Consider the following 72,089-nt stretch of genomic DNA (forward strand, 5'->3'; position numbering starts at 1 on the left):
TTTAAGCCATAAGTGTCCCTTAAGAGGGTTGTTGACCCACTATTGATCATGTGCCTCATTACAGGTGCCAAGGTGTGTAAAAGGTTGTGTGTCTGAAGAAGAAGCTTCTCGGATGACAGGTGAAAAATCTTCAAGAAACTTAAAGAAGTCCAGTTGCTTTTCTTTCCAAGCTCCCATCTACGTCATCTACCATGACCTGGATGACTGAGAACCTACACAGACACACAAAGACAAGGCAAGTCTAGTTTACTTTACTTTACTGGGGGAAAAAAATCATATTTTCTTGCTTTTGTTGACAGTCATCTTTTAAAATGGCCACCGATTTTAGTTTTCAAATTGATAATAAGCTTAATCAAAAAATATCAAAAACTGTATGCACCACTCATCGCACTTGTATCCACCCATGAATGATGTCTCTGCAATGTTAAGTTATCTGCTGCACTACAGATCATATTGATGTTGAGTCATATTGATGTTGTATTTGCCAATACAAAAACCATGATCCTCATTACTCACTAACCTGGAATAGTTAAAAGCAGTTGATGAGAGCAGACTACCCGTGTAATGCTTTTTTCTTTTTCTGGTACTAGTTAGAAGACTTGCAACTGCATTGTGCACCAGCTGCAGATGAGACAGTGCAATATCCAGGCATAGTGAAATGCAGTAATCCAGTTATGAGGAGATTAGCATGGTGGTGTTCATGACATTGAAAGAGGGAGAGAATGGATTTTACTTTGGTGTAGTTCCTCAGCTTAAAAAAAAGCAATTCAAGCATCCTGTTGATATAGTTGCCAAATTTTAACATGAAATAACCCTAATCTCCAGTCTGCATTAAAGAGAGAAAACGTTTCTTAATTGTCCTTAAGATTAGAGTAATAGAAGTGGAGTCATGCAGATTAAATGGCATTATTCGTGTGTCATCAGCATACAAATAATAAATACAAATAAGCTGATATTATCTTTGTGGAAAATCGATCCAAAGGGAGTGCAATATTGAAATTTAAAGGAAACCTTTAGGTACACTACAATTGCATGAAGAAAAATCCCTGATCTTTCCAGAACAGACTCTGGCTGTTAACTATGAGGAAAACTGCCCAAGGACATTACCTCAAATGGCAACCAGCCACACACTCTCATATACACACATCTAAACTGGCTTGTGTGTCTTTCGACTGTGGGAGGAAACCAGAGTACATGGACAGAAGCTGGAGCATGAATATGGAGAACATGAAAACTCCACACAGAAAGACACTGGCTGACTAGGAGGTCTGTTTCCAAAACAGAAAATATAGAAAAACAACAAATAGGGGTTGCATACAGTTACACAGTTACATACATATTACATGATCACCAGGTCAATGAAAAGTTAAATTTTCCATCTCATGAGTTCGTTCATACTGCTTCTTATTCATCTTGAGCCAAAAAGTAATAAAGTTTGCTTTCATCGATGTATAAAGCAGGGCTCAAATCAACTCAACTCATTTTTAACCTGTTGGGGATTCACCCATATGGCAGGGATCACATGAACAAAACGAATGAATGGAAAAAGCGGCCCAAAAACAACCAAGTCAATTGCAGCCATATGCAATCCCTCTGAGTGGAAATCATTGCAAACTGCTTCTGTATTATCTGCTAAAATCTCTGGGGAGTACTCAAGTGTAGTCTGCGAACATAAAGCTGTCGTCACACCTGCGTAATGACACTTACAGTAGTCCTATAGCTGGCTAAAGAAAAGCCAGGTTCTTCAACAGTCATTGCACTGGAGCTCCCAGAGCTCTTCAGCCTAGTCATGCACTGTGGATGTCTCCCATTTCAAGCAGTCTTAGCCAAAGATAAATCACCAGGGCAAGGCCTGTATCCTGGCCTCTTCCCTTCACTGACGTCAGCCAACAGCCATCCTCTTATGACAAATGAATGCTCTTTTTGGAGTGTGGCTGCCATGAACATCAGTTTTCAGCCCCTGTGGGATGCCTCCATTGAGTTACTGGCCAGGTGATATATCCTCCAACCAGCAACCTTCCCACAGAGTGCTGTGTCGGACAGGTTAGAAGCTTACCTCCAACCACCTGCTGGGAACCCCATTAATGTTGGAGGGGATGGATGGGTGCACAGTTGAACTATTTGTTCAGTGTGATCAAGCTTTTTTGTTGAAAGTTTCTCACCTAAGGTGAAAAGAGACTACATGCAGCTCCAAAAGATAACATACCATCCGGCTATATTTTGCATTTTCTGGCGCATAAATTCCATTAATACTTGTGCGGGTAGTGTACGTCTGTGGCATTTTAAGCCAGACAAGAAATTATTCCTTTTTTTTTTTCTTTTTTTTTTTTCTCTTGCAAGGCTGGGTTACTGCAGGCAAATTAAGCAGGCGCCTCTAGGGACTAAGAGCTGCAGGTTTACAGTGTAGCAATTAGTTTCTGATCATTTGATTAATGTGAATTTGTTTGGTAATTACTTATGCTTCATTAATGGGGCCTTGAGGCAGTTTAAACATTTGTACCTAAACTTGAATTATTCTGTTCTTTAGATGGTCAAAAACAAAAAGAAAAACTGCTGTGAAAAAGTCTACTTGCACAAGAAATGGGAGAGGAGAGCAGTACATACCTTATTGCTCTTGTGTTGTTGGGCAGTTTTGTTTTATTGTCTTCTGGGCTCTCTAAGTTGGTAAATCATCAAATACATGTGACATATGTAATAAAACGTTCTTTTTACAGCACATCTTTAAATATATTCAAGCCAAGAGACTTCAAAAGAAATCCCTGACTCTTTGCATGACAAAAGTTCTGTCAGTACATCAAAGTCACATTAAAATATTTCACCTGGAAGATCCGTGCTGTGATTTGGGGGCAGGAGGGTCAAATGGACGTGGAGTGTTTAACTGGCAGTCAGAGGTTTTGTAAAATATTCAGAAAGGCCAGCAGAAGATGAATGTCTCCTTATGCCCCCCTGTGGTGGGGAGCCAGGCAGGACGAAAGCGAGTGATAGAGAGGTTACAACTGGCAAGAATTTTAAACATCCATTGGCCCAGGGGACTCCGGAGACATACAGCTCAATATAGATCAGTTGGATAGCGAGGAAAAAATAAGAGCAAGAGCAAGCTGAGGAGAAAGAGAAGAGGTGGATGGAGGGTTGGGGAAGTAAAGGAAGGGGGCCGTGTGAGAGAGGTAGGCAAGGGGAAGAACAGGAAAAGGCAAATATATTAGAAGCAAGAAAACATGGATTCATTGATATACAAATTCAATCTCCTCTCTTTCTTGCCTCCCTGAGAACAGAATGAGCATTTCAGAAAAACTCTTGTGAAAGACTGCAGTATTTTCCAACCGTGCTGCTCAGTCTTCAAAGTTGTTGTTTTTTTTTTTTGGGGGGGGGGGGGGGGGGGGATTTTCTCTTGTTTAAGTCAATATTCAGTTTAAGCGAATGATGAAATATCTATGCATGTGTAAGACGTTGCTAGAGGCAGGGAGGAAAAGGGCTGAAGAACTTTTCCTCAAGTTCAGCCATTTGCGATTTTTGTGGTATAAAGCTTCTCTGTGACACCCAATTAAAAGCATTCCTGAGATCCACTGGTTTGTTAGTGCATGTATGATATAACTCATTACTTAACTACACTCTACATGTACTATCAGCATCCAACTAAAAATCACTGCTGCCCCCCTGAGGATTGTTGTGTAACAGCACGACAGCAGCTGTACAAACCCCTAATAAGAGCAGAATGGAGGAAATAAAAGGTAAATATTAGTCTGTTGTTTATGCATTTTCGATTTAAAATGTACCTAAGACAATATTCTTGTATATTCTTTCCCCTCCTGACTCCTATATTTTTGGGGAGCACGGTGATATTGATACATTTGCATGTGTTTCTGAGAAAGGGGAGAGCAGGGGTGTCGCTTTGTAACTGGGATGAGACAAAAGCACGTGGTCATGTTTGAGCAAACAATTTCTCGGTAGCTATAAATAATAATACAGGCATAATAATTCGTTTCCATTCCCTAAATGTTAACTTTAGTTAGCCATTTCTCTAAAGTATTGTTCCTTGTTGAAGACTTTCCTCACTTATCTTTACTGAATCAGAAACTTTGACAACACTGCAATTCAAATTCAAAGACTTTGACTCAATTGCCGAAGCTCACAGAGATTAACCTTTTTCACTTCCATTCCATTAAAGTGAAAATTAATGCAGAGTCAGTAATAACCCAGGCCAGCTGTTGCAGCCACTTCACTTCTGAATAGTACTTAATAGTACTTCAGTTATTTCCTGCAGACTCTATATTGCAGTTAATGTCTGCATTAGTGTTTTTTAAGCAAAGCGTTTAATGTTAACAGTCAGTTCTACAATTATAAGTGATCCACTGTGACTGTCCTTCATAAAAGATTTTTTAAAAAAATCATTGTTACCTTCTCTTGTGATTTATTGCACCATCTAGTGGCAAATGGTAATTCTGACCGTCTATTTATAATTGGAAATGTGGCAACAAAGATCCTCTATTTCAACCAAAAACCCTGATCTTTCCCTGTATGTGTGAGACTCAAATGAATGACCATAATTTGTATGGTATTTGTATTACTATAGAGTCGCCTAAGAATTATTATTGTTTGCTATATTAACAAGGAACTACTGCAAATCTAACCTGCCATGTAAAGAAAAACACATGACACGAGTTTTTAAAAAATATCAAATTTAATTTGGTTATAAAAGTTGTATTTTTCACATGCACACCCACACATAGTTAATCACCATAAATACTGTCCAGTGATTTCTTTTTCTTCTTTTTCGTTGATTTTTTGTTTTTGTTTTATCTTGATTCACAAAGCAAGCACATACGGTGGGCTTATACATGTGATTTCAAAGGACACTATGGAGAATGCTTGCAGTTTTGTTTTTTTTTTGTTTTTTTACAATGAGAGGAAATCTCAGTGCACTGAAAAAAAAGGCTGTCGTAAAATCAAGTAGAAACATTTACAAATTATCTACAAATGAATCGAAGTACAAAAGAGCTACAGCGTTTCGAAACACTACGCCCATTCACAAGTGAATGATTTGGTATTGGAACACCATATAATTTCAACATTGTGAAAGACTGAAAGTGAAACTATACATAAACAGCTTTGGAAAATAATGAAATGTAAACTGATTGCCAGCCTAAATTCCCCTTTGGCTAACCTCTCATGTCTTTGCATGCCCTCAGCAATATTCACGAATGAAGGAACCCTGTGCCACAAAACAAACCCACATCCGGCTCATCTGTTAAATGCAACTTCACATAAGAAACACAGAAGATGATTGGGACATAATAAATGTTTATAACTAAATATAATAATAGAAACTTAGTCTTTTTTTTAAAGCTATGCCAGGTAGTAATTATGTTTGTGAGCTCCAGTAATCCTCTCCAAAGCACACAGAATGCTTATAGATGAAGCGGGGTCTTTCTTTCAATAATTCAAGTTCATTTTTAAGACTTTATTTCAATAATGTTGTCAAATTAACACACGCCTGTCACCTTGAAAAGTAAAGCAGTGGGTTGCCATTTAAAGCTAGTCCATTTCTGGGGGCTGGATCTCATTACACCATCCAGTTTGAGCATAAGAAATATATGGAAACGCTTAAATGTTTAAAAGTCAAAACCCAGAAAAAATGGTCTCGCCCATAAAAAGTCAAATAAATTTGTGTTTGCAAGCACAGAGAAAAAATAAGATGTGTTTTCTTCCTTTTTTTTGCTTCATTGCAACAGTTTCATTTTGAATTTGTTCAGCTTGCTAAGCTACATTTTCCCCATCAAAGAGGATATCCACACCACCAAAGGATATAATTTAAACCCAGGAAGCCACTTTCAAACTACTAAAAAGAGAAGAGAAAGAAAATGAACTGTCTGGCATTCATTTTCACCAATTACACACAAAAACTCAGCTTCTGATTCTTTTATATTTTTCTCCCTCTGTGAAGCCTGGTCTGTTGTTTGTGCAGCATTAACACTAAGAATTCATTGAATAAGAAACTGACTAATTAGACAGTCGGCTCAACAATCTGCAGGATATTAAGCTTCTGCTGATCTGATCATACTTTAATGGTGGCAATCTTTCAGTGGCATTGTGCAACTAAATTTGCTTTTGAGGACTTGATTAAACATATTAAACATTCAGAGAGTCAACAAACAAACAGAAAAGCAATAAAATATTGACTGTATTAAGTGGAATCACTTCATACTTGTTTTTTATATAATTCAATATCATGGGAATAAAGTAAAAATCTATTATGTACCATATCTTCTTATATAATAGCTGCATATTAGCTAACATGTTGATTCAGCACAGTATAGTTCTTTATATAATGAAAGTACAGGTCATGATACAAAAATTCATATTTCTCTCCACAGACAGCAGGTAGATGTAACAAAACCAGAGAACAATGCACATCTTAACATTTTGATTTCCAGTTTTTATGAGGCTTTAAGAGGCTTTATGAGCATGTCCCTCACTGGTTTCAAAAGAAAGTGCATCACCCAAACCTTAATAAGAAATGTTGGCATTTTGTGGCGTCTACAGTTGCCTGAAAAACAAAAATCTGTAAACTTGAGTCATAATTTGTGTTTGAACACAAGTTAATCATCTACAGAGATGGGCTGCTACAGATGAGGGCAAAACTATTGCCTCAAAATGTTCCCAAGTTGTTTTTTAACAGATCAAGAGATTTTCAACATACTGTTTCTAAACATACTAGTTTTCTTAAGAAAGCATGCATTATTTCTATTTGCCCACAATAACAGAATTATTTCAGAAAACAGAAATGACCAGGGTCGATATTATTTGCAAGCTTAAAATAATGTGTCTTCTTCTTATCGACTTATTGGAAGGGTTGTCTTCCAATTTACTCATTGTATAAAAACTTCAGCAAAAGTTTGAGCTGTCACTTGAAAAAGCATCACACTAAAACCAAAAAATCAGTTTAGACTCAAGAAAAAGAATCGTTGATGCTCACGAAGCAGGAGATGGATATACGAAGTTATCACAGCGTTTCCAAGTGTCAAGAATTGGACCGAGAAATTCAAAGACCGACAAAACAAAGAAACACGGCAAAGATACTGAAGGAAGTGAAAGATTTCCAAAACCCTGGAAAGAAAAACAGTGAGAGGTGCATCTAAAGACCAGTGAATGACTTAGCCAAGTCAAAGAAGCCAGTTACTAGAACCCTGCACAGGGATGAACTGCAAGGTTGCAAACCAAGAAAAACTCCACTTCATTGCAAAATACATCTTCAAACAACACTGAACTATGCATAGGACAAGGTGAACAACTCAAAGAAGACTGTTCCCATGGTGAAACACAGTGGTGGGAGTACTATGCCGTGGGGATGCTTCAATGTGTCTGGAGATGGGAATCTCATCATCGAGACAGGTTTTGTTAAGATTTTGAACAAAGCCTCAAGCATTCAACAGCAACACTGGGTCTGAGTCGTTCCTTGGTCTTCCAACGGGACAATAACCCAAAACATATATCACTCCTGGTGAAGAACCCCCTCCTGAAGACCAAAGTGAAAGTTATTGACTGGCCTGTCAAAGCCTTGACTTGAACCCCCCTGAAAATCTATCGTGAGATCTGGAGGAACTGGAGAGATTTGCCAAAGAAAAAAAGGCTCGTGTTGCACAGGAGACATTTGCGAGACTTGTTGAAAACTACAACTAAAACTGCAAAAAAGAAATACACCTGACTATTAGCATCAGAGGGGCTAATAATTTTGACCCTGTTAGTTTTTGTGACATAATTTTGTTTCTGTGTGCAAAGTAAAATAATGTAAGCATACAAAATAAAACCTGGATGTTTGGAAAAGATGTGTTAAAAATTTCTTGCCATGTTTAACAGCATGTTTTTTGTTTTTTGTTTTTTGTTTTATTTTTTTAAAGTGGCATCTTTCATGGGAGACTAATAGTTTTGTCCTCACCCGTCTATAAGGTTGCAAATGTACATTTTGAAAAGTTTAACTGCACTCGTCTAATAATAACTAGCTTTGCTTTTACTATCAACGATTGTGTTAGCAAGTTAATAATAACATCATTCACATCTGGGTTACAAATGTGACATTTTGTGGCGATCCACTGTCTTTGAACACCAGTGAACATCACATAAGCTAAACAATGCACAGCCAATGGAGGTAGCAGCACACCACGAGATCACAGGACCAACAATTACATGGCCTCTCCTTCAGAAAAAAAAAAGATAAAGCAAGTGAACAGCAAACATGAAAGGTGCAAAATATGAATGCATCGCATACATACATGTAGTATACACGCGCACACACACACACACAGGCACACAAAATATATCATTTACCAGTCGTCCGACAAAACACCCACCTTTGTGCAATAGGAAGATAAACACAAAATTTCGTCTTGAACTAGGCGTTTCATGACAGTTTGACAGCGATGACAACAAACATTACCGCTCTTTGTTTAATTCTCAAAAATGACAAAGCACAAGCGGCCCGTCATGAAAAAAAACCCTGGAGTTAAGTCAACCTTGCAATCAAACTAGGAATGTCGTGCTCATATTGTTTCATAAAGGCCACTGAGACAGCTAAACTTGCCTGGTGTTTCTGACGTTAATGCCCTGTTGCCAATCTGTTCTTCTCTTGCAAAGTCCTTTCATCTCAGAAAAAAAAATCCTCTCTGCTGAATCACAGGTACAAGTGGAAATCTTATTCCCACATATGCTACCATCTCTCTATGATATTGCACTGAATAAAGGATTTTGTAATATTTTTTTTAGCAGCCAGCATTACTTCACACAATGCCTCAATAACAGTGTAGTCTTTTTGAGATTTTCTTGGAGGAGCATGGTGTCTGCTCCCTTGTAGTGACATCAATACTCCATTTTTTTTTAACATTTTATTTTATTATTTTTAATTTCTTTTGCTGAGAAAAGTCTTTTGGAAAGTTTTATAACCAGATGCTTTGATACCCTGCTTAAAAAATGTGCGAATTACTTTTGCCTAATGATAACAAAAATAGAAGAAATACATGTCATGAAAATCCTAGTTTGTTTTTGTTTTTTTAATCACCCCCTTGATTTAAAATACATCATAGTTACAAGATTTTGTGTCTGCAAGTGACCTCGCTCTTGATTTTGGCACTGCACTGTACATAATCGATTTGTGGCCACCTTTTTTTTTTTTTTTTTTAATATATATATCACTGCACTGAAATAGGCTCAAGCAGTCAAGGAGACACAGCTCACATCCTCTCTGTCATGTGTTGTTAGATCAGAGTTGATTGTATGAATGCAATACACCGAGCCCAGCATGAGCACTTACTGTACATTAATTTTGTTTCTGTGTTCTTTTATTTCACAGGGGAGAGTTTCTTCAGGAGTTTCTTTCCCTTGGAAAGCAGTCCTTTCTTCTTCTTGTTTGCCAGATCTTGGGAGTCCCGGGGGTCCACTGGGACGTGGGGACCCCTTGTAGGGCTGAGGGGCCTCATGGTTCCAGGGAGGAGGGGGCGAACAATCGGGGACGGCGCCCGGACGGGTGTGGTGTCATTGTTGACGGCTTCGGTAGTTTCTGTGGTAGCCTGCGAAGAGAAGTGGTGGGGAGGTATGGAGGCATGGGGGCAGCATATTACAAATGAACCAACTCTTTCATACTGAAACTCTAAGCCTTTCCCTCTGCGTTTCCTCGGCTAAACGCTGTTTAAAAAAACACTTCATCTGCTTTAAGTTCGATCAGATTCCTTGAGTAACACAAAGAATGAAAATTAGCTCCCTTTCTAGCCTATTTCAGAAAAACAATTTTGTTTTTTAATAGATTTACAATAATGTCCCTCACTGTATTCATAATTTTCAGCTATTTTCCTTTTGACTTTTTTTTAATATGTTCAGAGCCAGATTTTCTTATACATTTTTAAAGTGGTCTCAATTGTTAGTTCTTCAGGCTTTCTAAAGCCCTTTTAAAGTTGTTTAGACATTGGCTGCTTTTTCCACTCATTTACAGTCCAGCCCTTGTACCTGACCATATTAGGTGTTATTTTCTTAAGCCACTTAACACTGACTCGTTAATCTTTCAAGCATAAATAACTCGAGGGATGAACCAGTTGTGAACTTAGCACTTTGACACTTCGAAAAAATACATAATTTGTTATTTCTTTTGTTGAATCCAGGTGAAAAAAAGCAAAAATAATACAGTTGACAGACATAAAACAATCTTTTTTTTTTACGAGAAGATCATTCCCTTTTGCTTTATAACTGCTGAAATAGATTTCCACTCTCCGCAGCCCTGAATTGAGTGACCGGACGAAAAGAGATGGAAGGTGATTGCCAAAGAGCTACTAGCCAAAAAAATGGCATATCTCATGGAGTGTCCTTAAAGAAATCTGAAGTAAGTGGACAACTGGGGGACAAAAGAAGTGTCAGGCATAAAAAAAAAAAACTTTCTACAGCAGAGGAACAGTTTCTTAAATGCGTGTCTTTAAGAAAAAATCCACCAGAGACCTGAGAGATCCATCTACTGTTCACTGAAGCCTCATCAGATATCGCCTCAATGGAAGGGCAGCTGTCAAAAAGCCATTCTTAAGAAAGGGAAACGGGGAGTAAAGACTGAGGTATCCCATATTACACAAAAAGAACTGTACTGGAAATCAGAGGAAAAGGGTGTTGTGGTGCGATCCAAATTTGAAATTTATGTTTTAAGATGTTGTCATCAATGTGTACAGGGGAGACCAGGAAAGAGTCTGTGTCGATGACCATCTGTAAAGCAGAGAGGCTGCAACTCAACATTACTGAAGCTGTGTGGGTTCACATTAACACAGAATGTAACAAAAGGAAGCAAACATCCAAAGAAGAGCTTTAAATGTGCTTCAAGAAGCCTTTGAGAACTATTCCTAAAGATTACTTTGAAAATGACAAGAAAGCTTGGGTAAGAGATTTCAGGCTGTGTTGAAGAATAACGGCAGTCAGACCAAATGTTTAACTTTAAACCTCATTAGAATTATGCAAACTGCTTTCTCCTTTACATAGTTTATTTCCTTTGTTTGCAGATGTTTCAGTAAATCACTTCATATCCCATTTTCCTGGCAAAATATAAAGACTTTTGCACAGTACTGTAGTTTACATTATTGGTGGTTATATCTCAAAACCCCTGAAAACAAATTTATGAGGAATGAAAAAAAAAATCTTAATTTTGGGTGTTTTGGGTTCGATTATGTTTGATTGACAGCATGTAAATAACTCGATGTGGCATGCTTCAGATTCAAGGATTCTTTCACAGATCAAAAGGTAACTAAAAAAATAAAGGTTTCTAGTTCTATATGAAATATTCAGTGTTTATTTTCAGCAATTGATAATATTAACTCTTAATATAAAAGTTTAATATTTTCTATACTATTTTACATTATTATTTCTCTGGAGTAAAAACTGATATTTCAGAGTAAAGCCGTCCAAACCTAGGTACTCTGCCTGTTAATCTGGATAAAACTGATAGTAAAGATGTTTTTACACACGAATACATGACTTCAGATAAAATTCTTCTTTTCCTTCAGAATTATTTTCACCTTAATCCTAACTGCCATTTAACATAGTCCCAACCTAAAAAAAAAAGTAATTTTTTGTGTTATTTAGGCTTGCTCTGTGTCCCTGTACATAATGCATGTCCTCATTAACTGAGTCCACAAACAGTTTAGGGTCTGCAAAACATTGTGTAATGCCTCGTCCACACTCTCTCACACACACAGAAATCAAACTGAGGAAGAAGCCATCAAATGCTGAGCACAACATCAGCACACCACAGAGCTGAAGAAGTCCATCATCAGTAGGCCATGAGGGAGTATACAGTACAGTCAGATACGGTACAACACCCAGGGACACAACTGTAGATACCAGGCTTCCCATCTAATGCAGCAGCTGCTATTTCGGATAAAGCTATCGTCCTATAATGAAATCTGAAATCTATTCCAAATTGTAACTATAACACCTACGGATGACAGAAGGGAAGCTACCCACTAATGTGAGTCAAATATTTTAGTGAGTCACTTAACAGAGAGCTAAAAATCAAACAAAGAGACAAATCTGCCTGATTCGAATCATGAAACAAGTCAATGACTTGAAAAGCGCCTCCGTAATATTGCATGGCATTTAAACAGCTTCTGCTGCAACAAGCTGTGTGCATTAGCACAGCGAGTCTGGTATCTCAAGTTGCCAACTTACTGTACAAGGCAGACAGAGCCATTTATGGTGTGAAATGAACAATCTTCCTCTGCTTGTTTGTTTTGTTTTGCCAAGCGGGTGAGGAAAAACAAAAAAGAAATCAGATGTGGCAGCACTGTCACTGTCGGTAAAACCCACACCACTATGACAACTGAAAACAACACCACCACCAACAACACACATGAACACAGAGCATGAATGTTTTTAATATCCAATTGCTTTCTTTTTATTGTTCCATTGTAACAACAGTACAGTATGGACGTCTCAGTGCTGCGGTTAGTTTTTTTTTGTTTTTTTTGTCTCTCGAGCTCAGAGCAAACATGGCATATCCACTTTCACCAGGGCTGAAAAATAGATCTGATGTGTGTGCAGTATACATAAAGAAACAAAGCCTCTTCAAGGAAATACAGCAGTCGAGCCAAGAAAGTTGCTAGAAAATGTATCAAGTTTGAAAAAGGCATGCTTTTGTCTTTTTGTTCTCAATATAATTTCTTTCAGTGTCATTGGGTAGCAATTGTTATGTGTTAATAAAGCACTTAATATATTTATCTTTAATAATACAATACATAACCACAATTTGATTTTGTGTTTCAGTGCAAAGAGGCCCCAAATTATCTTGTGTAAAGAATGAGCCTTTTTCAAGTCCTCCCTTAACCAGTGTTACATGCATATACCACCTGCAGAGCTCCCACAGTCTATCCTCTCTGTCCATGTCAGGCTTTGCTTCTTCCTTTCTCTGAGACTCAGAAAGGTGTTAACACTGGATTTTGTCCCCTTTCCCCCCTCCAAAGGGTGAAGGGTGGAGAGGGAGTTGTTAGTCTGTATAGAGTCACCACTGTCACCACATGGACAAACACACACAATGAACAGCACACAGACGGCAAGTGGAGGAAGCGAGAGACGAAAATCAAGAGAGGACGTATGGACACAGGGCCTAGCGCTGAGAGCGGCGATGATGATGTACCCGTTTGCTCTCTGAGACGGCGGGGATGGAGTTGGCAGGAGGCCGGTTGGCGGGCTCTTCCTGGGGGTAGTGGGATGGAGTATCAGTCAGATAAACCTCCACGTCATCAGGCACTTCTTCCAGGAAGTTAGAGGGAACCAAACCGCGGTGGCCATTGATCTCACCCTGTGGAAAGAAATGAAGAGAGGTGAGAAGGCATAAACTTCACTGGCAGAATACCAACTCATAAGATTATGCTATGTCTGCACAGCTGCCACAGTTAACTGAACATAATGTAATCCATTCTGTGGACCAAACACATCTAATACATTTACATCACATATGTCAGGCCTCCAATTGATCTGAATCATGTCTCACCGGCCACTTTGTTAGCTACTCATGTTTAACTGCTTGTCAATGCAAATATCTAACTGGCAGCAACTGAGTTCATTTAGGAATGTAGATGTGACCAAGATGATACGCTAAAGTTCAGAGCATCAGAAAGGAGATTTTAGTGACTTTGAATGTGGGATGGTTGCTGAAGCCAGATGGGCTGGTCTGAGTATTTCATAAACTGCTGATTTACGACAACCATCTCTAGAGTTTACAGAGAATGTTCCCACAGAGAGAAAATGTCCAGCGAGAGCCAGTTCTCTGTGAAAAAAAGAAGAAAAAAGCCTTTTTGATGCCAGAGATCAGAGGAAAAATTGCCAGACTGCTTCAAACAGACATACAATAGTAACTCACATAGCCATTGATTAGAACCAAGGTATACAGTACAGTACAACATAAGGTGGTCAGCTTTAAATTTAAATGTATTTTCATGTTTTACAGATTTTCTTACTGCTTCCTCGCTTGATTTTAAACGAGTCTGATGTTCCTGCAGTAGAGCGCAACATGTTAAAATTAGCAGATGGGCTACAGCAGCAGAAGACCACACCAGATGACAGGCCCAGAACCACTAAGCTTCAAGCAGAAGAGGCATCTATTAAGAGTCATCTATTAATCGCAAGGTCATTGGTTCGATCCCTTCTTCTCCAGTTAGCAAGCCAAAATATCCGCGCATACGATGCTGAACCCCAAGTGGCTGCCCGATGTAAATGTTAGATAGAAAGCACTTAGATCTATGACTGTGTGAATGAGACCTGGTGAAGCACTTCGAGTAGTTTAATCAAAAATGGTGCCTAATACAAATTTTGAGGAGTTCTCTCGAGGAGAAACCCCAAAAACATGGACAAGCACTCACATAATAGAAACCATCTTCGTCAATGTCACCAAACACAGCAATGATGTCACCAGCGCAAAATGTGAGTTCAGCCTATTAGAGAGATAGAGAGAAAGGGATACACAAATAATACAAAGTAAAATCCTGTTTTTGTTCCAGTTTATTTAAACAGACTGAATTAAGGAGTACAAAAGTGCTATTTTTGGACAATCTTTGTGGTTTTGTGTAACAATCACATTTCTATGTATTTGTGAACCAAATTATGCACATATAAAAGTGTTTAGGTGTGTTGTAGTAGCTGGTTAGATATTTGTGCGTTACACTATAAACACTTAAGCATTGAGCAGTTTGTCCTTTACAGCAAACAATACCTCAACATCAACATTAGGAGAGCTCTCCCTGGGGTCGTAGTCGTACAGAGCCACCATCCTCCTGGAGGCCTGATCTCGACGCAGGCCTCTTCTGTTTTGCTCTGAAGGTAATTGTAAACGGCATTTTAACAGGAAGCGTCCCGTTACATGCTTTCTCTCACAATATCTAACCATTTTTTTAAAGCTGTACATGGTTGTTATTTGTGAGGGTGTGTATGCTCTTGTGGTACCTATTCTATCCACAGGTGTGCTGAGCGGCAGAAAGCCCTGTTTGATGAGCTGGTCCATGGTGTCCTCATCGTCTGCTCGTATCTCTGACACCATGTTACAGGGGATCAGACCCATCCTGCCCTTCACTTCACCTCTGTAAAACCCATCAGTATCTTTATCCCCATACACCTGGTAGATAAGAAAGAGCAATGTTTAAAGCTCATGCTACTACTACTTTCTTTATCCATTTGACATTTATGCTTGGTTTAATAGTTTACCTAACAGTATGAATTCACCTTAAAAAAAAAAAGAAAAGAAAGAATGCATTACATGAAAGCACTTGAAACTCCCACCCTAATGATCTGCCCCTCTTTGAAGGGCAGCTCTTCATCAGCAGCATCCGGGTTCGGAGACATGGACAGAGGATCGTAGTCAAAGAGAGCCACAAAGATCCTAAAGGGCTCCTCTGGCTCCGACTCATCATAGTACGTGGGAGAGCGGCGATCCCGATCCCTGTAGCCATCTTCAGCACATAAAACAAAAAGTAAAATCCCATTATCCAACCTCACCAACCAATAGACTTACAGAAATGTGGATAAAGTACTGCATTTTTCAGACCATAAGGCGCACTGGATTTTAAGGCGCACTGTCGATGAAGGAGTCTGCTTTCATACATAAGGGGCACCGGATTATAAGGCGCATTAAGCGAAACAAAGCAGTCAGATAAGTCCAGTGTTGTCCAGTGTGCCTATTTCGGGTCACTTTTGCCGGTCCCAAGTCTGTGTAAAGGAGGAGGGTTGGAATTATTGAAAACAATAATAAGAGAGAAATTTAATTTGTAGTTCTAAATATTCTAAATATTTTTAGGGTTCTTTGGGGGGGGGTTACTCACTTTATGTCTCTTCCACGATGTTATTTCTCTCTCCTACAGTGTCTGTTACAATTAAATAGGCAGGATAAATTGTGCAAATTAGGCGATGACGTCATTTAGCGACTTTTAGGATAGCCAATAGCAATTTTCCTTACTGAGGAGTTGGCTACACTGGATAAGTCAAACTCAACTCATTCTTCTTGCTTCCACCACTTCCGTACCAGTGATTGTGATCCTGTTACTCTTTATCCTTTATTATTCTAGTTAATGTTGAATTCTCTCACAGCTGCTCTATTCCCATGTTGTCGCAGTATATTCATGACTAACCTCCTATTGTGGATAGATTTTCTTAGTTGTTCTCCTGACTGAAGTTTGGTCCGTTTCCAGCGTCCTGTCATGTGATTGCATTCGTCCCTAACCATCTGGAATCTTGCCTTAACTTTTATAGAGCCAGTTCACTGTTGTTATGTTATGCTAGCATAGCTGTGTTGCTAGCAATCACGTAGCACATCACTATATACCAGCTAGTCCAACTTCACTGCTGTTTAGTTTCCTGTCTTCATTTATGTTGGAAGTGATAGCAAAGCTGTACATTTTAATTTTTTCAGAAATCTCTCAGTCAGAACATGCTATATCATCTTTAGGTGGAAACTAGCGAGCTAACTTCCTGCTAACGTCCCACTCAGTTAAATTTAATACATTCTGTTTGCATGGATGCCTGGAGTTAAACTTAATTGTTACACCTGGTAAAGCAGCAATGCTGATCATTTTATTAAAGTTTAACTCTCAGTGATGCCGCAGTGTTAGTTTGACTTTGAGACATGAAGAGAACTGAGTTTTGGACCCAGATTACTCTGCGAGGCTCCTGACTATAGTAGCCGTAATGCTCCAACAATCCATCAAGCAGTACGGCTTCATAGCTTACCAAAGTCGTACTAAAACATTTGACAGATTTTTCAGCGCTGTTTACCACATAAAATCGCATCGAGGTCAGTAAGCACAACCAGAATTCATACATAAGTCGCACTGTCGATTTTTGAGAAAATGAAAGAATTTTAAGTGCGCCTTATAGTGCGGAAAATACAGTAGATGACTGTACATTAACTTTACTTTGTGTTATAAAATGTCGTAAAGTGTGGCTTTTCTATTACTGTGAAGTAAACATGTGAAGTAAAGCTTTAACAGCCGGTGATTTTAAATCACTTCCACATTAAAAATTATTCACAAAACTTATTGCTGCATACAGTGAACGCCACTTCTGTGATAAGCAAGTCTGTGATGCCGTGCTTCCGGTCACAAGAAATCAATGAGAGGATCCTGATAAGTCTTATTGATTTGACCATTCAGTATTTGCATGACAGATTTCACTTTCCGTATCAGGCCACGATTGTGCTTCTAACCATGCAGGAAGAAATCTGTGACCCAGTGAACTATTTTCTGCAGCACGCACACATGCATCCACAAATACACACATGCTACGTGTGTTTTAATTACTTTATTTATTTTATAGTATGTTTTTTTTTTTTTATGTTTGAATTTGTACATGGTGTCATGCATGAAAAAAAATAACTTTTTGATGTAAAACCTCATGAACTGTCAGGAAAATGCACAAACTATAAGCACACTGCATTAATAATGCAACAACTCAGTTATTGCAGTCATTATGAATCGTTAATCATGTTCATGTGTACTACAGTTTAGTCCCTTCTATGAGCTGCAGACGTAAGACACTCAGCATAACAGCAGTGAATCTGTCAAAATGTTGTGTTAGTGGTTAATTAAGCAAAACTTCTTCATGACGTTACTGATACGCTGATAGTTCATAATGCTTCACATCAGTCAATTAGTACTTCTTCATACATAAAATCATGTAAGCATTCATAATAATTTGTGTGCCCTTTCCATTAATGGTCATCAAAGACTAACCATGGTGCAATACATAGACAAATCGTGATTTATGTGCATGACAACATCCGCGACAAACAAGACCCTGACATGCATGCTAAAGCCTTAGAGAAGAAAAAAGGAAAAAAAAAACCAAAACACCTGAGAAACAAACAATCTAAAACAACCACACTGTGCCAACCCTCAAGGCAAGAAGAGGTCTCAAGAAGAGGTCTCAAGCTGAGGCGGCAGTGTTGTTGTGAAGACCTGTGTATGTTTTTTGATTCGCTACGATAACACTGGGAAAATGCACCACCTAGCAAACACTATATGGCCAGTGCTTGAAAATACAAGCTTACAATATAAAAGAAAGCTAACATCTCAAACTCAGACATCTAAAGAAACAAGAAGCAATGCCAATGTGGTCATTCTTTAGTGCCTACCACTGTCATATCTTTTGAGTTTCATGCATGACTGGTGTAGTGGGTGTGGTTGTATCACAAAGGGAAGGGTTTTAGCAGGCGTCTGGAGTTCAGTGCAGTGTTGTGAGGCATTCCCTAAACAGTCAGTCAATCATTTATCATCTGCAACTGTGGAAATGTTGATCCTGGACCCAAAGCATGGTTTGCCAATGGGTCCACCATTTCAGTGCATTGCGGTCATGCTGTTCAACTGTAAGCATAATAACAATAACTATTATTTTTGAAGACAAAACATTTGCAAGTGTCCACAGCTATTTATTGCAATTTGCCAGGTGCTGGTGGCACTTTTGTTGCCATGCTGTGGTGGTAAAAACAGGACTGCAGGCACATACCATGGGGAGACCTGGTGCCGCCCATGTGCCTGCGGGATGACCAGGTCCTGTGTCGAGCTACTCTGCCATAGTAAACATCCTCGGTGATGGGAGAGAGGTTTCCCTCACTGTTATTCTCAGAGGTTACCTCTACAGAAAATACCAGTTAGAAGGTGATGAGGTTACAAATCAAAGCTCTACTTTCTCCTCCCAATATGTTAAGTGAAGATTTGCGTTGCCTCCTAAAACAGGTGATAACAAATTTTCAGTTATATATTTCTAGCCGTCGTCACTGTAGATTAACTTATCACTCTGTGCTGCAACAGTGCAAAGCGGTTTAATCATCATCATCATCATCATCATCATCATCTCCATCTCTGGAAGATCAAAGTCAAGGTACTGAAAGGGATGAGCATGGTTCGCAGACACAAAGGTGATCTGGAGACAAAGACTTCATGAGCTTCTTGGTATTTAAAAGAAAAAAGGAGCAAATGCGACTGCACTAAGGGACAGAGAACCTAAAATATAGCCATCTGCCCATACTGACCAATGGAGGGGACCATTAGGGGTCGTCTCTGAGGCTGGGGACCGCCGTGATGCGCTCGTCTCCCACTATCCCGATCATGGCGGCCTCCAACAGGGGTTGTTGTCTGAAATATACACAAACATAGAAAGCATCCGCAGACAAAGCATTCATGTGTCATGTGTTGTCACAGAACCGTGAACATACCCGTAAACAGCGTGTGAAAAAGTGCATGTCGAACATACTTGTACAAACTGTATGTAAACAAAATCATGCAGTACTCACAGGCAAGCACTGAAACATAGACGCACACACGTAGACTCACATTCAGACACACACACACACACACACACAAGCCCATGGGAAATATTTCCATTCCAAAATTAAGAAATAACTAGTATCACTCTACCCATCTACTAAAAAAGAAAGGCAAAGATATTTGTCAGTGCAGCCTAGGCTACACCCCTCAGCTATATGTCTCCCTTTGTCATGATAATCTTTTCAACCCAGTCTCACCCTTTAGCTCTCCAAGTTCTTTCCTCTGTGTTTTAATCAAATCCAGTCTATCCCCGTTTCACTGCAAAGCACCCAAACACAGAAAGAAACTATCCCTTTCTGTGTTTCTGAGAAATTAAAGGAGCTTTTTGGCAGCAGCAAATGGAGTCTTTGGTCCAGACTTTGAAGATTGCATTTTTCTACACTGACATGTTTGTTCACTGAAGTAAAATAAGCTTCTGTAGTTTCTGCGATGACATGCTTTAAAAAAGTGGCAAAAAAAAAGTCACGTGTTTATGAAAGCAGCAACAGCGGTGCCTGAAAGCATCTAAAACCCAGTCTACATCTATCTGTGTCTCTCTTATATATATTCCGCACTATCTTTCTCAATAGTGCGGAAAGATTCAAACCCGACAGCTTTCATCATCTCTGTCTATGGTACTGAAATAGTCAAACCCACTGCATCTGCCCTTCTATCCATGGGCTTTTTCTTTCTGTATAAAATTTGAATTAAACTCAGCACACACACTAATGACACATATCAAAAGCAAGGCAGCAGTCTCAACTGAAGTATCTGTGCCTGTGCAGTTCACTTAATAATAATTTGCTTGGATAAGTGCAAAGAACTGCACCTTGGGTGTGTTGTGCGAGTTGCGTCGACGTCCCTCTTCCAGCTTCATCTCAGAGTACAGTTCCTCCTCATCCTCTTCCATGATGTCAGACAGGTCAGAGCCCCGGCTGCTTTCGCTGTGATAATCTTCATTGTGACTATAGTGAGGCTTTTGGTAGTTACACACACAAACGAACAGACGCGATTAAGTCCGCATACAAACATACATACATGCACACACCAAACACACATGGATAAGGCCAGCACGCCCACGTGAACACACATAAAGACACGGGTTAAGGAGTGTGTACACATGCAACCACCTCAGACGCACATGCACACACACACGTCCAGATGCACACATGTGAGGTTTTTCCACTGAAACACACGTTAGGTGCTTGAGCTCAGAAGTGTGATAAGCAAAGTGTGTCGCTTATCACACGGGTCTTACCGGCCTCCCCAGCTCAGAGCCTCTGAGGAACTCGTCAACCGAGGGTCCTCTCCGTCGACCGCGAGCAAACCCTTCCTCGTCTTCCTCTTCCTCATCAGAGTGATGCTGGTGAAATGAATGACCCTGTTCTCCATATCTGCCCTGCCTTCTGTCACCCTGAAAACATGTGTGTGTAAATAGGAATGGAACAGTGTTAACGGTGTCTTTAGGTTTTATTATAGTAACAATCACAGAAAGCTCAATATTCTTTTATGTTTAGCAACTTGTGACACTTCCCTTCTTCAGCTACTCTAAATTCAAATTAAAGCAACAGTTTAATCTCAGTGACTTGTGCTAAAATATATAACATCATTTTCATTAAGCATCTAGAGTGTTGTGTGAGCCAGCATTTCCATTTTCACCAGACCTTTCCGCTTTCTGCTGCCACCCTCTGAGCTGCTTCTCGAGCAATAGCTTTGGCCACAGTGTCTGGGATAAGCGTGCCTCTGGGCTGAGGAAGAATCCTCTGGGGTGAGGGAGACCGTGGATTGGCAGGTGATGGGGCTTCAAGGGTGTGGCCTTGCATGGGCACTGGAGGCTGGACAGAAGGAGAGCGTGTAGGGTCCCAGCCAGGTTGGCCAGGTAGAATAGCTCCCCCGTGATGGGCCGCATGGTCTTTGGCATCCAGGTCTCTGGCACTTACTGGTCTCAGAGGTATAAGGTGGGGTTGGGGGTGGGGCAGCAGAGGCAGTTGGTGCTGTGGCCTGGGACCTTGGTGGGGTGGACGAGGCTGAAGATGTAAGGGCTGCGGATGGGGATGGGGAAGACGAAGCTGGGGTTGCGGGGGTCCACCTTGATGGGGGAGTCTGGGATGGGGTTGAGCATGGGGAGGACGGGGCGGCAGTTGTTGTCCATGTGGTGGAGCGGGAAGTTGGGGTGTGGGATGAGGAAGGTGAGGGGATTGGAGGAGAGGTTGAGTATGGGGGTGTGGAGGGGGGCCCGTGTGAGGATGCACTGGTGGTGGCAGGGGAAGCGGAGGTAGAGGCACAAGCAGGTTGTTTGGAATGACAGCAACTTGAGAGTCCTGGGATTCTCCCTGGACCGACAGTGTCCTAACGATGACCTCCCTGGCCTCGAGGCATTGAATCCTTGTCAGTTCAACCGTAACATAGTCTGCCATAGGGAACAGCACCTCAGCTATCTAGAGCCAGAAAAAAATAAATAAATGTTAACATAAACAGTGGCTGCAGTTTCATTTGAACAACAACTAAAACATTATCAGTATCAGAGTCAATACATCCAAAACAAAAATGGACAAATCCAGCTGCTGAAATTTGATTAGCCCCCTGCACTTTTTAGTGCCAAATAAGTGATTTCACTGAACTAACAAAAATACCTCTTTAATTTGATTTATTATGGTGGGAAAAAAATGCTCTTAAGATTTCCACCTGCAGGGGCAGCTCAAAAACAGGTTTCTGCCCAGTGTGGCTGAATGTTGATTTTCCCTTTCAGGTTTACTGTGATGATTTACTTTAGCAGTCACCAGAGGGAGCGAGAGACCTTTCCAAGACCCAGACCTGCACCGCACGTTAATTACAAGTAGGTGGCATTGCTGAGTGAACTGATGGTAATGATGACATAATGCCACGCTGAAAGGCAGACGCTGTTAATGTCCCATCTGTGGTGTATATTCTCATGTTTTGACTGGATTACGCATGATTAAACATTTCACAGTGTTGTAAATACTGTACAGCATGTAGACCTTAGGAATATACATCCCATATGCTTAGGATTTAGCCACAAACTACTGTAGTTTCTCATAACAGAACACAATACATCATGAGCAATGCCTTTAAATCAAGATGAGCTCTGTGTGATCACTCATATCCTTTTAAAAAGAATGATATATAAAAAGTAAACTAGTCCAGGCAGGCGAGACCTAGACATGCTAACTCACCCTCTGCCCTTTAGTGCAGACTGCGTAACCAATGACATTTGCCCCATTGGATGTGCCTGTGGGAGAGATGTTGGGGGGCTTCCAGCAGACCTGCAGGACCCCTGGAGCCTGCCCACAGAGCACCTGAACATCCTGGGGTGGCAGCGGAGGCCCTGGGAGGTAACCAATCCAGTGTGTAAGAAAAATAATCTCTTACGGTTTACTGATTTAGTACATGTAGGATACAAACGAGAGGGGGAATGATGTGAAGCATTCATTAGATGCACAAATACGTACACACACACACACACACACACACACACACACACACACACACACACACACACACACACACACACACCCCACCATGCACAGAAATGCCCAGACACAAAGGAGGAAATGAGGACGTGAGGTTGGGGTGGGGGGGGTGGGGTTGTAATTTGACTTGCATATCTAAATTTATGAAATTACATAACAGCTTATTTGTATTTTGCAGAGATACACAGTTCATGCGGGCTACTTGATAGCATGACATTGCTGGTGGGAAACATTCACAAAACACTTCGTGTTGTGTTTAGACAATGTCATTTAAGTGTATGGTGAGTTTTTGCACAACACTAATATTTCCTAACCCAAGATGATTGTCAGATAAATCAAAATGAAATTTTTATTTTTATTTTTATATACAGACCTATATTTTTAGGTCTGTATTCCTTATATATGCTATTCTACTATAACCATTCAGTAATCTTTGGAAGAGATGAAAACTTTAAGGGTTGCCCCGAGATATACACTGCTGTCTCCACATGCAGAGAGCCTGATTAGAGCTCAGCATTTCTTTTTTCTGATCTCTTTGAAACATGCACAACTGCATTCGAGCAGAAGCAAATGCACACTGATAGAAAATGGTCATTTCAGTGAGCAGTGGAGGGGCACCGCTTTATATAGAACTGGCTATGTCAGGCTAGGCTATAGGCTGAGGAAATGACTCATCGTAATTATTGATCATATCTCATGCTGCTCTGGTATTCTCTAATTAGTGAAGTGCACTGTGCAGCAAACTTGGGCAAAATTGCATACAAATTTGGTTTCGAACAACAAATTGTGCATTTTCAAAGGACATGTAATGACAGACTTGTTTTTAAAAGGTTTTCAATCTCAGAACCAGAATAAGATGCCATTTTGCCCACATTTCATAATAAACTGCATATGCTGAACAACATGGCACAGTCATCCTCCCTGCAAAATGTGTCAGAGCACTAATGACATCCCTTAGGTTTAGTGCTTGAATATATGGGAAACCAACCCCTCAAGCTTTGTTCTGACCTGTTCTGCAAAATGGTGTTGGACCTAGACAAAATACAATACACAACAACGACATGGTAAAGAAATGTGACGCTATACTATTCTAGAGCAGAGTACAATAACATTAGAATTCATATTACAGTACATGATCTTGCATATGAGAGTTAAACTAAGATTCTTAGAAGCATGTGAAAGTAATCGCCAGCTATTAAGCTGTGCATTATTGATACAGTATCTCTGTGGATAATAATAAACCTTTCTGACCTGCTGCCTGAGTGCAAAACTCCACGCCGGCTTCCTTCCTCTCTCTCTGCTCCAGCGGCAGTTGCCACGGCACCTGGTGGGGCTGCGCCACCACCGTCACTTTGTAAACTGTCAGGGGCTTCAGGTTGTGGAACCGTAGTCTATACCTTCCCGGTTTTACCGCTGCGTGCTCTACCCCGTCTAAGAACACAGTGTGAGCATAGTTGCTGTTGCTAGGCAACCAAGAGAGCTCGGCAGTGTCACGCTGAATGTCATCGACGCGCAGACCGCACGGCGCCACCACCACATTGGCTCCCACTAGCAAGGTGCAGCGCAGCTCATCTGACAAGCCCCGGTCCATGACACTCTGCACTGACACACGGTGGACGCAGCCGTCCAGGTCCAGCTTCTCCAGCAAACACTTGGTCCGACCACCGTATGGTATATTGGCACGAAGCTCCCCATCTACTAACACATTGTAGCTAGAGATGTTCCCCCAGCCCAAAGGCACTAGTGGAGGCTCCCAGGCCACGATGACACTCCGTGCCAGCTGCTTGATCAAGGTGATCTTTCTGGGGTAAGGCACAACGTCTTCCGCCAGGTCCTCAGGATCCAAGGCCCCACCTGTCCCATTGCTACAGGGAACCAAAGCGTTTGCTGAGCTCAGAAGGCCATCCTGGGAGGCACCTCCATCCACAGCCATCAAGGCTAGGGATGTGTGCTCAAGTGAGCTGAGATCTTCCCCTGCGTCTCCAGCCTGAATGCCTGGTTTTTCCTTGTCCTGGACAAACTCCACAAAGTTGGAAGGAACAAGTCCTCTTTGGCCATCCAGCAGCTCCCCTGTCAAGCATAAACAAGTACAGACACAAAGGTAGAAAATAACAGAAATATGTTATTCATTTTTTAAATTGATATTTCTAGTTAAAAAGAATAAAAGTAGATAACAGAAAATCCTGCTACTATTTAATAAATGTCTCTTTAGGAAAAACTTTCTGTTTTGATGCCACCTGTAAGTGTTAAAATTAGGCTTCTCTCACAACACAAAGACAAAAGCAAAGCAATAACTTAAACACATAAATCGGTGAGAGCTTCTTCTTTTTTTTAACCTGCAAGGTGAGAATGAGTCACTGAGTGAGAGGTGGAAGATATGTAAACATACAGCATGTTCTATTCCCTAAGATGTAAGATTCCCCACGGGTTCTCTGATGCCATCTTTCATACTCCAACACACAACTTAGAAAACACTCCTTTCAACATTTCTAAGGACCTCAGCGTTTGAACATTTCCAGGAGCACCCCAGAGTACGTAGATGCTGCGGTCAATGCAGAAAAAAAAGAAAGAAAAGAAAGTGCTTAGATTTGCAGTGTAGTTTTCCCCCAAGGCAATAAGTTTGTCTTCAACAAAGCTCCCTATCATCTCGTCCTTCAATCCCTTTTTCCACAGAGGCCTGGGGGGCCTTAAGACCATCTTGGTGTGTCTCTACAAGTGTATCTGAGCGAGTGTGTTTGTTGTTTATGTGTGCTGATGATTAAGCTGAGCCCTGCTGGATTAGTCATCAAACTAAGAGACCAAGGTCCCCATCCTGACAACAGCTTGGTATGCAGCCCAAGTCGCCCCTCCTGTGTGGTAAATACAGGGACCGTCTGCAATACCATGCAATCTGACTGCACACAGCTAATGAATCACAGGGCTTTCTATGACGGTCTGTGCTGGCTGCAGGATTGCTAGCAAGGGGGATTAGGATTGCCTCTGATGGAGAAGCCTTCATAATTATAAAGAGATTATACAGAGAGTGAGTCCAGCCACCAGTTATGAAAAAGTGTCGGGAAACTTTTCTTCATGACACCACGCACTGACTAAGTGGAAGTCACGCGATGAAAGTAGCCAACTAGTATGTATGACGGACTTATTCTATATCAGGGTGACAAAGCCTGTCAAGTAGTCCTTGCAGCACGTTTACAAAAATGACTGCATCAGCATTACGTTTAGATTGTGCTGTATCATTACATAACACGACATAATGTAAAGAGACTGCAGGGGCACAAAATGCATCACAGATACAATGTGTCATTCTACACATACAACATTTTTGCATATACCACTTACTGCACAGTGTGCTGTAGGTGCAATGCAGTAGGGCGATCGTGGCTCAAGAGTTGGCAGTTCGTCTTGTAATCGGAAGGTTGCCGGTTCGAGCCCTGGCTCAGACAGTCTTGGTCGTTGTGTCCTTGGGCAAGACACTTCACCTACCACCTACCAGTGATGGCCAGAGGGGCCGATGGCGCGATGGCGCCTCGCCTCTGTCAGTCTGCCCCAGGGCAGCTGTGGCTACAACTGTAGCTTGCCTTCACCAGTGTATGAATGTGAGAATGAATGAATAGTGGTATTGTAAAGCGCTTTGAGGGGTCCCGAAAAGCGCTATATAAATGCAATCCATTATTATTATTATTACTACATGCTACAGTCAAAAACGCCACAGACATAAATACGATGGTGAAAGACAAAACAACTTCAGTGGAGAATAAATGCCAGCTGACACACACTACTCGGCATTTTTGTGTCTTTTTTGTGTTTTTGAGACAATACATAATGATGCATACACTTGTTTTCACTGTCAGGCAGCATCAGCAGACAAGCACTCAGGCAAAACTGCAGGCCTGAACAGAAGAAAACCTATCCTCCCAAATAGAAAATTTGTTGCAGTATTTTCAGATTTTTGCCAGAATTTGATTTATCGAGCCAGAAGCACATATCGCCTCACAGACCGCTTCAAATGCTCTATGTGTGTTGTGTACGACTCACCTTCATAGAAGCCATCGTCATCCATGTTTCCATACACATACAGATACTTTCCAGCCACAAGGGGGAGTTCTGCTTCAGGATGCTCATTTGGTCCATCGTAAGGGTTATAACTTGAAGGAAAGAAAGGTTTTTCATTCATTTGTGAAGGAAAATTAAAGATAATGCGCGTTAAAACCCAAAATGAAATTATTTCTGTATTTAAACTTGTCTTATGCACCTATAACGGGCAGTGCAAAGGCGGACCTGGCCTGTGTAGCGAGATTTGGACCTGGGTGATGGGCTGGCCTCATCCTCCATCTATAGATAAATGAGAGGAACAAATTAAAGTGTTATTAGCAGGGATAAGCGACTTTCCTACAGCATATTTAAGAATTAGCAGTTTGCAGCAACTCTTGAACCATTCCTTTTCAAGATATGAATATGTAAGTTAATTATTTAAAAACAATTAACATAATAGGTTATGCATGCATTATTCATGGATGTGGCATCACACAGACCCACCTCTGATGAGGGAAACTGTCGGGGGTGGATGGGGTGGTCCGTTGTCACGGTGCTGGATTTGACAGACAGCAGTTCTGGTGGTTCTCCGTCTCCAGTCTGCGGTGAGCAGGGCAAGAACTGGGATATCAGCAGCGGCGTGTCTGCCGCACTCTCATCACCTGGGAGACATTGATTTCCATAGCAAATAAAGAGTAACTGCCTTTTCCTTCCACAACCATTTCGCGCTCTTTGGAGCAAAACCATTGATCTCCTGCGGGTACAGCTAACACCCTTCATTTGGAAGGCTACTCCACCCCTATCAGCCCATCCTATTGGCAAAACAGACTTAAAAAAAATGCAGAAAACACAAAACGGAATTCCCTGAAGAAATTAACGATACGTAAACAACACAGATCAAGTGCATCACTGCGTTCTTGTGGTTTGTATGTAATATTATGCATTAGCACAAAAACATCAGTGAATTCTGCCCGAAGTGAAGAGACAGATAAAACAGGATTTTCAGCACTTCAAAGACCTTTGGTTTGTGCCAGACTGTATAAATCTACATCACTGATACGGCTCTATTTGCTGTATCTGCAGGTTGCACTGTGTTGTTAGAATACTAATGTGTTAAATTACATTCGTGTCGTACATCAGGCTTGTGATCAAGGGCAGATATTGATCATGAATAAGCACCGTCTCCATTAATGGTATCCACCTCTGGTTTGCAGTGAGTGCGTCCAGCTGTAATGTGAGCTGTCTGGGGATTAGATCACTAATTATCATTTTATCTGATCATAACCCTTTTAAGCACTAATAATTTCGCAGATGCTTTTATCTGGAGAGCACATGTGTTTTTAGAATAGTTAGACCCCACTAATATTTAACCCTGCTAGTCTACAGTTTTATATCACCACTTTATATTACACAGTTACATTAATACTCACAGAACCACACTCACACTCAAGTAAACACATAAAACCGCTCAGCTAAAACTGAGGAAAGTAGTAATCAGAGAAAAATAAATAAATAAATAAAAATCAGGGACTGACTTTCTAAGACTTTTGATTTGTTTTGATATGTCCCCGTTCCCCAGCCTCATAATTGCCTTTATGGCTCAATGTGTTTCATACAAAGCTGCCTGTGAGGTGAGACTCACCTGTCTCTGGTTGGGCTTCGAATCTGACCTGCGAGAGTTTCTTCTGTGGTGAGGGCGGGATCTGGGATGCAGAGGTGGTATTACTTTTAGGGATATTCACAGGTTCCGACTGGAGACGGAAATTCAGCAGCTCTTTGGACAGCTGGTGAAAGTGTTCACTGTGTGACCGGCATTCCTGCTCCAGGTCACGAACCTTGACCTTTGGCAGTTAAGAAAAAAGAGCAGTAAGGATTGTGAAGACTGAGAGGAAAAAAAAAAGAAAAAAAAAAAGAATGAGAGGTGAAAGGTGATTATTCTTCTGGGCTTTGGCAGTATATAATTTTGAATGTCTAGCAATCTAATCTAAACACGTGGAAGTGTAGAGTCATTTACTGATATGGTTAAATCGTGATAACCAAGCCTGAGCACTCCATGAAGTTATATCATAGACATGCTATCAGAGGAAGGCCTAGAGGGGAAAGCGTGAATATACATATAATCACTTTTGGTGATACAGAATATAATTTTGGTTTCACAGGTTTGCAATTAAAGGAAAATTCGAAGAGGAAAGAAAGGGTGATGTAACTAACTAATCAGGGATGAAAATAAATACCTGAAACATTCTGTCCTTATTGTTCTGTTCAGACAAAATGTGGAAATCAGAAGTAGTAAGTAAAGAAAGGGAAAAAAAATGCAAAAAGAACCAATCGTTAATAAAAGCAAACGGAAGGGGAACCAATGAGAACACAAATGTATTTATGAGTCGACAAAAAAATAAGACAAATGTGTTTGTCAAACTGAAATGGACTCCTAAGCACAAAAACACAGACTGGAAAACATATGGGGATTTCACACCTACAGACAGCACAACTATGCTTTCCCTCCTGTGGCCATATTTGCCCATAACTATAGAGAAACGCGCCTGTGAAAGAGACCAACTGATTCAGGGATTTCTAGGAAGAGATCTCCTTGACAGAGTTTCAATTTCTCTGACCAAACTGTTTTTTCTGAGCCAAACTCAGTCTGCTTGCTCAGTAAAATCGTATTAGAGCGCTCCAGATGGATAATAACGTGACCTCATATGAGCCGCACACAAAGGAGTCTGCGACGTATTCTCGTAGCAAAAGGATTTAAAGTAAGACGAGAAAATAATTTTGAGTAGAGGTCTGTGATGAAACAGCGGGTCAACGATTACCATCCGAGGGGGGGGGGGGGCGCGACGTGAAGCGTCAATGCAACGCGTGACAACGCAACTACTAAACAGAAGCGTTTGGAGCGCTATAACAAAAGCAGCCTGAATAAGAAGATAGAAATGTGACCGCAAGCACAAATGATACGCTATTGTCTGACTAGTCTGATGTATGAGTCACAATCTGGTGTGGAGTACTGGAAAAAACTACACAATAGTGTAGCCAAGCAGATAAGTGTTTTGCTGGAAGAGAGACGGGGGGGAACTTACTTATGGGACTTCATTAGAAGAGAGTCCAGAACCCCAACGGTACCCATGTGTCATAAGTTCAAGTTTAGAATAAACTTGCGTCGTATGGCTCCACATTAAAACTCTGCTTGTCCACCCACGCAGCTGTTTTCAATTAGCCTGATTAGACGTCGTTGAAGGCCTACGTAGGCGTGTGCAGACGGTGCCTTTTTTTAACATCTCTCTTAATGTGTTGCCAGTTTAAATGCACTAGTTAGTCCAAGAAACGTCACTTTTCAATTTACTTAATTTAAATAATTTCCTGCGTCTCTGCGTTCGATTTCAGGCTCAGCAGAGGTGATTACTGAAGATGGTGTGGGTGTGAGTCACGCAGTTAAACTAATACATTCGTTTGACAAATATACCTCGCTTATTTTATTTTAGCCCCAAATGTAGAATGGCTCTGAGGATGGCAGTGTTGGTTGATGTTAGCCCAGGATAAAATATCTAAAGAACTGCACTGGAAACAGACATTTAAAAAAAAAAAAACAACTGCTGGGGTGAAGATTTAAAAAAAAAAACAACCTTCAAGTTTCTGCATTTACACAATTGAATGTTGGAAAGAAAAACTCTATATTGTGTCTTGCAACATCAAAGGTGTGCGCTTTCATCTCCTTTTTGATGTCAGATTGTGAGCTTTTGATTAGCTAACATTTCCTCCCAGTTACGTTTATATCGCAGCTTGTTGCTTTGGCATGTTCTTGACAGACAGTAGATCGCTCTTTGCATTTACATTTGGACTGAGATGTTTTTCAAAATGACCTCAGAAAAATCTCAGTTTTAGCAAACACCCTACGTGTGGACATAGCCTAAAATTCTCACTTTTAGAGCCCAGCGTTGGACATTTTGACCATCTCTGTGGTGTCTTTGTGCCTCTTACAGTACTTTTAATATATCAGACAATTAATATAGCTTGCTGTGCAGTTGTTATACTATAAAACAATCGAAGAAGTCTCCACACTGCACCCATAGATATGATATGTACAATCAAGATTACTGGCCTTAGTTTATAATTTAACACTCCACTATCTCATTTAAATATGGCCACTTCCTGCTCCAGAAAAGAAGATGGAAATAACCATAAAGCTAAAACTGAAGCTAAAAGTTCAAGGCTAGTTCAAAGCACTGGGTGCTGTAGTAGAGCCAGACAGGATGTTTTACAGCAGCTAACTTGATACATAGACAAGCTTCGAGTCTTTTCCATATGTTCCAAAAAGGAGAGCTTCATCACCAACTTATCCATGTTTCCCCTTATTTCATCTGGAAAACTGACCCAATACTACATGAACCATCTTAAGGATGTGTTTTGATTCGCCTAGTTAAAACAGAAAGCTCCACTATGTTTAAGAAACACAGCAATCCAGGAAACATAAGGGTTTGTTCAGCTTACTGTACCTCTAACAGGTGTACTGCTTCCTCATGCTCTTGGTCAGTTTGAACCCAAGCCTGCAGAGAACACACAGAAACACACAATGACAGCTGACACTGTGATCACGGTCCATGAGGTAGAATAGACAGTACACAGCTGACATACTGTCAACGCAATACCCTGGCGGATGCTCACTGGTTCATCAAACAGAGCTGGTACTTGAAGAGATGCCTACTTCTGATGGTACAGCTCCAATAAAAAGCAACTGGCTTATTTTAGGACATGTTAGTGTCCAAGTACTGGCTGTTAAAGGCAGTGAAATTAAACCCACTCTTGAGCGACTGTGCAAATCAATTTGTCTCAGTTTGAATGATCTGCATCTTTGAACATTAATGATTCTCTTTTGAACAAACATCAATGCAAAAATGGGACCAAAATGAGACAAACAAACCTCACAGACTTCTGAGAAAGAGACACTTTTCATCATGTTAAACTTGTGGTCTAATCCAGAAGGTATTTGATATTATTTCAGTCATCATCATAGGAAGGAAACAGTAAGCAGGAACACATGCGCACATGTATATCCTTTTTTTTACGAAATATCAAAAAAGAATAAAACAACCACAACAGGTCAGATCTTCATGCTGCAAGATATTTGTAATGTGTACAAATATATCAGCAACTACAAACGCAGCATTTTTAGCCGTGTTCTTCATCACACGATCAAAGGGACCATGGCTGCATTTGTAATCACATCTGCTGATTTTGGGGCGGGCTATATGAGGTATCTGTATTTTCTGATACAGTAGCAGTGATTCAGCATAAAGTGGCTCAAGACACATCATTATCCAAACAAAGACCTTTGGCATAAATTCACTACACAAAAGTTGATAACCAAGGAGGGATTCTGCCAAAAGTATTAAAAGAATAGACTTAAAGCGGTTTTTAAACATACCTTTTGCAATTGATTGATCTCCTTCTGCTTGGTGTGAAGGGCCACCAAGGCTTGCTCATGCTCTGTCTGCAACTGTTGCTTTAGCTCTACAGCCTCATGCATATGCTAGGAAGAAACAGAGGAAGCAGAAGGAGGAGAGATTATTTCCAACACTACTGCAAAAATAATAAATTACCCAGCTGCAATCTTTTGTTGAAAACAGTATTCTCACGTTTCAATGTCATCGAGTAAATCTATTCTCTCTACCACTCTGGCAAGAGCTTTTGAGGAATCTGAGCCCTGTCCACCTGATTTAGCGACATTGCATCCATTTCTGAGGAAAAATGAGGACTGCTTGGAAAAATAGGAATAGCCACAGTGTTGTTGCATCAGCTTCAGTGTAATAAATCCCACAAATTGAAGTGAAGCATTGCCTAATCCTCAAAGATTAAACCAAGCAATTCATTTGAAAGGTTGCCAAGAGTTGGATAAAAATATTAATACCAATTACCACCTAGTTTATCTAAGGCTGAAGTGGAAGAAAACAGCTTGCTTCTATATGACAGTTTAGAGATCTGCCAACTAGCAGCCTGTTAAGCTTAGTAATTAGCACATTATATGTTGGTTGTTTAAAGTTTAAAGATTTTGCACCCTCACATACGATGTCACTTAAGAGGCAAGGTACGTGAAGAGAAGAGCATTAAGTAACACTGGCTTCTGTAACATATATATCTCTGGCACCAAACATACTCTATAGTCTGCACTGACTTACACAAAGCTGTCACGCATAGTCGCTCCTGATCCAAATCTACCCTTTGCCAAATTAGCCAAGTCATGACTGTACAGTATCTATGCATGAAGTCACAACCAGCTGCCACATCTTGCAGAAACAGAATTAAGGCCATAGGATGTCTCTGTGAGCTTAAGAAGAAAAGACAGCTTAGAAAGCTCTGACATTCATATTTTTTTCCCTGTTCTTTCTCCCTTGAAAAAAGAAAATCTTCTTTACCTCCGGGAGTGGCTTCGAGGTGTCCTGAGCAGCCAGTCGCTGTTTTGCATAATCATGGAGAAGCTCTAAGCTGCAGAGGACCGGGGTAGCTGAGAGGCTGTCACTGGAGCCTTAGTGAAACTGCTTTTTTAACCCTTGCTTTTTCACACGGGAACCAATGGTTACGCCTGCATCTAAACACCTCGTTTTGTCATTTTAAAAAGATCTGCGATCTTTCACTTTATCTGCTTTGGTTAACTTATTACAATTTCAAACAGCTCCAACCCTTGGACTACTGCAGAGTTATCCAAGGTCTACACTGCTTGATGTGGACTCGAGGCCTTGAAAAGTTGACTAAGACTGGATTGAAACAGCAAAAGAAAGATGCTGACTTATTAGAGACAGGAATCAAAACAGACTCTATTTAACTGGGCATTAAAAGCACGTGACATCAGGCACCTGGAAAAAAAAATGCAACTGACTGCCTATAAAACTCATGACGTCTTATGAACTGACTTAAAATTATTGTCAAAAACTTCAGGCTTGACCTGATATTTGCTGTTGAGAAGTTTCAGACTTTATTTGGAGCTAATGCTTTGGCTGTTCCTCGGGACAGTCTCACTTGTCAACATCCATAAACTGGTTGTGTCTCTACTGAATGAGGAGGAAGACACTGGCAAATTAAAAACATCTGTCAACAGTATACCAAAACAAAAGCCAGGAGGTCCCCAAAATCCAACTGGAAGATAAATCACGGCCTGATAATGGTCAGCTCTCCATCACATTACTATAGTCACGCTATAATTCTATACTATATACTATACTATAATACTATAATTCACAATTTTTAAGACTACACTCTGGATTTACCTCTGTTGACACACATACATGTCTAACAAAGGTCTGATGTCACTGCAGATTATTAGTTTATATGTTTGTTCTCATTTCTAATCCTGTCCCTTCTGATCACTGCCAATGAAAATCTTACCATCTTAAACTCTGTTTTGTAAGTGTAACATGAGCCATGGCCACAGATAAGAAAAAAAACTACTAAATACAATATAGTGGGGTTTTTTCTTTTTAAAAAAAATCTGTTTCCTAGTTAAATTGGTTGCTCGCTTTAACCTCTTAGGACCTGACGTCCACATATGTGGACATCACATTTTGGGTTATTTAGACCAAAATACTCAATTTTGCTCTGCAAGGGCCTGATATCCACTTACGGGGACATTATACTGCTACTGTTCTATCGCAGTTTTAAACGAATATCCTCATATGTGGCTCTTATTTTTCTTAAAAACAAAAATAAGGTAAAAAAAAAAAAAAATCTGGTAATTCTTTGTTTTTACATTCATTGGGTCCCAATATGCCCAAATATCAAAGAGAAATTAAAAATGCATGTCGTGGAAGAGTTCGGGTCTTAGGAGGTTAAAGACGGCAGTGTTTGATCCTCTGTATGTTTGCTCACAGAGAAATTAACAGTCTCTCATTTTTATAGTAGTTCCATTGTAATGGATACACAGAATAGTAACCAAAGATCCTGAAAAAACAAATTATGTGAAAATTATAAATTGATTTGCACGACATTGAATGAAATGAGGAAAACATGACTTAGTACTCTGTGGAGAAACCCTTGTTGGCAAGCACAGCAGCATTTCTTGTAGTTGGTTACCAGGTTTCCAAACATCGCAGGGCTAAGAGATCATGACCTGGAAGTTTTCCTTCTTTACCCACTCCTATGGTACCTTGGTGGTATGGTTTGGGTCACTACCATGCTGAAAGATCCATCCACAACCCATCTTTAGTGTTCTTGCTGTCTAAGTTCTCATCCAAGATTTCGTGGTACGAGGCCCAAACCACTGGCCCCTAAATGTGGTAAAGTTGTCTTGCACCCTCTGGAGAAAAACGTCCCAAAAGAATATGTTTCCACCTCCGTGTATGGCAAACAAGTTGATGCCAAAGAGCTTGATTTTGGGTTCATCTCTCCACAGCACTGCCTCCCAAGCCTTCTCTGGATCATTTAGATGTTCACTGGCAAACTTAAGTCGGGCCTGTACATGTGGCCTTGAGCAGGGGGACCTTACAGTTGCTTCAAGACTTTAATCCATTATGCCAAAGTGTGTTACCATTGGTGTCCTCGGTGACTGTGGTCTCAACTGCCTTTAGAATATTAACAAACACCTCCGATGTAGTTTTGGTCTGATCCACCACCTTTCTCACGATCATTCTCATCAGGATCTTGCATGGAGCTCCAGACCCAAACACAGCCAATCGGTGAGAGCCAGAATTCAGGCTGGGTTGAAGAGGATCAAATGTCTATTCTTTTCTGGATAATTGGTTGATATTCTGTCTGCCTGCATTAACACTGAACTACCATAAAAATTGGAGACTTTTCATTTCTTTGTAAGTGAGCAAACTCACAAATTCAGCAGGGGATCAAATAATTATTTCCTCCCACCTTGTGTTCTAACTTGTATACCAGACTTTGACCAAAACAAACAACAAAAAGAAAACTTTTGTTATCAGATTATATGATTAAAAATAACACAGACAGTGCTGCATCTCATTAGTTTTGAACCAGGTCTTTTTCTGTTCTTTCACACTGTGTTTCTACCATCTCTGCTTTCTCCACCCACATTATCCTGTGTAATTTTCTCTAAATTATTTCTTTGTCTCCATAATCAATGCACAATGAGAAAGTGACAAAGCTTTCTCTGCTGTATCGGGGAGCTGGTCAGTTTTTCTCATGCGGGTACATTTCGCTCTCAAATATCCTGACAGACACACAATCGATAGGAGATGCAGGGAGGCGAGGATTTGTAATGAGAGTCCCTCTCGCAGTGCAGCGAGACTGTGTCTGATTACTATTGGCAGACCAGAACACAATAAAGAAAACAGCCTTTCCATGAAGCCGGTGACACTACACCTCATGTATTGCCTCAGTTTCCTTCTCAGGTTTTCTGAGGACACAAATGCATGGGAAATGGGAATATTTCCGAAAGAGTGACAGTAAAACTGGGCCTGAAAAATCAGTTATCGTGACTGGACTACTGAAGTGAACACATGTTGGACTATGAAGAAGATGGGAATGCTGGAGAAATGGAGTGAGATGGATTGATGTAATGGAGAAAAAGAAGCAAGAAAAGGTGGTTTAGGCTTGGGTCATCACATCTTCTACTCATAGGTACAACAGGTGTGTGGTTGACTTTACAGATTGTTTAGTGGTCTGTTGAACTAAATTTAGACTCAAATAAATGCACAGAAACTGAATAATAATTACAGGTAATTACATCTGAAATCTGTGCGAAAAGTAGGTAAGACAATAAAATTTATACAAGAAATGAGTGAAATCTTTAGTCCAGGGGTTTATGTGTGGTCAAATAGCACAGAGGAACTCAAATCTGATATTATTAAGGCAAAAAAATTTGTCCCACCTTTAAAACGTGTTCCAGGTTATCCACTTTTTCCTGGAGTTGGCTCCTCTGCTCCTGGGCCACGTCTCTCTCCTGACTCACTACAGCAAAAGTCTGTCTCAGCCGATCATAGTCGGATTGCACCTGCAAGAATTCGAATCATGAATTGAGCACAGACACAAAGAAGGGATAGATGAGAAACAAGCGAAGGTTAAGTGGATTGTTAAAACATGAATTTGAATAACTGTGGGTGGAAAAGAAAAAAAGGTCAGCAGCAAAAGAGGCAAAGAGAAAACCACAACAAAGCGAAGAAAGAAAACACTTTAATTGCGTCGTCGTTGTTTTACTTGAAGAGTCTCAAAATGCAGTCTGTTTTATAAAGAGCAAAACAAGCATGCAATTTTTATGAGGTTTGTTCTTGCAGCAGACCTACTTTTCACATTTATGAATAGAGGCTGCATTTTTGTGGCTCGAGGGTTGATTGAGAGTTCACAGTTTGAAGAGAAATTAATCAGCACATTTTCATTTAGCGTTGATGAGACAGCGTTGCTGACTTGAGCATTTCTGCCGCTCGTCTCTTCATCGGTCAGAGGCCTTGAGCTAAGCCGGTTCCTCAAAGGACTGAGCTGAACCACACCTATCATCTCGTTAATTAGCATGAGATGAGAGACACAATAGATAAGCTTACTCACAAAAATAACATTTAGAAGTACATCAAAGATACATGCGGCTTAACACGGATGAATATTTCTATTTTATCTAATCATTTTATTTAGAGATCAATTGTGTCACTGCTGATGTTACTAATTAAACCAGACAAGCAAAGGAGTTGTTTTTTATTCAACATTCTTTGCTTAACATTTCGATTTAATGAGTTATATGTCTGATATTTCTTAAAAACTCAGTCGCTAAAAGAAAAGTTACCACTAACGACTCTGAGCAATCAAAATAACACTGCTTCTGTGATAAACATAAAATAGTTAAGTTGATCAGTTCTCTCTAATCTATCAAAGATCCTACGAAGCAAATGCAATTTATGTACTCTGATTCTCTAATCACATCCCCCGTCTTGTTTCCCGTCTCTTCATTTCTTACTCTCAGCTTCTGTCGTTCTCTTCTCCCCTTGTCATTAATTCACTATCTATTTATGCACACGTAAATACATTTTCACTGTGCCTTTGTCTTAATTGCCCTTACAAGCCAGTCACACTCAGTTATACAGTATATGTGGCAGGACTGCACACACATTTGCCCCACTTTCTTTTCATCTCCGTGGCCACCTTGTCGGTGAACAGATGGCATCGTTTTCTGTGACACTTTGGAGCAAAAGCTCTGAGCTGAGTCCCTGGACACATGTCAGATCTGTCCCCTCTGTGAAAGTCACAATTAGCGCCAGAGCAGCTAATCGCCTACCATCACAAACGGTCACTGTCTCTCTTTATGGGTCTGTGTGCATGCGTATGTATCAGTATGTGAAGTCAGGAAACCAGGGAGCCAGCATTAGTAAAAGCACAATATTAGGAAAGGGAAAGTAGCAGTAGTGTGTGTGTGTGTGTGTGTGTGTGTGTGTGTGTGTGTGTGTGTATACAACACGTCACAAGTTTTGAGCAAACCCTTTTTTCTGTTTATTTTGCTAGAAAAATCGGAGATAGGTGCAGCAATTAATTGAAACACGTCCAAACATACGTGGAAATACAGTAGATAAGAGTTTGCACAATCCTAATGAGGTTAAAGTCAATAGTTGGTATGACTGTGTTTATTCTTTAGCACAGCTTAAACTGTCTTAGGTGAGCTTTCTAGTGATTTCTTCAAGCAGTCTTCAGGAATAGTTCTCCAGGCTTCTTCTTCAAGCTATTCTTTGAATGTTGGCGTCTGGTTCTGTTCTTTGTCAAGATGATCCCACAATGCTTCAATAACAGCTCCAAGGAGGTCAATCCATGACTGATAATATTCATTTGTGTGTTTTTCTATTCAGGTGTTTTACTTTTTTCCTTTTAATGCATTGACACTGTGTTCAGGATCATTGTCATGCTGAAAAATTAAGCTGTAGCTAATTAAATGCTTTCGAAGGTGGACCAAAATCTGACACATTTTGAATTGTAGGCCCAAACCATGAGAGAGCTTCCATTGTGTTTTCCTTGCTTAAGAATGGTGTCTTAATAGCCATTCTTCCACTGAGACCATTTCTGTCTGGTATATGTGTTATTTTCTTTTGTAGATTGACCTAAAGAAATTAGTGAATGAAACCAGCCAGGAACGAGGACAGGACTGAAAGTGAGTGAAAAAGAAGCCAATGTCCAATGAAAAACAGACCTTCAGAAACCCTGAAGAACTATTGCTCAAGAACAATTATATAATTGAAAGCAAAACATAAAAAAAAAAAACAATTGTGGCTCAACACTGTTAATATTTGGAAATCAATCTGATATATTGATCTGACAAGATGGACAAGTTCCGTCGTTTGACTGCTCCTTTTTCTCAAAGCCACTGTGTGTGTGTTTCTTTTCCTGCATCGTTGATACAGAAAAAACAGATCATACCAAGCTCATTCACTGATTTCTTTCATTTTCCTGTGTGTGTACTTCCAATGCATACTTGCACAGTACATGTGTGAATTTCTCACCTGGTCATACTTGGATGCCTTCAGATGGTGGTTGATCAACTCAAGGTTCAAACGATTTTTCTCCTGCAAGGCAGCATGGAGCTTTGCTTTCTGAGAAGGAAGAGAAAGCAACAAAGAAAGAGTTGGTTGTCTTGTTCCATTATCCTCCTGCTTACAAGGAAATTTACATCTGAGTGCAAGCCACACAGCAAAACTACACCTCAAAATTATTATATAAGTGAAAGAAGCGACCTAAGCAACTTAGGTTAGCGTCGATCGCTCCCTCCATATGTATGCATCTGCGAGTGTGTGTGTGTTTGTGTGGATAATCTTTTTCTAAGATGCCGTCTGGAGGACAAAACCCACAGCTGCATACTGTCACCCTCCATTTGGTATGTGGCTTTAGGAATGGAGGGTGAAAGCTGAAAAAGATGAGGGAATGGGAAGAAAGAAAGAGAGGAAAATGGGGTGTGGGTGGGGGGTGGGGGGGGTGGGGGGTAAATGAAGAAAATTGGAATTGTGAGAAAGAGCAACAGGAAGCAAGAAAATATCTGAGGGAGAGATAGGGGGAAAAAACTAAAGTGAGGAGAAAAAGATGTAACAAGGGAGTCCCAGAATGTTAGTCGAGTACTAAATAAGCAATCGTGCGCACACTGTCAGTAAAACCCTCCTAGCTAAAGACGAGATTAACTTGCGAACCACGTAAAAGGATTGAAAAGTGATGTGCAGTTCCTGTCTGCTCCCTCTACATTCAGAAGTTGTCATGCCGCTGGTGCTGCAGGTACTCAAGCATTACATAATTACGCCAGACTCAAACTAGGCCAATGCTCTCCTCCTATCACGCCGCAGCGCACTCAAGAGTGATTTTTACTGCGACTGTTCATATCCTGGCACGTAATACCACTTCACTGATACTGCTCATTGCCATTCTCAACACTACGGCATTAAAATGTGGGTAAGTATTTTATAATAGCAGCAAGGCCTTTCCTCTTTGTCTTCAAACAAAAAGCAACAGGAGTTAATGACAGGTTTTATTTTCTTGTTATGTCTAGTCAGGAAAAAGAGCAGGGCTTGTTTTTAAAAATACTGTTTCCAAATGCAACAGTTACTGTCCAGGGGAGGTTTGAAAGTAAACTTGGATTTCAGATACACTGAAACACAACCTCTATACATTTATATTCAAAACGGCAGAGCCACACTTGTAATGGTTTATGTTATGTTTACTGATATTGGGTTATTCTTTGTTTCTCCTGCATTGAAAGTACTATATTACTACTTACTACTATTATTGTGTCATTCCTCATTAGTTTCAGTTGTTCCTGTTTAACCTGGCCTCCTTGTACAGAAGTCTTGAGCTACACTTCACAACATAATTTCTTTATATGTTGCTTCCAAAGAGCCATAACTTCTTGTCATTTTTAAAGACGTCTTGAGTATCAGTTCTCCTTTTGGTATTGGCTGTGTTTTCTTTTTTGTTTGTTTATCCACTTTGAAGTTCGGTTGAATGACCTTTGAACCAATCAACCTAACTGAATAAGTCCCTCTTAGCAAGATACCAATTATTAGTAGACTGTCAAAAACGTACATGATTTGTTCGCATGTCTTTAGCTGAATCTATAAAAAAAAATAACACAGTTTGATAGGCATAAAATAGAATTTTTGCACTAAAACTAGCTGTAAGAAAGCGTGCTGTGGAGTGTGTTCTTAGAAAAATTGCAGATCAGACATGGATTGGCCTCCCCAGATCCCAGACCTCAACTTTACTGAAGCAGTGTGGGATCATTTTGACAGAAAATGAATCCAACATCCAAAAAAGAGCTCTGGATGTCCTCTAAGAAGCCTGGAGAACTGTTCCTGAAGACTGAAGAAGAAATGACAAGAAAGTTTGCCTAAGAGAGTTTAGGCTGTGTTGACGAATAAAGGTGTTCATACCAAATATTGACTTTCCACCTTGTTAGAATTGTACAAACTGCACATGTTTGTACATTTTTCAGTGAATTACTGCCCTTATTCTCCATTTTCCTAGCAAAATATAAAGGAAACCTTTGCACAGTATTCTATTTAGTTTGAGTCAGCCTTTGTCAGATTGTGTGTGTCTACCATTTTTTGTGCTATTGTATGTTTCACTGACTTGTTCTCCATCTCATTTTTTTTGTCTTTGTTGTGCTTCTCATTTGGATTGTTTGTTACCCTTCAACAGCTTAGTATAACAACCCTCAGTCTATCTACATTCTCTTTTGTATTATGCTTAACAGCGCTAATCGCATATTGACACACCATACATCAGCGCAATATGCTCTTGTGAACCTGACTGTCACGAGTTAAAAAATGGCCAAAGCTTTGTATCACCTTCTGCAAGAGAAAAGACTGTGGAGCTCAGAGGTTTATGATCAAATTTATCAGTACAATAAATCGAGGAACTCAATAAACTCTGGACAAGAGGAGGAGAGAGAAAAACAGACAAAGTGAGGGGCCAGCCAGATTCATTCATCTCTTTGTGTGCAGGCAGAGTGACAGCCAGGGATGTCAGAGAGACACAATCAAACCAAGACCGAGATAGAGAACAGACAAGGACAGGAAGACACAGAGACTGGTGAGTGAGTTCACTTGCTGCTGTTATTGTGTAACTCATGTCGCCACATCACAGCCCTGCAGACTACAGCGTTTTTCAATGTACAGAGCCACACCTGCAGCAGCAGTTACAAATCCTCCAGCTATGCTGCTGTTAATTAAGCAGAAATGAAAAACAGGGAGATGTCAGTCTCAGTCACGCACTTCACTAAATCTCCAGGACATGGTCTTGTAGCAGACACCATAAGACAGGCGGGGAGGAGATGGACTGAATGTACAGATAACTGGAAAGAAGACAGCAATAGAAACCCTAAACTTTCTTTTGCTCAACCTTCTTTCCCATCAAGGAAAAGAAAGTTTGAAAGAAAAGACAGAGAGTAATAAAGAACCACAGAAAGAAAGAGAATGACCTTTTAAAGCCTTCTTTTTATGGGCCTCAGGAATGATGTCTGCTTCTCCACTTCCTCCCACTTACAGTGAATCACACATTCACAGCTCAGCTTAACACTCCCTAACATCTTGTATACACACAGCTAAACTGCGAAGCCAAAGGACACACACATTTTCGTGCCAATTTAAACCTCCAATATCCACAAATAAACAAAGAAATCTGGTTTGACGATATGAAGGATATGGAAATGTGGTGTACTCTTAAGAAAAAACGCAATTTAACACCACTGACATCTGTGCAGAGCAAGTGAAAGAGTAGCAGGCATGTGTGAATCTTGAAATCTGTGTTCCATATGTGCATGCAGAGAGGCTGGATTGGCTTAAGGGAGAGGCATCAATACAGCTAATGTCTAATTCACTCTGATAACTTTCTTTCTTCCTTTCCATACTGTAATTTCTCATTGCCTACCACACAACACCCACACACACTCATACAGACTCTCCCTTCCATCACCATAATTATCATTCTGTCCATAAAACCACAAATTTAGCTACTGAACCCAGCTTAGTTCACGGCTGCCAGGCACCAAGGTCCTAAACTCTCAAAATGTTCTGTGCATCTATATTACTGGCTCATATCTTACTTTCTTGTTGACACTTTCTTTAGGAGCTTCATAATAGTAGAATTTCCAAAAAAATGAACTGGCACCTGCCACAAATAAGACAAATACAGTGTATTTAAGCAATGATTCATCAAGTCACGAAAAAACAAGCTGCAGCTACATTATTTTGTTATATGGATTGCACTATTGTGTGAGTTAGACTATAAATATATCTTTACCCAGGCCCGAAGATGCCCTTTTAAGAAAATATTTATTTTCTTATTCTTTTGTTCTGCCACATTTTACTGACACAATAATGTAGGATACAGCAGAGTGGCTTAGAAGTAATCAAACTCACAGGATAATATATTAGCTATACCAGTGTAACTGCTTGTTAACAGAAATATTTAATGGCAGCGACTCATTTAGACATGTAAACATCGAGTATCAGAATGGGGAAGAAAGATGGAAGAAGTGACCATGACTGTGGCACGGTTGTTGGTGATGAGACGATATGCATATATGATAAGCATTTTAGAATTAGCAGAGTTACTGGTAACCCTCTCTGGGTTTATAGAGAATGGTCCGAAAATGAGAAAACATCCAGTGAAAATACCCTGTCGATCTGAGATTTGTCAGAATGCTTTGAGCTGAATGGAAGGCAACAGTAACCCAAATAACCACTTGTTACAACACAAAAGGCACAGGCTCACCAAAATTGGACAAAAGAATATTGGAAAAACCTTCCCTGGTCAGTTACTCTGGATTCTTGCTCCAGCAGTTCAAGGGTCAGATTAGGTATACTGTAAACAAGATGAAAGCATGGATCCATCCAACTTTGTATTAAAAGTTCAGTTGTTGGTGGCATTATGGTGTGAAGGATAGTTTCTTGGCACACTCTGGCCCCCTTAGTACCAATTGACCATTGTTTAAAGTTCACAGCTCTCCAGAGTATTGTTGCACGTCCATCTCTTTGACCAGTGTATACCATAACCAGCAAGGTCCAGCTAATAAAATAGTCAGTGACTGTATAATTATATTTGATCTACTCAGATTCATACACACTTGAATCTAAACTGGGCTACATAGGAAAAAGAAAAATGGCAAATAAGTCCTTATGTCAATCACAGAGGACACTCAGCTGTGTTTGATGAAATAACAAATAATTTAAAAAATATTTAAGAGATTAAATTCTTCTGTTTTTTAATTAAAAAACCAATTAAGTGACATTAAATGCAGCATTCAAATATCCTTTGCAAGCTAATATAGGATTTTATGGATGTGATCTTGGATTTGCTGAATTTAGAAAAACACATTTTGGATCCTAATAGCAATATTAAATGTTGCAAAATAATACTTGAGAAAATAAGCCAGGAGATGATGCATTTCTAATGGAGAATTGATGGGGGATGAAATCATGATTGCAGAGATTTGTGGGATGGCTACTCCTGACTCTAAATAGGATTCTTGTGGGGAGAGGATTGGTGCTGTTTTCCGCAGGAGGATTGTCATTAATTAGATGTCATAGCGGAAACACTTTGTTCCACTTAACTGTGGGCGGAAAGACACACTGACAACATCTGCCGTCGTCACTGTGAGCAGCAAGTCACAAACAGAGATGTGCCCATAATAGGTAATTACTACAGACATGACCTTTTTATACAAGTAAAATGCAAAAAGAAGTTCATGGCTTAAGTTTCTGAAACTATATTCTCCTCACTGTTGACAAACATTCGTATTTGAATGTAAATTTTATACCATTTTCCCGTCCAAAAGGCATATTCTCCTCTGTGTTTAAGATATATAACATTCATATCTTGCTACATTAGATTATCTCAGTCCTCTTTAAATCTTGAGATATTATAAACAGATTATTTCCTCCAGATCTCTTCATTAAACTCTGGACTGCCGTTGTGAGTGAGTGGTATAATAGGACATCTACAGTCAATGTATCTATGCATGCAGCTGTCCTTAATAACTGAGTGTGTGAGAGAGATTGTTCTGTACTTGTGGTTAGTGAGTGGACAAATTGGTAATGTTATATCCTCACTGACATCTTCTGCAAGAAAATCAAGCTCACCACTATTGAATAGTTGATGCAGTCAGGACCATGGACAGCTCCTTAGCTTTAGTAATGCAGACCAGCGCAAACGCCCTGAAAACTGACCTGGAGACTGTAAATGTTACCTTTAACTTTTTTTTTATTGATCATAATTTTAAAAACAGAACAGCTGGTTTTGCTTTTATGTACATCTTTAAGGTTAAAATGTGAAGGGTTTTAACATCTATAAATTTGAAATAACATTTATGAACTTAATTGAAGAAATATTTCAGTTTGAACTCATCCTTTAAAAACCTCTATAAGCCTGCAATTATTTAAATCACACTCCAAGTACAGTGTGTCAGTGGGCCACGTTAGACAAAAGCAAGCCACCAGTCCTTTAATATCTCACTGTAAAACAACTGTGATATGGAAGCAGGTGACAGAGTAGCATATCAGTGTGATATATGCGATCATTTATTACACAAAATGAAATCAACAAGAGTAAAATAATACAAGTGAGTAATGTGATGACTTGTAGGACTATACATGGAGTATATTTACTTACACGTCCTTGTGGGTTATGCTATGTGAGTAAGACTAAGAGGGAGTTAAGGATTCGAATTTCTAAACACGAAAAAAGATCGAGAGAGAAGAAAGAGGTGCTTTATAGTGAGACATTTTCAGCTGACTGGATGTGGCATTTTTGGTCTACCGTTCAAGGGAATTGGAGTCATTATGTCACTGAAAAGAGAGAGCAATAAGAAACAAACTTCTTCAAAGGGAAGCACATTAGACGTATCATTTGCAAACTGTGTATCCTGGTGGATTAAAAAAGGAATTTTATTCAAGTGTTTGGTTTGTTTTTGTCTGTGAGTATGTTTCAGTGTTTTGTGCACATTTTGTTGATTTGGTGGTTGGAGCGCACTGTTGGTTTTGCATGTTGACAAACTGTTAGTTGTTGCCACCTGTGCCTGTTACTGATTAGGTCCTGGTTGTGTTTTATGGCTGGCAGCACCCACTTGTATCAGAAACCCTGAGGAAAGCCTTATGCTGAAACACATCAGTTTTTTTTCTTACTTCCTTGTAGTATTTAGTACAGTATATATGTAATTGTTAGCTCTCATGAAATTCTCATTCATTATTATGATATCAGTGAGCTCACAAAGGCAGCGAAGAAGAGCGTAAACTAGGGTGTAGCAGAGTAGGATTTAAACTATACAAAAACGTATCTTTGGATATGTTATATGTAACATTTCCAATAGAAGAACTCAGTTTAGTGTTCAGAGTCAAAGATGCATATAAATCTGTTTGGTGTAATCATTCTAGTAATAAATTTATACTCTTGTATTACTTTACTTTTAACACGGCCACTGTGACTCCCGTGGTGCTGTCTACCCACTGGAAGGTCAGGGGAGCGATCCCTGCCTACTCCAGTCTGCATGCCGTATCCTTGAAGTATCCTTGGACAAGATAGTGAACCTTGAGTAGCAAATGTTAGACAGCAGCTATGGAGAGATAAAAGTGCTGTCCACAGTGCACCTGAAGCACATCTGAACCAAAAGAGACCAACTAAGTCACTTCAGTGCCGATTACAAAGCACTGAGCTACAACATAACACAAAAGAGTCTAAAAGAGGACACACTCTCAAGGTTAACTTTAAGACAGTTGTACATTGACACTGTATGTCCCCACTTAAGGAATTGGTTTTGAAAAGCTGGGACATTTTGGAGGATTTATTGTATAGCATTAGCAAGCTTTACACTTCAGCATAAAAGATGATGTATAACACAGGCTTTGTCCTCTGAAGAGCTTAATAGGTGTTTGCCCTTTCGTGAGAGAATGTGTGACTTCCATCCCACTTGATCTTCAGCCAAACATTAGCTTCCTTGGCATAATGTAGTAAGTCTCAAGAGCATTTTGAGATCAGTCGTTTATAATGCAGTTAATACCGTGCATTACTTTTGGATTGGTAGGCATGACACAAAAGCAAATGCTGGGTTATAACTGTGCAGTCCATTCACAACAAATGATTTGCGTTAACATTTAATACGTAGTAGTGTTTATGTGTGTTTATTTTATTTGTAAACTCTGCCCTTCCGATGACAACCGCAACCTTCTGCATCGCAGATTGACTTAATATTGTTTCCCTTAGCATGGAATGTTGTTTTAGCAACTATACCATAATGTCATTTTTAAAAGACACTGTAAAGATGTCAGTTTTTAATGTCAGTTTCAAAGCATTTTCAGCTGATTTCTCTAACCTGTACTGCTGATTATGCAGCTACAAGTGCCTCATTCATAAAACATAATTGAGTGGCCAATCTAGTTTTGAGAGTAGTGTGTGTTTGGTTAAAACCCGTGTGTACATGTGAGCAGTCATAATAGAACGTCACACAAGACCTATGAGGTCATCTCTTTTATTTGCAAACTGTGGACACAGATGGCATGGGGTAATACCAATACAGTGAAGCGTGAGCTGAAGTGTGTGCGTGTGTGTGTGTGTGTGTGTGCATGCAAGCATGAATGAGTTGCATAACTAGCATCTCCAGGCATATATTAGCCTTAAGCCCTTCTGCGCCCACTGTGTCACAGAGCAGACCTTTCAACTGAATCCCACGCATTTACAACCCCTCGAAATAGCTCATGTAGTTAGAATACCTCATATGATGAACACGCTCCGTCACTTTAATACAGCAAGTTGTCCTAACATAAGATACAGTAACAATCTGGGGAATTTTCACACACATGTAAATAAAGGCTTGAAAAAAAGGTCTGCACATGAATTATGTGACTCACTCCTGCACATCTGTAGCCTATATGTAGTCCCAGACTTTTAAATTTAACACAAAAAGCTCCACTTCAGTTCAATGTGGCAACCAAATTTTATGCACATTTACAACCCTCTTGGAGAGAAGAAATCACAGTACAGTCTTTTGCATTTAGTAAAATCGCACATATACAGATTCTTCTTGAATGTGTAGTTTAACGTTTTGCTCGCCTTCTAAGCAGAAATCAAACAGCTACCATATCAGCAGGACCAAGAGCAGGAGACCATCCGTGGTTTTATTCAGTGAAAAAACCAGAGGAGAGGCAGGGAGAGGCCGGCGCTACAGTCAGAAGAGATTAACTTCTCCTTCACGTAGCAAAACATCCTCACTCACGTCACCCTTCAAGCTACTTTGCCACTTCTCTCCTTACTCCTTGAGCTCAGCTAAGATAATACCGGTACTGTAAACTGTAGTATTTGCACTTGTTTATTTGTGTTACGGTGCTTGCTTTTGACTCAGCAGCAAACCGGAGTTGACTTTTTCACGTCAGACATCTCAAAGTTTCAAGCCTGAGGCAAGGTAACAAGTAGCTACAGCTGTTCCCCAGCAGGGGCACACTTCCCCAAATTTGCAGCAGCTATCAGGCCCCTCTTCTGTCAAACCAGCTCCCAGATCAGATTTAAGAAACAGACACTCTCTCTACTTTTAAGACTAGGCTTAAAACCTCCCTTTTTGATATAGCACATAACCAGGGCTGGATCAGGTAACCCTGAACCATCCCTTTGTTACGCTGCAATAGGCTCAGGCTGCTGTGGGAACGTCCCATGATGCACTGCGCATTTCTTCTTCACCTCTTTCCACTTTTTGTGTGTTTACACCTGTTTCTCTCTGTTCTCCTCTCCCCAGCACACCCCAGAGGTTTCTTTCTGTTAAAAGGGAGTTTTTCCCTTCCTACTGTCGCCAAGTGCTTGCTGACAGGGGGCCGTCTGATTGTTGGGGTTGTTTCTATTGTAGGGTCTTTACCCTACAATAGAAACTGCCTTGAGGCAACTTTTGTTGTGAATCGGCGCTATATACAAATAACTAGATTGAATTGAACTGAACAAGCTACATTCTCCTAAATGAAATAATTTTCAGTAGTTTTACTTTTCTTTACTTTTAACACATTTAACCAACCAAAACTGTGACAGATGCTACAACTGTGTATTACTACAAAATGATAAAGACACTTTGGGCACAGACAGCTTGCACTTGTTTTAGCTATAAGCATGCTGAACATAAAGAGACAGAGTGTCAGAAAAATGTGTTTGGTAACATTTGATGTAAGTATGTTTTAAGCTTTAATATTATACTAATTATGACCCCATTCTGGTCACAAAAGCTCTTAAATCATCAGGTGGAGAACCAGAAAGTAAGAATATGCAAAGGGTCCTGTAATGTAAGTAAGAGTAGCAGCCATGGCTTCCACCAAGCGCTCACCAAAAATAGGTATCAGAAGCACAAACTGGAATATAATATAAAAAGCATTCAGTCTGAAAATGATCTTAACAGGGCGAGGAAAAAAGAGTGAGCCCAGATGTGCAAACTTAACTATATATGCTGTGTAGGAGTGATCCAGCTGGACAGAACATGCACAGCCCTCCAGGGAAAACTCTGGCTTCCCTTAAGAGTACAAATGCCCCACAGGAAACATTAAGGCATGGGAGTGTAAACACTGAAGTGTGTGTCTGTGTGGTATGTGGAAAAATGTGGAAGCAGGCAGTAAGAGTGAAATCAGGCCCGACTGACATGGGCAGTAAGGCTTCAAGTCACACTTATGACATAACACATTTGATGTGAGCACGACCTATTGTTCCCTCCGGCCACGCAGAGAATATCAGAGGGTTGGAAAATAAGTTCGGAGGAACGTCAGTGTAATGCTAATGAGGAGCCCAGGAGCTGGTTAGGGATTACATGTGCTTGGATGGAACTTAATGCTCACATAATGCTTGGGTGGACCTTCATGTTCAGAATAGAAAAGTGCATGCGCATGCGCACACACACACACACACACACACACACACACACACACACACACACACACACACACACACACACACACACACACACACACACACAGACAAGCCAGCACATAACTCCTCAACCAAATTTAAAAAACTTGCTCACATATACACACACACTAAGCAACGAGGCGAAGCATGCACATACCCAATACCCACAGACACACACTCACATGACCCCAATCTGCAGCAGAACATACCACATAAATGCTAAATAATTTAGATCTGACCCCATTATGCAGTTGCTAAAATGTACAGTACGCTTAAAATACATTAGCAGAGCCTCACCACAGGTTTCTTCACCAATGTTTCAACCATAAACCCCTTACACATGCAATATATTTGTAAATGCATGCACTGTGAGTATATATAAGGTACATATCCAGTGGCAAATAGTGCAAAGCATTTTTATACTCATCAGGAGACACTTTGAAATCATCCAAAGCACTTTTATGAGTTATATTAGTGCATGCTTCTTTCCATTGTCACTACAGCTTCAAATTGATTATAATACTTTTGTTTTTAACCTATCTGCCACTGTGCACTGAAGCTCTTGAGTACAATTGAGAACAGAGTATGCTGCAGAGCCAGCCTCAAAAGTTGGTTTTTAAAATAATGAGAGATCAAGCGTTAAGCTGACTTGACTACTTAACTTTGGAAAGATACTTAGCAGCGTTTCTGTGACTGATTAACGTTTGTCAGCAATTCATTTTTGTAGCCTTTGTGTTGGTTATTATTTAGGTTATAGTTCTTTATTTGTAAATTGCAATTAAAGTAGCGAATTATATCTAAATCTTTTCATAGTGCAGGTATAGACTTAGTCTGTCTCTTATATTAGCAGTGTGTGAGCCACCAGATGGTTGATTTTGTGAGCAGAGCAACAAAAGAGCTGCAGTGCAGCATGGGACAAAGAATTAGCGCTGCTGCCGCTACATTTAGCCTTTAAACAAAACATGCAAAGCAGCACTTAAAACTCCCCTGGACTTCTGCCTTGTCACAGCTGTTTCAGAGTGTGCGATGGAAAAAAAAAAATCTAACAACACTCACATCTGAGCAAAAACCGCACATCTGGTTCCCAGCGCTGAGTTATAAAAATGTTCTTGGGGCTTTGATTTTACTGCATAACAACAGACTGATTTGCATCCGCTGGTTTCTCCAGAAATAGATTTAGGATTCAATGACAAAAGTATAGTTTTACAACTGCTACTGTAACACAGTGTGGTAGATGTGACCGCGTCTTAAGTCTCTACTGAGCAGGACTCAGTGTCACAGAGCAATAGGTGACACTTACAGAAGCACAGGTCCTGTCATGTCATCTATGTCCAAACAGGAGCGCCTGTCTGACATTGTGTACTCCTCTATCCCTCCTTCCTCCTTCCAGGTGCCCTTGATGTTCAGTTCACTGAAGGTTTCTGTCCTATGTTTAATCATTCAAGCCTTCCCAGACACACGACACTAGGGACTAAATGAAAGGGAGAAGAAGAATGGCTGAGAGACAAAAAATGCAGCAGTGATAGAGGAGCAAGACAGGAGATATTTGGAGTGTAAAAAAGAACTTTTGAGGGTGTTAAAATATTACATACTTATATTAGAAGGAAGGTGAAATTTAGTTAAAAACTGCAATCAGTATCTGATGTTTTTGTTAATCAAAGCTAACCTTACCTAAATAGGTATTGTTTAGGTAATAGAACTTAGCCTTTATTGGACAGTGAAAGCCAAGCGGGACAGGGAAGCATGGAGAGAGATATGCCACAGAGGGCCGTGGGTCAGACTCAAACCCGGGCCACTGCTCATGCGGGATGTGATTGCCTGCTCACCTACTGACATATACTGGCACCCAATAGTAACGACATTTAACAGCTGTAACTCACTAAGGAAGTTAAGGAAATTGGGCAGTCTGCCTAATACTACTCATCATGTTACACAACTAATTGATTGACTGATTGATTGATTGAAAGGCTTTGGAATTCAATAGGAGCAGTTGGTACAGCTTAAGCATAATCAAGTCGGTATTAAGAGGAAGAGAGACGACAGACTGGGAGAGAGGCGTATAATCAAAAGAGAAAGCAGCCTGAACACAGCGAGAAAGGTGGGGGAAAAAACTTAGAGGGGACAGTGGGGGGACTGTTAGTGATGTGGAATTAACAGGCTTTTATCGGCATGTTCCTTTGCCAAAGGGCTCACCTAGCCTGACAGTGTCACGCTGGGATTATGTACCAATACAGAACCAAATTTTTTTGAAAGAGAACCTCAAGCTGCAACCCTTTCCTACAAATATGCTAAAAATATGAACAGCATTGTATAACTTGGCTCAGAGTCCCAGAAGCTTTTAGAAATATTATCCAGCGGACATCTACACGTGTCCTTAAGTGATTCTCAGTTACAGTGATATAGATTTCAACAGGTCCAGCAGTAAATCTTGACTACCTGGAAAAACAACTAAAAACACATTTGTTTTACTACCTGATGATGTAAACAGAGTGCACACACTGACGCTCAGTGAGTTAGTTAGAAAGCAGCTAAAGCGAATCGCTGCTCAAGTGCAAATCTGCACCTACTTATTCCATGAGATGGGATATAACTTTTGAAAAAAGAAGCAAATACGCACCATGCATGACAACATGAATCAAGCACTACTCATTATTTTGTTTATTTGACTGTCTGTATTTAGACTTCAGAGACATCCATTTTCCACTGTGATATTAGCTCTTTCTCCCCTCACTTTCCTCCACTGCCCCACCCTCCTGCCTCTGCAGTACTCTGTGTCTTTCCTTTATCATAACTTCTATGTATCTTGAAATGCTGCCCACAAACGCTCCTTTATTGTTTTTATCTCCGTCATCCTCCCACCACCACCACCACCACCACCACCACCACCCGCTGGCTGGGTGACAACACATACGCTACCAATCAATACAGCGCTCACTCGCATTCGGGGCATGTGCAGGTACACATGTTGCATGAACACACACAACATGGATAGGAGTGTGGTGACGGTTTATGCGGTTGCTATAGAAACTGCTCTCTTTCAGGTATGGCGTGTCAAGATGAAAAAAGTAGCAATGAACTATCACATGCAACATATCTTATGCCCTGAGAGTCTGCACACAAGCACTGCAAACAAAAGCCTTCCATACTGAGGATGCACATTAAGATACACAGCTGTAAGATATGAAATATGCATGACAAAAAACACACTGAAGACAGACAGAATATCATGTGGATTTCCAGTAATCCAGGCTCTTCATTTATAATGAAGTGAAATTGTGCACAAGTATGTATTTAAAGACATGTAGTCTAGAATAAATTTGATTGTATGTCACGTCTGCTGGCATACGCTGTTTTACTCTCTTAGTAGATGCATAAAAATTGATATGTGCTGCCACACCCCTCCAAGGCTGTGACTATAGGGATTATTGCAGAGCCTGTATGTCTGGAGGAACATTTTGATTAGTCAAGGAGGCTGTCTTTTGGCTGCCAGACTCCCTGATTATCTCGAGAGAAGAGCAGGAGAGAAAATCAGTTGTAAGACTGAAAACACATGTTTCATTTCCCCTGCCTTCTTTCCTCTATCTCTCTCCTTCTTGCCCTCTGGCATCCAACTGAACGTCGGTTGGCAACGCCGACCAGCCTGCCGCATGAAGATGAAGAAGTAGAAGGAGAAGAAAACAGGGAGGAATAGTGCAAAAAGCAAAAAAGCAAGGCATTCGTATCCTCACAGGGAACAGAAAAGGCAAAATTACTGTACACAGAGAACAAAAGTGATGCCAAATGTATAAAACAAAATGCAGTAAAGTAAAACTGTAAAGCTAACAGTACACTATTCGTCCACTGGTGTCTCACCCACCCACACAACCATATATTCAAACATATGCAAGACGAAGGTATATAACACACTCACTTGTTCTTAATATGCACATACAGGTTCGAACACATTTCCTGAAGAGGTATTTCAATATTTGCTAAGTAGCTGGTAGTGTAGTGATAGCTCTCATGTCTGAGAGCTGTCTCATGGCTCAAATCTCTGCTCTGTGAATTTAACACAACTGTCAAGTTTTCGTATCGTGAAACAATTCCAAGGCGATTAAAAGAAGCATTGCGCTTTCCATTAAGTTTTTATTTCCAGTCATATTGTCATCATATTTAACTTTTACCATAACTTTTGCATAACCGTTCCCATTCATTAGGCAGATGAATGCCTAATGAATGGGAATAACCCTAACCCTTACAACCTACATGGCAGAGCAGTCACACCAGTGCTCACTAAACATGCCACTTATTTTTGAAGATTTCATGCATAAAAGAGAAGTGCTTCACGTATTATGAGGTGAATAAATTTAAATACTACCCTCACTTAAAGTCTACCCTCACTGCCATAAACCAGTGGCCAAAATAAAAGAAACGCCACTCAGTAGTGGTGTAGTTCAATAACCCCTTAATCTACAACCTTCCAGAAAGCCAGACGAAATAACACCTCTCTCAAACATTTATAGCCTCTACGAAGGCGGAATTTATTGCAAGATTATTTTATTAGACTGCAGACCATTTAGCCACTATAGTGTATATAGTAGATCACTTTGCCAAGCACTCACAGACACACCAAGACCTTTAGTGAGAGACTTTTGCTCATGTGAATAAACAACCAGCAGAGCGCAAACGTGAGTCAGTCATGAGTGGGTTAATATTCTTCACCAACACCTGGCAACCTCTCAGCAGGCAGCAACCAGGAAAAGCTCAGGTTACCGGAACTGACAACGCCAAAGCACAGACACACACACACACACACACACACACACCGAAAATCACATTTGTAGCACCACCTATTTCTGTTTATCTGGCTTCCCGCATTTCCAAGTGTCTATACATCTTGTTTTACACACATTTCTTACATAAGCACACAATGAGAGGAGGATTTATTCATTATTTAACATTTGACAGCAGTCACAAGGCAGCAGCACTCCTTCAGAAATCCATGCAAACACACATGCACACAATATCCTTATCATGCACTAAGCACACAATTAGACCATACACTGTAACCCCACCCCTCACCCCTCCATACACACCCACACATCTCCAAACAGGTGGCTCTGCCTCAGCCAGGAAACCGGGAAGCTGGTTGTTGCTTTCTTCTCATTACATCCCAAAAGAGACAAAATGTACAAATCCTCCCCTCCTCTCCGTCTCCCTGTGCACATCTGTCTCCTCCTGCAGCCACTGCACAGACAGGTTTTCCCCAGCTGCTTGGCTAAGCTAACCCTGAGCACTATATATAGGACTCAGCAGAGCCAAATCAGACACAAAAACACTCGAGCCGATGATGCGGAGACAAACAGCAGCACTGAAGAGGAAGCAGAGTGGTGATAAAGGCTTTGTATTTACCGTTCGCGCCGGCTTAGCACAGGAGCATCTTTACTGAGGTGTCGCTTACTCCTTCTTCATCCTTGCTCTGATCTCCTCCCTTCTTCCGCGCTCTGTATGGGTGGGGAATTGTCAAACGGCTGCAGCAGCGGCAGCGGCAGCATCAGTAGCAGCTCTGGGGCCTCTCTCTCTCTCTTTTACTCTCTTTCCTCCGCCCCCTCTCCACACACTCTCTTTCCTAGCCTCCCGTTCCTCTCACTCTCTCACCCCACCCCCAAAGACCCTCCTTCTTAACAACCTTCCTCCATCATTTTCTCCTTTTCTCTCCTGCGTTCTCTCCCCCCGTTCTCCCTGGACCTGCATGTGTTTGCGGCGAGCTGCACAATTCCACTCTGTTGAATAAAAATCAACACCGCTACAGCCTTCGGTTACATCAGGAGTCCACGGAGGAAAGGTGTCACTGGCAATTGGAATATGAACAACCAAATAGACCCGCCCTCATCTCTGCTTCTCCCAATTTCATGTCTTAAGTCGTGGCACTAATTTAACAAGGTCTTGACTGATGCTGCTTTTTCTCATTTCGCCTTTTCTGCTAAGATACACATCTAATAAACGTTTATGGCATTAATAAATGAGGCGTAGCGTTAGCTGGCAGGTTTTGTAGTTATGGCTGTGCAGGAGCCTGTGTATAATATTTATACATTATATTACAGGAGTTTTATTGTTTGTTTTTACAGTATTCTAGTAGGATTTATGTCTCACTGTGTCTTTAAGTGGTGCTCTGCACTCTTATGGTCACAGGTTATATGTATATAAAAATCTTCTGGAGAAGTGATACCAATGTGTAATTCCTTTCTAATTGCCAGTGGGGGACAACTTTACGGTTGCAAAATACCTATGATTGCATAAAGTCTATGAGAAAACTACTCCACTTCTCACTTGAATGTTGTCCTTGGTGTACGCTTTCCTGGTGGGTTTATGATTTTAGTCTCTAGTTTCAACTATTACTGGTGTACTGGTTGCAAAGTTTCAGCCGCATTAAAAATCCAAGAGGGCTATAAAGTAGGCTATGCTTTGAGTAGCTGCTTTATGAGCATGCTGTGTAGTGTCCCTTTGTTTCTCAGATCACCCACCCTTTGCCCCTTCAGAGCACCAAGGAAGCAGATCTGAAAAGCTTCAAGATGGGCACAAACCAATGACTGGCATCACAGTGGCTACATATGAGAAAAGCTGGCCAAAGACACAAAAGCACCTGAACAATGATGCAATCAAGAACAACCAGACATCCCAATGTTTCCAATATTCCTATCTTGTAACATCACTGTCTATAAATATCTCCTAAACTATGTCCAGATCAATCTGGAACAATGAGGGAGCCCCTGCTCAGGGCAGCTACACACACTAGGGGTTTGACCTGACCAGTCACCCAGCACATTTTGCTCCCCCCCCTTATTGATGCTGGCAACTTTTCCAACTTTAGCCAGAGGCAATAATGCTGTGTGCGTTGTGATCAACTCACAGATTCTTATAAACCTTGTGGAGGTTTTAGCAAGAGTTTAATCATTTACAAACAAGTGAGAATTTATCTATTTGCATTGTTAATGAACTACAATAAATAAAAGAACTGATATAGTTTGACATCTTCCAATTTACAACTTATTACACAACTTCCCGAGTTCTTAATAACTTGTAGCCAAAAATGTGGCAGAAAAAGAAAGAAATAATACAATAACTAATATTTTGTGAGAAACACTGTAATCATTACAGCTATCACGGCTGAAAATCAATTGTATCAACCCTGTCACAATGACCAATGGCTTATTCATAATCAAGTATACCAAACATATTTCACAGCGGTGTTTTTAGGCTGCAGAGAGTGAATGTTTCACAGGATCATTACTCCACATTCGTGGGCTGACACGTTGCCTGCTGAGATGCACAGACTGTATATAAAAGATGGGTCTGGATTCCAGGTCTGAAAAATGAAGCCAACATGAAAGTGCCTAAAACGTGCTTTCTTTCTAAAGGCCAACAGGGAATGACTCCTGCAGCTGCAAAAGGAAGTCGCATTATGTAGAAGTCTGAAGTCACGAGTTTTATCATATAAACTAATGTTGCTTTGTTTTTTCAGTTTTATGAGCGTTCCAAGTGCGATGTAGTTTCAAAGATTTGGACTTTAACTGCACTACTTATATTGTTGTAATAGTTATACTGACATAAACCTTCTATGATGTGCATGTGTGAATGTGGGTATGCCAATGTTAACCCCTAAAATTATTTAATCCAGTTAAGGTGATTTTTTCCTTCTAATGCAGCAGAATTTAGTTTCCTGTGTCACTAATGGATGAAATCACAAACCAACTCAGCCTTGCCTCTCAAACTTTGTCTCCAAACTGCTCAGCCTGAGCTGTCCTTCTGATGTCCTCATTTCTAATCCTGTCCCTTCTGATCACTCCTGCATCTTCAACCCTGCCACCTCCAGCTCCACCTCCTGTGTTTTAGTCAGTGTCACACTTTCAAAGCCATAGCTTATAGCAGGTATATATTATATAAGAGACAGAGTGCCATTTGGTTGGAACCAAAGGTCAAATGTGTTCGCTCGTATCTGGATATTTGAATCTGTTCTTGTATATGTTGTAATTATGTTGTATTCTTGGCACCATAGGGAAATGACATGACATTGACATCAACTGACACTGGTTTTATCATTTAAAAATTATTAGGTCATGAGCTAGAAAGCAACTCATCTGAAATTTTGTCTGGAAGGAACTGTCAGAAGATGTCTCAATTCGATCGTGGCCAGGCACGGCCCGCCCTGATTTACATCATATCTGCTTAGATTAGCACAAACATGAAGCTGCACAGGCCAGGCCTGTGGCGTCAGTCAACCTCTCTGCCTGGGTGTGGACACTGAGAAGGTGTGTCAAATCAAATCAAATCAAATCACTTTTATTGTCACATCACATGTGCAGGCACACTGGCACAGCACATGCGAGTGAAATTCTTGTGTGCGAGCCCCACAAGCAACAGAGATGTGCAAACACAACAACACAAACGAGCAAAATACAAGAATGAAAAAGAATGTGTGTATGTGTGTTTGTGCTTGCGTCTACGTTGTACTGAGCTGTTCTCTCTCCATTATCAGATCTTTTTCAAGACACTGTGAACGACGCCACAGAAAATAGCCATTAAAGTCGAATAACAGATTTTTAAAACTGTTTAAATTCATCATTTAAACTCATCCCACAGGTTTTAGAGGTCAATGTGGTGCGACCTGTTGGTTTTGTTGTTCTCTTTCTACTGTTTCTCCTACAGGGTAAATCTCAGTGTGCTCTGCTTTAACTCTCAGCAGTTTTACGTAGGTAAAAAAAGGCAAGGGGATGAACTGGGGGGGGGGGGGGGGGGGGGGGGTAATGTAGTTACACAGGAATATCTTAGAGAACACACCTGGGATGAATTGAGTTGGAGAGAAAGAGTAAAACACATCTTGTTAAATGTCAGCTGATACAACAACCTTGTGAGTCAAAACAGTGTGAGAAAGTGGGTGGTGATAGTGTTATTCCTGCTGAGTTGTGAAGTTAATTTCAGCATACTGTTCTATTGTTAACCTCGTTTTATTCGTGTGTCATTGATTGGAAGAACTTAAGATACAGATTGTGGGGTCAGGTAAAGCAACACAGCCATTTAGGATTATTGATTAGCCGTTGCTCCTCTTTGCACCGGCACAACTCATATCATTGTGAGGCCTCTCATCTTAGTTGGCCAGCTGCTAGCAGTACACAATTGTTGCCATAGGGATGGTGTCCAGGGAGACAGCTGTGGCCTTTTAGCAGCAGCCACACAACAGACAGAAGGTCATTCCTCACCGAGGGAACCTTTCTCCAACTGTCCATCACAGATTGTTTCCAGGCAACAGGTCAAAAGCCCTTTTTTTTCTTCCTTCTTCCATCTTCGCAGTGTTTCCTCTTGCCATTTAGGAAGCAAAATAACCAATTAAATTCAAGAAAAAGCAGACACATGGGAATATAACTAATAAGCAGGCAATGAAATTAAGTTTCAGCATCACAGCAAAGATTCAATTAAAAACTTTGAAATAGTAGCTTATATAACTTCCTGGTACCCTGGTCTCACACCTCCCTATAATATATTAGCACCTTTTTAAATTGACATGGGGCAAACATGTTAGCAAACTGTTTCCTTTTTCTCATCCAGTTAATACTGACCCAACATGAGCATTTAAGCTCTCCCTATTAGTCCTGAGTCTTCATGTAGTAACAGACTGACTCCACACCAAAAAGACCCATGAAGCCATGCTGGCCCAAATAAAAATAATTTAAAATGTTAAAAAAAATGTAAATATTTTCTCAGTTTATTATAATCCGAAGTAAATTGTATGCTATTGTTACCTTGGGAATATGTGATTATATACTTTATGCATTTAGGTATGCAGACATCGTCGAGATGACCTATTCAAGTTCAAACCCAGCATCAGAATGGGGAAGAAAGAATTTAAGTAAGAAACTCCTGATCTACTGAGATTTCTGAAAAACAAGCAACTGTTGGGTTTACAGAAAATGGTCTGAAAAAGAGAATGTATCCAGTGTGAGCCAGTTCTCCAGGTGAACATGCCTTGTTGATGCTAGGAGAGAAGCCAGACTGCTTCCAGCTGACAGGAAGGAAACAATAATTCAAATAACCACTCATTATAACCAAGGTATGCAGAACAAATCTCTAAACCAAACCTACAAGCAGAAGGGCTTCAGCAGCAGAATACCACACCAGGTGCCCCTCCTTGGTCATTGCTGCTGCAGCATTTCAATGGTAGGGTAAAAATATAGGGTAAATAACATGAAAGCATGGATCCATCCTGCCTTGTATCAATGGCCCATCCCATTGTGACCACAGTATACCAATCTTGGCTACTACCAGTGGGATAACACACCATGTCACAAAGCTTACATGATCTCAAACTGGTTGGTTGAACATTACAGTGAGTTCACTGTACTCAATGACTTCCAAAGTCTTTAGATCTCAGTACAATAGAGCACCTTTGGGATGTGTTGGAAGAGTAGATTCTTGCCATGAATGCACAGCTGAGAAATTTCCAGCAACTGTGTGATGCCAGACCTCAAAATCCAGGAAACAGTTCTGGTGTACTACCATATTTCTTCTCATCTTACATCAAAGTGTGTTTTATTGGAATTTGTTATTAGGCATCTTTTGACTGTGACAAAGTGGAAGAGCAGTTGAAATGCTTTCCATTTGTCCCATATGTGTTTACCTTTTTTTGCACATTGTACACATTATTCTGTTATTGATTTGCTATTTGTCAAGTAACATTGCTTCACTCACCATCCCGGGTTTGTTTGTGTAAGCGTTCTGTTGCCGGCAAATCAAACATTCTGCAAATTAGGACAAATACTAAGTTATGTTTCTCTATATTTTATTATGTTACAGATTAAGTCCTTTGTTCATACTGTTTTCAGCATTCTCAACAAGACAAGTGATGGAAGGGCTATCCAAAAATAGGCTCTTTTTGGTTTCGTTTAATGCCCCGACAAAGGCCACAGTGCATCTGCTTAAGGAAATGTCTAAAATGAACCCTTTCTCATTACTGAGCTTCTCTTTGATCCATAGCTGAGTCTGTCTTTGCATGAATGACCATGGTGCAGTGCTGACTGTGTGAGTGAAGCTATCAGCAGCAACACCAAAAAGATTGTCAGGCACCCAGCTGGATTGCCTCCTAACAGTATCTCCCGTATTTAAAAATAGCACGCACACACAAAATTACACAACATTACTGCTTTATGTTGTGGTTACTTTGAATGTTAGGGAGGGAAAAAAAATAAAAGACAAGTTTTGCTTTGACGGTTTTCTGTTTACATAGAGAGAGCAGTTTATCAGAAAGTTTTACATATAACGTTACTTCTCAGTGGAAGAAAGACTGATGGGAGACAGAAAGTTTGGTTATTTTGTCATTTGTACAGTATCTAGCTTTAATAATTTTTGTCTGGAAGGAACTGTCAGAAGATGTCTCAATTCGATCGTGGCCACAACCTTTAACAGCAGGTTGTGGCAAATTTTCAAATATGAAATTATGTAATTGATGTTATTATTTTAACTTGAAAAACACATTCAAATAAAACAAATTAAAAGGCTGCAAAGGAGGAACGGAGCTTGCAGATTTCACTCTCAAACTGATTTCAAACGATTGCCGCTCATAGCAGCAGCAGCCACTACGCTCTGTCAGTTCCCCTCTGTCAGTGTGTCAGCGCTCCTGCTAATGGGCATGTTGCCAAGACAACAGCTCAAACACCTTGCCATCTGGGACCACCTGGTGGAGGCCTCCAAAAGACAACTTCACTAACTTGACTTCACTACACAAATACATGCATGAAGGCAGAGTGCAAACTGGCACTCGCATCTACAACACACACCCAACCACCCGCCTATCTGTTTTGCACTGAATTATGCTAGCCTACTGTGCTCCTTTAGTAATATTTCATCTGGTATATCCAAGCCAAAAGAATATATATCATTTGAAATATGACTGCGTTCGCTGTCAGAAGAGACAGACAAATGTAGAAATTATGTGTCAAAAATTATGTCTGTGGAAAATGACATAACTGGGGTTCATAAAGTAGCAAGCATACCACTTTCTTATACTGCTGTTTCTCCTGGCGAAGTGTGGTTACTTCAAGCTTTAGAGCTCGGTTTCTCTCCTCCAGCAGTTGAAAGCGGCTTGCGTGGTAGACAGTGGAGTGGCCTGTAGCTTGCTGAGATGAAACATCATATCTGGACTGCAAGACAAATAATAAAGATAAGAATAACCAGTGTTGAACATTCCTGTATTATTAAATACAATATCATTTTAGTAGTAGCTGTAATAGTGCTGGTAGAGCCAGGCTAACACTTCTGTGAAGCAGTCCTTCAAGACCAACATTATCCTGCTGCTAAGATGTTACAAGTGATCATGTTCATATGATGCCATGCAGGTTTAGAGGTTTAAAGCCTCAGGCAGACTGGGACCAGTTGGTCAGCCCCAGGCACCACTGGTTGTTAGGATAAATGTGTATTCCATGACACCAACAACCTATATATATACATATACATATATATAAAAACACCCAGCACGCCCCTGCGGGCGGTTTATCCTTCAAGCTCGGGTCCTCTACCAGAGGCCTGGGAGCTTGAGGGTCCTGCGCAGTATCTTAGCTGTTCCCAGGACTGCGCTCTTCTGGACAGAGATCTCCGATGTTGTTCCCGGGATCTGCTGGAGCCACTCGCCTAGCTTGGGAGTCACCGCACCTAGTGCTCCGATTACCACGGGGACCACCGTTACCTTCACCCTCCACATCCTCTTGAGCTCTTCTCTGAGCTGAGCCCTTGGTATTTCTCCAGCTTCTCGTGTTCCTTCTTTCTGATATTGCTGTCATTCAGAACCGCTACATCGATCACTACGGCCGTCTTCTTCTGTTTGTCTACCACCACTATGTCCGGTTGGTTAGCCACCACCATTTTGTCCGTCTGTATCTGGAAGTCCCACAGGATCTTAGCTCGGTCATTCTCCACCACCCTTGGGGGCATCTCCCATTTTGACCTCGGGACTTCCAGGTTATACTCGGCACAGATGTTCCTGTACACTATGCCGGCCACTTGGTTATGGCGTTCCATGTATGCCTTGCCTGCTAGCATCTTGCACCCTGCTGTTATGTGCTGGATTGTCTCTGGGGCATCTTTACACAGCCTGCACCTGGGGTCTTGCCTGGTGTGATAGACCCCAGCCTCTATGGATCTTGTGCTCAGAGCTTGTTCTTGTGCTGCCATGATTAGTGCTTCTGTGCTGTCTTTCAGTCCAGCTTTGTCCAGCCACTGGTAGGATTTCTGGATATCAGCCACCTCCTCTATCTGCCGGTGGTACATACCGTGCAGGGGCCTGTCCTTCCATGATGGTTCCTCGTTTCCCTCCTCTTTCTTGGGTTTCTGCTGCCTGAGGTATTCACTGAGCACTCGGTCAGTTGGGGCCATCTTCCCAATGTATTCTTGGATGTTCGTTGTCTCATCCTGGACTGTGGTGCTGACACTCACCAGTCCCCGGCCCCCTTCCTTCCGCTTAGTGTACAGCCTCAGGGTGTTGGACTTGGGGTGAAACCCTCCATGCATGGTAAGGAGCTTTCTTGTCTTGATGTCAGTGGCTTCTATCTCCTCCTTTGGCCAGCCTATTACCCCAGCAGGGTACCTGATCACGGGCAGGGCGTAGGTGTTGATGGCCCGGATCTTGTTCTTACCATTCAGCTGACTCCTCAGGACTTGCCTGACCCTCTGCAGGTACTTGGTGGTTGCAGCTTTTCTAGCGGCCTCTTCATGGTTCCCATTTGCCTGCGGGATCCCCAGGTACTTGTAACTGTCCTCTATGTCTGCAATGTTGCCTTCTGGTAGTTCAATCCCCTCAGTTCTGACTACCTTCCCTCTCTTTGTTACCATCCGACTACACTTCTCCAGTCCGAACGACATTCCAATGTCATTGCTGTATAGCCTGGTAGTGTGGATCAGTGAATCGATGTCTCGTTCACTCCTGGCATACAGCTTGATGTCATCCATGTGCAGGAGGTGGCTGACAACTGCTCCATTCCGTAGTCGGTATCCGTAGCCAGTCTTGTTAATGATCTCACTGAGGGGGTTCAGGCCTATGCAGAACAGCAGTGGGGACAGAGCATCTCCTTGGTAGATCCCGCACTTGATGGTGACTTGTGCGATGGGCTTGGAGTTGGCCTCTAGTGTTGTACGCCACATCCCCATTGAGTTCCCGATGAAGGCTCTTAGGGTCCCATTGATCTTGTACAATTCTAGGCATTCCAGTATCCAGCTGTGGGGCATTGAGTCATAGGCCTTCTTGTAATCAATCCAGGCAGTACACAGGTTGGTCAGTCTGGTCTTGCAGTCTCGGCTGACTGTTCTGTCTACCAGTAGCTGGTGTTTTGCACCTCTGGTATTCTTGCCAATCCCTTTCTGTGCCCCGCTCATGTATTGACCCATGTGCTTGTTCATCTTAGCCGATATGATGCCTGACAGGAGCTTCCATGTGGTACTGAGGCAGGTTATTGGTCGGTAGTTGGATGGGACCGGTCCCTTCTTGGGGTCCTTGGGGATCAGGACCGTTCGACCTTCGGTTAGCCATTCCGGGTGTCTCTCGTTAACTAGCAGCTGGTTCATTTGTGCTGCCAGACGCTCGTGGAGTGCAGTCAGCTTCTTTAGCCAGTAGGCGTGAACCATGTCGGGCCCTGGTGCTGTCCAACTCTTCATACTGGAGACCCTTTCTTGGATATCTGCCACTGTGATGGTTACTGGACCCTGTTCAGGGAGGTCGCTATGGTCTGCCCTCAGATCCACTAGCCACTGAGCATTGCCGTTATGGGTTGTGTCCTTCTCCCATATGCTCTTCCAGTATTGCTCCGTCTCCAGCCTTGGTGATGCTTATCTCTTATTGTTCCCTTGCCACTGAGAGTACACCTTTGCTGGTTCTGTGGAGAACAGCTGGTTTATTCTCCTGCCTTCTATCTCTCTGGTGTACCTCCTCAAGCGGATGGCCAAGGCTGTGAGTCTTTGCTTGGCAGTTTCCAAGGCCTCAGGTATGGACAGTTTGCTGTATTTCTTATGCACCTTCTTTGCCGCACCTTTCTGCAACTCCGTTAGTTGGCTAACCTCCCTCCGTGCTACTTTGATCTTGCCCTCTAGCCTCCTTCTCCATGGAGGGTACTGCCCTTGTGGCTGTTCAACTTGTAGCCAAGTATCTCACTGATCGCTGTTGCTGTATTGTAGATCAGCTTGTTAGCGTCGGTAATCGTGGTTGTAGGTATCGTCCATAGTGCTGCATTAACATCATCTAGCAGACCTTCTGAAGGTACTTCCCGTAATCTTGGTAACCGGCTACGGGGGATCCAGGTTTCAAGCTTGGCCATGATCCTATTTTTCAGGCCAGTTCCTCTCGCGCATATATATATATATATATATATATATATATATATATATATATATATATATATATATATATATATATATATATATATATATATATATATATATATATATATATATATATATATATATATATATATATATATATATATATATATATATATATATATATATATATATATATATATATACATAAATATTTGTCCAGATACAGACGGACAAAATGGTGGTGGCTAACCAACCGGACATAGTGGTGGTAGACAAACAGAAGAAGACGGCCGTAGTGATCGATGTAGCGGTTCCGAATGACAGCAATATCAGGAAGAAGGAACACGAGAAGCTGGAGAAATACCAAGGGCTCAGAGAAGAGCTCGAGAGGATGTGGAGGGTGAAGGTAACGGTGGTCCCCGTGGTAATCGGAGCACTAGGTGCGGTGACTCCCAAGCTAGGCGAGTGGCTCCAGCAGATCCCGGGAATAACACCGGAGATCTCTGTCCAGAAGAGCGCAGTCCTGGGAACAGCTAAGATACTGTGCAGGACCCTCAAGCTCCCAGGCCTCTGGTAGAGGACCCAAGCTTGAAGGATAAAACCGCCCGCAGGGGCATGCTGGGTGTATATATATATATATATATATATATATATATATATATATATATATATATATATATATATATATATATATATATTAGATAGTGAAAAACAGGAACTTTCTGTCATTTAATTGTTTATCTGTTACATAATTACTTTGCTGTAGTATTTATCGATGGGAAAAGCTATAAAAAGTTTAGAAATCTATGCACTCCTTCACATTTCACATTTTCCAGAGCCATCCAGTGGTCCCGATTGGAGTCTTTGCCAGGCTAATTCTGGCCCCCTGGATTTATGTTTGATACCTCTGTCCTAAACCAAAAAACTAAATCAAATGACCCTGTGCATATTAGCAAACATATTATCCACAGGGAAACATGAAAGTGTCTGTCTATTATCGTCTAATGGCAATTACCCAAAACCTTAAAAGTGAAATTCAGGTGGATCTCATGGAAGATGTGCAGCGGACAAGTTTTGTCATGAAATCCTCCGGTGTGTATAAAACAATCTGTTGTCCACACAGGAGTCATCACCCTTGTAATAATATTTAAACACACAATCACATTATATTATTAATGTGGATATCAGTGCCACATTTACTAGAGATATTTCACTACAAAACCTGGCAACCTCATGGTGACCTAACAGGAAACGTAAGGCAACCATTATCTGCATAAAATCATCTGGCACTTTATTCAAGTTATTTAACCAACCAATTCGCATGATTAATATACAGTAAAGAGAAGCCATATTGACAGTGTTTCTTACAACAGTCTACTGCTTCAGTCCCATATGGTCAGTGACAGGAAAGGGATTAGTGGGTCTGATAATGAAGCTGCTGCAGCTCAGTCTGCACATCAGTGTATTTTTTTTAACATTTTCTTGATGGCATAAAAAAGCCTTTAAAATCCAAAATTTCACTTGCTTAAATTCTCAGTGGAAATGTAGTGCATATCTGCAACAGGCAGGCTGGAAGTATCCCTTGTGCTGCTGAGTTAGTCTTCTTTCATGAAAGACATCCATCGGAGCAGTTTGGTGGCACTTTTCCATTCATAGCTGTCGTGTTTTGGAATAGAACTGCTATGCTGTCTGTCTTTTTTCAAAGTTTCCAATCACGCTGGAGCTACCAGAGGGACTGTAGATAGCAGAGGTATTAGGCAGCTTTTTTGCTGAAGTGAGAGAAAATCTGATTTAAGATACAGTAAAAATGTATTTGTGCCTCCTGGAATTAAACACAACCCCGAAGATAGAAGGATGCATTTTGCTCTGATATATATATAGAACATTCCCCTGTACGTAAGGCTAAAGAAAGATTTGGTGCTGTGCTACACTCTGCTTACTTTAAGTATTACAGGAAAATGTTAGAGAAGTATAATCTGAAATGCCCGAAAAAGCATTAGTCTTTCATATTTGCCTCCTGAAAAAGCACACTTAGCCTGCCCAGACACACAAGTATTACCACATTAGCACCTCAAACAAAGGAAAGCTTTTGCCTGCATTACTTTGAAGTCTGTTCTCTTTTGTCTTTTCCCTCCCTATACTAGCTTTTCATCTAATTTTTTTTTAAGTTACTAAACCCATCTCAAGGAACTTTAAAGCTGTGGTCAAATTGTCAGCCCACTGTTCTCATCAAGCATTATTTCTTTTTACCAATCTCTGACAGACCAACCAACAGATGGCTCTCACTTCAGTTTATATTATTCTAATATATCAATTTGCTTGTTACCAGAACAGTTGGTATTTTGGCACACAAAACAATTCACACACTCGCACACATACAAACAATAACCAGATCCCCTTGATGGAAAGCCAAACCATCACACTCCACAAAGCACATATGAAAAAACAAAGTTGCAGACAAGATGACAGTTTACCCACAGAGCGTAAGCTTCTGAAGCCAGTACGATGGAAGTGCCAAGTAGACAGAAAGACAGCCAGATCCACCTGTTAATACACCAGACCCGCTAAGCAGTCGAGCCTACACATATATCCACCAGTGTAATATGGTGATCTTTCCAAGAACAGACAGAGAGATGGACCTGCCAACCAGTGCTGTTGGTTTTCCAAACAGACAGACAGACTAACACATTCTGTCAGGCTGTTCAGAGCAAGATATTAGGCCATATTGACGTCCCTATGAGAGCTGATTTTGTGAGTCATTTACCACAGAACCACTGGTTTCCAGATTTAACATGCTAAAAAATATATATGGCTAAAGGCAGGTAACCTCTTTAGTGACTTGACAACAAAATGAAAATATTTTCTCAGCTTCATTTAAAATATTTTGGACATTTTAGCATCTGGGTGACTGGACTCTGGAGCAAACACATAAACTCTAATCACAGGCAGTTAAGACATCCAAGGGAGACATGATACCATACAATCAGACTCCTAATTTAACAGAGTTTGGTGCATCTAAGCACTGTAACCAGTCCCTGTCTGGCAGGGCCCAATTGTGCCGTCCACACAGGAGTCGTCATCCTTGTACTGAGAAAGCTGGCAAAGCTGCTCTGACAGCAGTTACGTCAGAGTTTAGAATAATGGCACACTCATGCACACTGGGGTCACAGGAAATACCAACAGCATTTGCTTCTAAGTGTGAGCCAGAAAAGGCGCAATTAAAGGAAGATTATAAAAAGTCCAGATGCTAAGCTGGTATTTTATCCATTCTCTGCCTTTAATTCAGAGAGAATGAGCAAAAGGCAAAATGTTTTTCCATAAAACACATCTGAGTCACTCCTGGGTGACTAGGAGTGACTCAGATGTGTGACTAGGTAAAAGGTATAGGTGTAGCTAACAATTCACCTTGATCTCTTGATTTAGGCCACCAATGTCCAAAGTAAAACTTTAACAGATCTTTAAAAGGCCTGGAGAACTGTTGGTCAAGAGCACAAATAAAAATTACAAGAAAATCCAGCTCCTGAGGGGTGGCTCAAGATTTTTGCACAGTGCTGTACATCCAATATTCTGCACAAGCTATGGATAACCATAAGACAACAGAAAATATTACCAATATTAATACCATATAAATCGGCAGACTGAGGGCAGAGGGATGAGATGAATTAATTAGTTGAGAAAATTCAGACGCAATACAGTCTCAGAAACAATCAGCGAGAAGACCTTGCAGCAGTATACATAAGATTTTTACCATCTGAGAATTTTCTTTTGTATTTAATATCTCAATGATTTTACATAAATAGTAATAATAATTTACTCGTGTTTGTATAAATCTGCCACAGCATCTCATAAGTTGCTCTGAAGTAGTAAAATCTGCCTGTTCCCCATAAAACCAGTCTGTTTTACTTCCACTCATGCAGTCTCCGCCTGCGTGACAACCTTTGGGAATACAGCAATACTCCACTCTCAGAGGAAGTGTATGCCTCCAGTCTGATTTAATGCACTGGCCAAGGTTCTTACCTGTGTGCAGTGTGGTTGGTTTATATTGCTGTTGTGTGTGTCTTTGTTGATTTCAGTGACCCACAATGTAAGATACTTTCACTTCAGATTTTATATGTTCCGTCGAGAGTCTTTTTAATTTTGTTTTGTTTGTTTTTTACTTCCATCTAAGGGATATATTCCTTTTTTGTGTTTGCAATCGGTAAAGGTCACAGCTGTGGAGTGCTGTAGTGTGTGTACTGCTCAAAGGCAAGTCTGTAAAGCAGGTAACTGCTACAAAGGGATTTGTAGAGCTTACTGACTGCTATACTTAACTTCCATGACATATTTCACAGAGCCGTGTTCATAATTTTCTGATGAAGTGCCAAGGAGCAGCGCACTAAAAAAGGTAGGCAGGTGAATGACGCAAATATTTATTGCATTGATACCAACACTGGTATTGGTATTGGGTCGATATTAGTGTGACAGGATAGATACTTTCTTTCTATCCTCCACGTTTAGTATGATGGCCACTGATTTGTGTTAAATAATGAAAAGCTGAAAGGTGTGTATTGTGTTAACTAAGTATTTTGGAAACTGAAAATCTCACTGATTTAGTGGTTATTAAAATGTGTTAAGAATTTCTCAATTGATGATGATTAATCTCATAAACACTGAGGCACTGCTCTCTACTCTACATAAGCTTCCTTTATCAGATAAAAGTATCGGTATCAACAATATTGGCCCAGCATTTACTTGGTATGTAATCTATGCCAAAATGTTCAATATGGTACAGCACAAGAACACATTTCTGGGAAATAAAAATAGCAAAATAACATTCATTAAAGGCTATGAAGGCAAGCAGCAGAAACCTAAAAATACAGGGAGCTTAATTTCTGCACAATACCGGTGACAACAGCGGTGATGGACGCACAGTGAGTGCATTATCCATTTAAAACTAATGAACAACTGGAGGCTGGGGGAACTGTTTATTAACCAAAGCAGATAATGTGGGTAGCTATTAAGATATTACAGCATATGATTATGTAATACGGGCTTTTTACTTCTTTATACCCCTCACAGTTAAGCTTCACTCCCATTTTCCAGCAATTAATAGCTACCAACTTTATCAGCACGCAGACAAATGCTGTGTGCTTTCAAGAGTCTGCTTAATAAGAATCACATTTTCTGGGACGTCTGTGGATTGCTGCTTTGTTTGATGACTCCCGCTAAAGGGACACAGTAGAATAGATTAGGGAGGCAGCATGTGGTGGCTGGACTTGAACCAAGGGCACTGTGGTTAAGTGGCGTGTGCTCAGCCAACCGAGCTGCCAGGATACCCCGAAGGTAATCTTTTTTTTTTGACTAGGGGGAATTTAAATTTATTGTCATGTCGCCATCTGGTGAGGAAGTGAAACACTTGCATCCGTGCTGCCTGATGCCTGAGGTGGATACATATGATCAAAAACAAAGAAAGAAAGGACGAAGCAAAGGAAGAAATCCAGCCAAGATTTTCAGAGAAACAATTCGCCCACTGCTCCTTTGAGGAAGAACCGTTTATATTTTTAATACAGTTACTTATTTATTTGTTCATTTATTTATTTATTTATTTTAGAGAGGTTTGCACAGTGATGCTAGCGTGCAGTGGTTTTGCAAAGAGACCCACGGTAATAACACTGTCCCTACTGCAAACGCAGTATCTTTTTTGTCCCGAATTGTCTCTCTTTTCTTCCCGTCACACCACGGACCGGCAGCGGAGGCGCAGGCGACACGTCACTGTGCGTAACCCACGTGTGTGTGTGTGTGTGTGTGTGTGTGTGTGTGTGTGTGTGTGTGTGTGTGTGTGTGTGTGTGTGTGTGTGTGTCGGGGTCTTAGTGCATCTGTGTGCGTGCTGCAGCTTCAACAGCTTGCCTAGTCCACACACACCCGTGGCTGGCCTGGATTATCACCTTAACAGCGAGACCAAAAACAGTGCCACCTTCCTGGCACCCAAACAGTTCCTGCACCCTCTCACCATCGCTGCCAAACACCCCCCCACCTCCACCTTTCTACTGGTGTCAGTACCTTTCTCTCTTACTACGTCTGTCATCCAAAGGATGTGTTCAATTGACCAAACATCAACGTCACGCACGCGAAAAAAGGAGGGATGTGTTGGAGGGGCATGCACGGCATTACATCATACATCGTCCACTTCACCTGACCTCGCAGGTGAAGTGAGGCTCATATTTTGAGTTCAGAAGTTGTCTTCTGTAATTTGCTAAATAATCTTAGATAATCTTGATGTTAGATAATGATGTCTGCTTTTCTCACTGATTATTCTTCAAGACAGTCTGAACTCTCTTAGGAGAGCTTTCCTGTGATATCTTCAAGCAGTCATAAGATTATATAGTTCCTCCTGCTTCTTGAACTTCATTTAAAGTTGTTCTTTGGGTGTTTTTTGTTTGTTTTTGTGTTAAGTTGGTTGTTTTAGTTTGTTTTTGCTCCTTTATCTGTCGAGATGCTTCAATAATGCTGAGGTCTGCGCTCTCAGGAGGCCCATCCATCACTCATAGTGTTCTGTATGTTTTTATATCCAGGTATGCTTTTACTGCATTAGGTATGTGTTTGGGAATACTGTAACGCTGAAAAATGAAGCCATTAACAATGAGATGCTTTCAAGACAGGTATTACATGATGGATCAAAATTTGATGGTACTTTCCTATATCAATAATTCCATCAATTTTAACAAGATCTCCAAGCTGAAAAGCAGTCCCAAACCATGGTAGAGCATCCGCCATATGTTACAGATAGACACTCACTGTTGTAGTTCTCTCCTGACGTCCTCTGCACATATCAATGATGATTCAAACCTTAGATTTACAGTTTTTACTGAATGCTTAAACCCTAACTGTGATTCTTATAGCACAATTTCTAAAACTATTAATACTTATAGCAAAACCACTCACTGAGTTTGCAAAACTAAAAGCACAAACACTGCTTTGCACTCAGTTTGCCATTTTGTAACACACACTTTGCAAACCTGTAGCTACAATCCACTGCACAGCACTCTTTTTGCAGAACTATAAACACAACTCACTGCTTTACACTCAATTTCCAAATGATCAACGCACTCCTAGCAAATCTAAGCT

General features: G+C 40.8%; 1 protein-coding gene across 6 annotated transcripts; it reads right to left on the reverse strand.

The window, feature by feature from the left end:
* Window positions 1-4,697: 4,697 nt before the first annotated feature.
* On the reverse strand, window positions 4,698-55,353 carry rimbp2a (RIMS binding protein 2a). 6 transcript variants are annotated; one of them, XM_080868560.1, is made up of 21 exons: window positions 55,043-55,350; window positions 39,247-39,336; window positions 36,645-36,767; window positions 32,244-32,348; window positions 31,315-31,365; window positions 28,464-28,662; window positions 27,326-27,483; window positions 27,042-27,121; window positions 26,825-26,934; window positions 24,044-24,862; window positions 22,496-22,647; window positions 20,966-21,739; window positions 20,560-20,715; window positions 20,131-20,277; window positions 19,028-19,130; window positions 15,286-15,455; window positions 14,953-15,121; window positions 14,723-14,823; window positions 14,373-14,444; window positions 13,148-13,312; window positions 4,698-9,557 (listed from the first exon to the last, which is right to left on the reverse strand). In XM_080868560.1, exons 4-21 carry the CDS (start codon window positions 32,343-32,345, stop codon window positions 9,330-9,332), a joined length of 3,756 nt encoding a protein of 1,251 aa, XP_080724686.1. In that variant the 5' UTR covers window positions 32,346-32,348; window positions 36,645-36,767; window positions 39,247-39,336; window positions 55,043-55,350; the 3' UTR covers window positions 4,698-9,329. The 6 variants fall into 6 exon arrangements, 5 of the variants coding, with proteins under 5 accessions (XP_080724686.1, XP_080724687.1, XP_080724685.1 ...); XM_080868561.1 differs by having other exon boundaries at window positions 14,723-15,121; window positions 28,464-28,524; window positions 55,043-55,353; XM_080868559.1 differs by having other exon boundaries at window positions 14,723-15,121; window positions 55,043-55,352.
* Window positions 55,354-72,089: the final 16,736 nt, after the last annotated feature.

The sequence above is a fragment of the Rhamphochromis sp. 'chilingali' genome (genome assembly GCF_963969265.1).
Source record: "Rhamphochromis sp. 'chilingali' genome assembly, chromosome: 2".
Classification (NCBI taxonomy): Eukaryota; Metazoa; Chordata; class Actinopteri; order Cichliformes; family Cichlidae; genus Rhamphochromis; species Rhamphochromis sp. 'chilingali'.

Bases quoted from the DNA above. Each gene is read 5' to 3' on its own strand.
- rimbp2a (XM_080868559.1), bottom strand. From the start codon at position 32,345: ATGCATGAGGCTGTAGAGCTAAAGCAACAGTTGCAGACAGAGCATGAG. The intron at 27,122-27,325 runs GTGGGTCTGTGT...ATTTATCTATAG, and splicing joins GACAGTTTCCCTCATCAGAG to ATGGAGGATGAGGCCAGCCC. The intron at 21,740-22,495 runs GTGAGTTAGCAT...TTCTGGCTCTAG, and splicing joins TCTGCACTAAAGGGCAGAGG to ATAGCTGAGGTGCTGTTCCC.